General features: G+C 43.0%; 9 protein-coding genes across 13 annotated transcripts; 3 read left to right on the top strand and 6 right to left on the bottom strand.

The window, feature by feature from the left end:
- Nucleotides 1-9,226: 9,226 nt before the first annotated feature.
- czib (CXXC motif containing zinc binding protein) lies at nt 9,227-11,121 on the bottom strand. Its single transcript, XM_080543450.1, has 8 exons — nt 11,107-11,121; nt 10,927-11,010; nt 10,563-10,619; nt 10,391-10,472; nt 10,225-10,256; nt 9,847-9,924; nt 9,615-9,680; nt 9,227-9,508 (listed from the first exon to the last, which is right to left on the bottom strand). Exons 1-8 carry the CDS (start codon nt 11,110-11,112, stop codon nt 9,431-9,433), a joined length of 483 nt encoding a protein of 160 aa, XP_080399576.1. The 5' UTR covers nt 11,113-11,121; the 3' UTR covers nt 9,227-9,430.
- A 1,261-nt stretch (nt 11,122-12,382) lies between these two features.
- Nucleotides 12,383-18,319, bottom strand: uck2b (uridine-cytidine kinase 2b). Its single transcript, XM_080542936.1, has 7 exons — nt 18,206-18,319; nt 15,270-15,429; nt 14,263-14,359; nt 13,583-13,725; nt 13,326-13,423; nt 13,122-13,170; nt 12,383-12,914 (listed from the first exon to the last, which is right to left on the bottom strand). Exons 1-7 carry the CDS (start codon nt 18,308-18,310, stop codon nt 12,775-12,777), a joined length of 792 nt encoding a protein of 263 aa, XP_080399062.1. The 5' UTR covers nt 18,311-18,319; the 3' UTR covers nt 12,383-12,774.
- A 308-nt stretch (nt 18,320-18,627) lies between these two features.
- On the top strand, nt 18,628-24,978 carry aldh9a1b (aldehyde dehydrogenase 9 family, member A1b). The gene is made up of 12 exons (XM_080542706.1): nt 18,628-18,744; nt 18,935-19,137; nt 19,478-19,623; nt 19,881-20,010; nt 20,198-20,332; nt 20,537-20,733; nt 20,935-21,075; nt 22,247-22,435; nt 22,846-22,933; nt 23,060-23,201; nt 23,388-23,500; nt 24,008-24,978. The coding sequence occupies exons 2-12, from the start codon at nt 18,969-18,971 to the stop codon at nt 24,100-24,102; spliced, it is 1,545 nt and encodes a 514-aa protein (XP_080398832.1). The 5' UTR covers nt 18,628-18,744; nt 18,935-18,968; the 3' UTR covers nt 24,103-24,978.
- Nucleotides 24,979-25,480: 502 nt separating this feature from the next.
- zte38 (zebrafish testis-expressed 38) lies at nt 25,481-27,734 on the bottom strand (the record flags this gene model as incomplete). The annotated part of the gene is made up of 10 exons (XM_080543585.1): nt 25,481-25,543; nt 25,680-25,921; nt 26,200-26,348; nt 26,464-26,531; nt 26,647-26,673; nt 26,819-26,839; nt 26,925-26,961; nt 27,086-27,149; nt 27,274-27,418; nt 27,681-27,734. The coding sequence occupies 10 exons, from the start codon at nt 27,732-27,734 to the stop codon at nt 25,481-25,483; spliced, it is 870 nt and encodes a 289-aa protein (XP_080399711.1).
- Nucleotides 27,735-28,129: 395 nt separating this feature from the next.
- prdx1 (peroxiredoxin 1) lies at nt 28,130-33,143 on the bottom strand. 2 transcript variants are annotated; one of them, XM_080543712.1, is made up of 6 exons: nt 33,094-33,143; nt 32,116-32,232; nt 31,374-31,527; nt 31,113-31,235; nt 29,504-29,634; nt 28,130-28,697 (listed from the first exon to the last, which is right to left on the bottom strand). In XM_080543712.1, the coding sequence occupies exons 2-6, from the start codon at nt 32,219-32,221 to the stop codon at nt 28,612-28,614; spliced, it is 600 nt and encodes a 199-aa protein (XP_080399838.1). In that variant the 5' UTR covers nt 32,222-32,232; nt 33,094-33,143; the 3' UTR covers nt 28,130-28,611. The 2 variants fall into 2 exon arrangements, with proteins under 2 accessions (XP_080399838.1, XP_080399839.1); XM_080543713.1 differs by having other exon boundaries at nt 32,116-32,258; nt 33,094-33,111.
- A 3,330-nt stretch (nt 33,144-36,473) lies between these two features.
- LOC308168946 (histone-binding protein N1/N2-like) lies at nt 36,474-42,951 on the top strand. The gene is made up of 14 exons (XM_080543584.1): nt 36,474-36,559; nt 36,971-37,080; nt 37,317-37,397; nt 37,725-37,834; nt 38,373-38,456; nt 38,751-38,815; nt 39,844-39,926; nt 40,033-40,106; nt 40,348-40,536; nt 40,628-40,776; nt 41,728-41,817; nt 42,077-42,154; nt 42,291-42,418; nt 42,828-42,951. Exons 2-14 carry the CDS (start codon nt 36,980-36,982, stop codon nt 42,832-42,834), a joined length of 1,239 nt encoding a protein of 412 aa, XP_080399710.1. The 5' UTR covers nt 36,474-36,559; nt 36,971-36,979; the 3' UTR covers nt 42,835-42,951.
- A 1,470-nt stretch (nt 42,952-44,421) lies between these two features.
- On the bottom strand, nt 44,422-54,373 carry LOC308168243 (vasculin-like protein 1). 4 transcript variants are annotated; one of them, XM_080542755.1, is made up of 13 exons: nt 54,112-54,333; nt 51,503-52,562; nt 51,079-51,312; nt 50,406-50,520; nt 48,651-48,780; nt 48,187-48,479; nt 47,867-47,942; nt 47,213-47,409; nt 46,659-46,802; nt 45,857-46,015; nt 45,430-45,539; nt 45,206-45,308; nt 44,422-44,951 (listed from the first exon to the last, which is right to left on the bottom strand). In XM_080542755.1, the coding sequence occupies exons 4-13, from the start codon at nt 50,463-50,465 to the stop codon at nt 44,781-44,783; spliced, it is 1,443 nt and encodes a 480-aa protein (XP_080398881.1). In that variant the 5' UTR covers nt 50,466-50,520; nt 51,079-51,312; nt 51,503-52,562; nt 54,112-54,333; the 3' UTR covers nt 44,422-44,780. The 4 variants fall into 4 exon arrangements, with proteins under 4 accessions (XP_080398881.1, XP_080398879.1, XP_080398878.1 ...); XM_080542753.1 differs by having other exon boundaries at nt 51,079-52,562; nt 54,302-54,373; XM_080542752.1 differs by having other exon boundaries at nt 51,079-52,562.
- Nucleotides 54,374-54,730: 357 nt separating this feature from the next.
- On the top strand, nt 54,731-56,274 carry LOC308168464 (transmembrane protein 69-like). Its single transcript, XM_080543060.1, has 3 exons — nt 54,731-54,834; nt 55,108-55,153; nt 55,341-56,274. Exons 2-3 carry the CDS (start codon nt 55,115-55,117, stop codon nt 56,061-56,063), a joined length of 762 nt encoding a protein of 253 aa, XP_080399186.1. The 5' UTR covers nt 54,731-54,834; nt 55,108-55,114; the 3' UTR covers nt 56,064-56,274.
- Nucleotides 56,275-56,433: 159 nt separating this feature from the next.
- LOC308168945 (actin-binding protein IPP-like) lies at nt 56,434-61,321 on the bottom strand (the record flags this gene model as incomplete). Its single annotated transcript, XM_080543583.1, has 9 exons — nt 56,434-57,771; nt 58,109-58,329; nt 58,593-58,715; nt 58,805-58,942; nt 59,206-59,373; nt 59,669-59,824; nt 59,961-60,180; nt 60,426-60,637; nt 60,952-61,321. The coding sequence occupies 9 exons, from the start codon at nt 61,319-61,321 to the stop codon at nt 57,547-57,549; spliced, it is 1,833 nt and encodes a 610-aa protein (XP_080399709.1). The 3' UTR covers nt 56,434-57,546.
- Between the last annotated feature and the right edge of the window lie 7,416 nt (nt 61,322-68,737).

Raw genomic sequence — 68,737 nt, 5'->3', positions numbered from 1 at the left:
TTTCGTACAGAACATGAAGGCAGCTGTGAAATCAACCAAGTATGGGTTTGGCCTGATTTGAATACAGACAGGATTTAGGAATCCTGAGATGCATGCATGCTCACAGAAACAACAGGTTGTACTTAGCCTGTGAGGCGTTCCCCAAGCAGGTGAAGTTTCTCCTCGATGAGAGCTGCCAGACAAGCAAGGGTGCCAACTGTGTGGTATCCATGCTGCACTACTTTATGAAAACTATGGGCTGGGAGAAACCCATGTGCATCTCCATGCAGACAACTGCGCTGGACAAAATAAAAACTCCTGCATGATGTGGTACCTGAGGTGGTGGGTTCTGACCGGACGGCACAAACACATCACTGTCTTTCCTGCTCACTGGACACATCAAGTTCAGTTACGACTGATGCTTCGGCTTGGTGAAGCGCCTCTTCAAGAAAACAAAGGTGGACTGCATCAGCGACATTGTCCATGTGGTTGAGCAGTCCTCACATGTCACACAGATGTCGCACAGATCTGTGGCACTGAAAGTGTTGAGGTCATCGTACCAACCTACGACTGGATGAGCTTCCTCAGCCCGGAATCACCATTTCCACTTCACTGAAGGATCAGGCACGGTGAAGATCCAAGAGTTCAGCGACAGCGACATTACACAGCAGAACCTGCTCAGAGATGGAGTACCCGTCTCCTCTGAAATGCCTTCCATCATCGTTCCCAAACCGACAAGCAGAAAGACGACGGAGAGAAGAAGGATGAGAAGACACTTTTCGGCAGCGATAGTGAATCAGGCGACGAGGAACAGAAAATGATTGCAGACATCTTCGGTGAATCTGGTGACGAGGAGGAGGAAGAGTTTACGGGTTTCAACCAGGAGGATCTGGAAGGTGATAAGAACCAATCTCGACAAACCGAAGAGTAGATGAATAAATTATGAAATGTCAATGAATGTCAATGAAATGAGATTCTGAGATGTTGTGACACTGACACATGTCGAATAGGTGTGTGAAGTAAATGAAACATGAATTGGCCTCTATATGATAAAATAAATGGATAAATGAAACAAGGTGAGACGGAGGCTTTCGTACAGAACATGAAGGCAGCTGTGAAATCAACCAAGTATGGGTTTGGCCTGATTTGAATACAGACAGGATTTAGGAATCCTGAGATGCATGCATGCTCACAGAAACAACAGATACTTACGGTTGTTTTATTTGTTTTAGTCATGTAGAGTCTGGAGAAGACAGTAACGTTAGCTCCATCGGAGAGGAGAGACGGATAGAAGGGGGCACTGGCAGACGCAGGGGGGGCGATTGCCCCTAAGGTTGGAAAAAACGTCGAGCTTAAGTGCCCTTTTGAGTGGCGAAAACTAGAGGATGTGCCCTATTGGTGGCCTTCCAATTGTCTAAACTTGACCATGTGCCCCCATAGTTGAAAACATTGTGCTAAAGTGATCTACTAAGATTTACCGCACAACCATCTCTAGTATTCTTCAGTTTCAGTCACGTGACTTCTATAATCCGAGAAATTCAAGTGGTGGTCAAGAAGTGAAAACGCAGTCATTGGAATCATGGAGGACACCTACAATGTCAAACACTTAAACGAACCTGCAAGCCGCAGAAATCGTGAAAAAAATCACAGCACACATCGGATACGATCCGTATCAGCTGAAAAAGAGCGACTTTTCTTGTGATTTATCTGATTTGCCTTCTGTCAAGGCGATGGACATCACCAGCTACCTCGTCCTTCAGACCTACTACACATCTAGCCAAATGAAGGCGTATAAAAGCCTGGAGGCTTTCAACTACTTTGTGTGTGGTTGGGTGAATGACCTCGGCACCAAAGAGGCACTAAATAAATGTCGCTTTGTTTTTGCCCGGGTGAGTGTTAACTACCCATACTTTCTCACCTCTAAGTAGCATTGTTAGGAGACTATCTAGCTAGTTAAATTTAGCTACATGGACTCATGTAAGGCAGCTACTAGGCTAGCTAGCGTTAGCCGTCATGCCCCGATGAGTTTGCAAGCCTGATGTATGGCTTGATGTTGTTAAATGTATGTTACTAGCAAGTTGTTAACTAGCTACAATTCTGTAGGTCAACCATTCCCAGAGGTCTGGAGAAACACCATTAAAAAATGTGGATTGTAGCTAAAGAAGATGGCTGGGTAAGTCATAAAATAAATATCCTAACCCAAAGCATATTTGACAAATACACTTACGCTCAGACAAAATAATGCCTGCTGTAATATTCATGTTATATCATTACTAGCTTTTCCGATCAATCTACAGTAGTTCCAAAAAAAGGACTGGCTGTGTGGATGTAGCCAGGCTAACAAGCTATTCTGCTTCCCTTGCCTACTGTTCTCGTCTAGCGACAGCGTGTGGGTGAAAGGGGGCTACTGTGACCTGAACAATTTTCCAAGAGCTTTAGAGAAGCATGAAAAATCCACAGCCCACATCCACTCTCAGATTGCCTTGGAAACCTTTGGCAAAAGTCGCATAGACATGGCCCTGGATGAGCAGCACCGGCTGCATGTTACTGCACACAATGCAAAGGTAAAGGAGAACAGGGAAATCTTGAAAAGCCTAATTGATGCAACATGCTACCTTGCTAAACAAGAATTAGCATTTCGGGGGAACGACGAGAGCAGTAGCTCCATCAATCGTGGGAATTATGTCGAACTTTTACATTTGAAGGCAGAAAAGGATGAGAAATTAGCCGCACATTTGCCTACGCATGTTACAGATGCTTAGTAATGCATAGGCTAATGTAGGCTATTGCGTGCCGGTTCAAATGCTGTAAATCCTGTGTTGTTGATGCAGGTGAATTGATATTGTCATTGAGCTGTTTTGCGTGCTGCTGTAAATCCTGTTGAGATGCAGGTGAATGTAGGCAATGCCATACAGGCTGTTGCGCTACGCTATGTGTAGTTATGAGATAACAATACATTTGACATTTTTGACCAGCTATTTGATAGTATAGTATATAATGGGCTATGTGATTGACTTTATAGTATAGTATATTAGCCTACATTACATTAGTCATTTAGCCGACGCTTTTATTCAAAGCGACTTACAATAATTGCATTTAACGTAGGAGTGTACTGCTTTTTTAAGGCAAAATGAAGAATAGCAAACTAAAAATACAGTATAGCAATATAGCAATAGCATAGAGAAGAATAGCAAACTAACAATACAATAGGTGCTTAAGAGGGAGGATCCTGGCAGTAGGCCTACTTCTTGAAGAAGTGAGTTTTGAGCCTGCGGCAAAAGATATAAGGGCTATTGATTGCCTTTATAGTATGCGCTATGCCATTTGAAGTCTGGCTGCTGCGTTACTCGTGTAAACCTTAATGGTTAGATGGGTGACAACGCCATTCTCTTTAAAGGGGAGAAACCCTCCAACTGGTGTACACTCCAAATACACACTAACTAGTTCCCACACAGAGTTTCCAATGAAGGAAGAGGGTACACAGAGGCTTCTGTAAATCACAAATGTTCTTTATTTTTATACCAATTTCAAAGGCATATAAAATGAGCCAAATTAATGTGATTAAAGGTAGGACAAAGATGCCACTGTAATATTGCGTCATGCGCAGAATATGGGCACAGAGTGCCAAGCAATACACGCCACTATCACACGTCAGGTCAACCAAAACACATCTAACAAATATAAATCATCACAGCAATGGTAAAAGTGCACAAAATCACAACACTACAATCAAAGTGGACCATAAACAAAAGACTGCTTCAGTGGCACGTTATCACAGGGCTCAATTTCTCCTATCTGAGGCACAGAGTTACAGCTCAAGTATAAACATTATAAAATAACAACAGGCTAAAACTATGGAGGAAAAACAGTGGCTGTGCGCCGTGCTGCCACACGCCGATACAGCCTCACAACCACTTCCAAACTCTGCTCTCCACACCATGTGCTCGACGGGAACGGGCTCTACACTCAGAAAAGGCCACGGGCCATGACAATATTCCAGCCAGATTTCTAAAAGACTCAGCTGCCTCCATTACCCCAATCATCACCCACATAATAAACCTCTCCATCAAACAGGGACACGTCCCCCTTGACTTTAAAATAGCAAGGGTAACCCCACTGTATAAAAAAGGAAGCAAATTAGACCCAGGCAACTACCGACCTGTTTCTATTCTTAATTCCATCTCGAAACTTATGGAAAAAATAGTTTATGAACAGGTCGATAGGTACCTTACCGAAAAAAAGCTGATGTATGAATTTCAATCAGGATTCAGAACATCCCATTCCACTGACACATGCCTTCTCTATTTGAACGACCACATCAACCATGAGGTGGACTCGGGCAAGTACTGCGGCATGGTCATGCTGGACCTCCAGAAGGCCTTCGACACAGTAGATCACCACATATTGTTAGATAAACTGAAAGCAATTGGGTTCGATAGAACATCGGTGAGCTGGATGCAATCCTACTTAGAGGGGAGGGAACAGGTGGTTAGTGTGAACGGAACACTGTCCCCCCCCCTCCCAGTGACCTGCGGCGTTCCACAAGGAAGCATATTGGGACCTTTACTGTTCCTAATATATGTGAATGACATGTCATCAGCATGTAATTGCAATTTGTTCCTGTTCGCGGATGACTCGGCTCTGCTGGTCTCTGACAGGGACATATTGCAGGTGGAAAAAGCGCTAAGCACTGAACTAAGTAGAATCTGCATCTGGCTAGCTGACAATAAACTATCAATACACCTAGGTAAAACTGAAACCATCCTATACGGATCCCCATCTAAACTCAGAAAGGCTGAAAATTTTAAAATAAAAGTGGGTAACATTAATATCACAAGAAAAGAGGATATTACATACCTGGGCTCCATCTTAGAGGCAAATCTTTCCGGAGATAAAATGGCAGCAAAAGTAATCAAAAAAGTGAACCATAAAACTAGATTCTTGTACAGGATATCCTCACTTGTCAGTAAAAACACACTGAGGACCCTATCAGGAGCTCTCATTCAATGTCACTTCGACTATGCCGTAACATCATGGTACTATAGAACCACAAAGGCCCATAAAACAAGACTCCAGACAGCCCAAAATAAACTGGTTAGGCTTCTGCTAGGCCTCAACCCTAGGACACATCTAACCGCTGCTCATTTTTTGAGCCTTGATTGGCTACGAGTAGTTGACAGAGTGCAGCAGCTTGCACTGGGCCTAGTCTTCAAGATACGCTACACCACAAAGACACCCAAGTACCTGTCAACATACTTCCAAAAAGTGAACAACGTCCACACCTACAACACCAGAGGAAGCTCCACGAACCACGTTCAACCGCGTTGCACCACAAACAAGGGTTTAAACTTGTTTGCAAACTATGCAGTAAAGATGTGGAACGCCCTTCCTATAATCTTAAAGGAGTGCAAAACACTGCCCACCTTCAAAACCACTCTCAAAAAACATTTACAGGAGGCTGCAATCCGTAACTGGACCCTCTAAAACAAAAATCAGATTAAAAGACCTGAACTACCCACTGTACATACTTTGTGTTTTGTCCCCCGCCCCCACCTGTGGTGTATGTCCCCACCTGTCCTACCCGCTGTACATACCTTATGTTTTGTTGTATTGTTCTTCCCATGATGGATGTACGTTTATCTTGTAGATAGTAATAGTTATTTGTCTGTATTATCATGTAGATAGTACTAGTTCTTTTCTTATGTCTGTCTTACATGTAACGATGAATTGAAAATCAAGGACCCCAATTGAAATAAGCCAGTGGCTTTCTTGGGTTTTTATCCTCTTAGTTTGACCTTGTATGTAATATGTACTTTCATGTACCTACTTCTGCAAACATTCTAATAAAGTTTTCAATCAATCAATCAATCAACAACCGTGAGTTCTGAAGTCTCCCGGGACTTCCCTTATAGGCTGGCTCTGAACCCCTAGGTCCTAGTGTCCCACAGGTTACACTCGCATGATTTTTTAAAAATAGCTCACTGCCTACCCAGCCAATGACCTCACTGCACGTTACTGGTTTAAATTAAATGCTTTGAAAAGATGCATAATGTTAATTGACAAGGCAACCCTAACCCTAACCCTATAACAATAATATGATCCCCTGAAGGAATGAGTTATCGGATCTTCAGAATGTCTCTAAAACAAGCAAATTGCCATTGGGGGCTTCATAACTTGAGAAGAAAGCAACCAAATCAGCATATAAGTGGTCAATAGAAATACTATTTAGTTTCAACACATACAATTCTGGATTTTCTTTATGTTGGAGAATTAAAATGCTTTTCATGGTCAAATATATTTATTACATTTCCATTTTTTCAATTGTGTTACAAAAAAGTGCAACCGCCGCAATTTGTAATAAACCTGCACAATATGTAATACATTTATTACATAATAAGGCAAACGTTATTACATTTTGCGTTCAGGCGATTTATTACATAATGTGCAGGTTATTACATAATGCTGTGTTATTACATATTGAAAGTGACTTTTTATTACATTTTCGGATTTTATTACATAATGTGCAGTTATTACATAATGAGGCTTAACAGCGCCGCATCATGTCAGCAATTCTCAAGTCGTGCAAATGAGCAAAAACTTATTTAACCTCCTAAAACCTGCGCTCTTGTTTGGTATGGATTTTTTATTTCTCTTTTCTATTTGGGCTTATTGGGACCTGATCATTATAAAACTAAGCATCATCTTTTGACATTATGTAGTTTTTGAGGAAAACATTATGTCCACATATGGGGACACTCCATTTCCATAGAACACAATAAAGTCACCATTGTGTAATAAAGTACAAAACTCTTTATCTTCACCCTGAACAGAGCAGTGCTTTTCCTGACTGCTTTTGCATTTATTCATAACACATATTAACATGTTTTTGAACATGTTTTGAATATCACAGTGCAAAAAAACAACAATTTTGCCCTTTCGGCACAGTCACATTTATAATATGGCTTGTTTGAAGTGCTGCAAACAGTTGCAGGAAGACATCATATGTCTGTAACAAAATAAAATAAAAATTGCATTGTCACTGTTCCATCTAAAACTGTTCATTTACATTTCTGTACATGAATATGGAAAAACAAAAATGTCCAAAAGCCTTGTCATTCACTTGCACTCCAAACTCAGGGCAGGCACAACTGATTATTTGAACACAAAATCCATCCTCCTTTCTTTCCTCAAGAAGACTTCTTCAATGACTCTGTTGTACTGTTGTTTATCTGTGCGTTTCCATGTAGAAAGTCCTTTTCTACATGGATAGCCTCGCTTGTGTCGGGGTTGGCCGTTCACTTCTGACTAGTTCTACCTTTTCTTGAAAGGTTTGTTTTGAAAATGGCATTGTTATTATCTCTGCCACCAAATCTATCTCTTCTCCTCCTTCAGCCATTGTGGCTGCTTGTAGAACAACAGCTTGTAGAAATCTACACAAATTAGCTTGATCAAATTCAGTTTGCTAGCTCTGCCTCTCAATATCCAATCAAAAGACATGCACTTGCTGACCGTGTCATACGCTCATAGACAGCTTGTAGAAATCAAGTGTCAGTGTCATACGCCTGCTTGCGGGCTAGTTGCTAGTTGTTGTCGCCAACTTGAAATCTGATTGGTTAACGCCACAGTTTTGTTTCCAATGACTTTAAGCCACAGTTTTGTTTCCGTTCACTTTAAGCTACAGGTGCCGCATTGTTGATTCTGCAGGCCTACGGGCTGATTTCTTGTACCCTGGCAACACATTGTGGCTGAAATATGATTGGATAAAAGCTCTAACATAAAGGCCAGTCCTCCAAATCTCGATCTGAGGCTGGATGCACGCAATCAAGAGGAAAGCTATGAAATGAAGAGAATAGACTATGGGGAATAATTTAATACATATTTGTGGAAAAAATATATTTAAAATGTATTTCTATTCTGATGATGTTTAGGCCCTGTTTAGGCCCTGACGGCCCACCACTGCAAATAAGCATATATTCTTCAACTATTTTCAGATTTCAATATATGACACATCTTTTGAAAGCTTACAATCTGCACTTTCATAATCTGGAAAAAAAACTAAAATGACCATGCCCTACTTGAGGACTTTTTAACCAGACCTGTCACATATATGTGACACGTTCTAATGCTTAGGTCCTCTTGTCGGGATCTCATGTAATGATCAGACTTTTCTTTCGGAAATATGTGATACATTTCCGCGTTGTTGAAAATCAATGACAAATCGCTAGTCAACTAACACAGCTTGTTTTGTGAGCCTGCTAACAATGTAAAGTAGTGTTATAGTTAACTAGGTAGCAGTGGGGATTACTTGCCGAATCCATTGTGTTGCAGTGTTGGAGTTTGTGTTGTGATTCTCAACAACGTTGAAACGTAGTTCCGTGTTTCAAAAGAGAATACATTTTGATTGGTTGCCGAGGGACCAAATGATCAGACTGTCACATATGCTGTGGGGCACCTTCTGGTGCATGCTCTTAGTTAATGCTCAAAAGACTAATGATGACACGTGGGCATTGATTGGCAGATGTGTTTCAGCCAACCATGGCTAATCAGGGGTGGGATCGTAAGTGTGACTTATCCGATGCAAGCCACAAGCTTTTTGGTTATGTGCGAATTTTGTATTTGTTTGTGCATGTTTCAGCGCACCTGTGAGCTCAGCAATCGCAAATGGCCTGTACAATGGATGACTGAAGAATACTCACCATAATAAAACATTTTGAAAAACTGTCCGACTGATCAGGAACACTCCAGGAGGTAGGTGTGAATGGTTAGTTTGGAACAAAAGAGAAAAGTACCTAAAAGAGCCTGCAGAGTTCTGGAAAAGGGTATTGTGGACAAATACTAACTGGTACCAGAGTGGTGAGCAAAGTGTGGAGAAAAAAATGGAATGGCACTACCCAAGATCCACAGCATACCACCTCATCTGTGAAGTGAAGGTGGGTGTTATAGCTCCAAACTGATTGGAATGCGCTTCATCAAACAGCAAGGCAATGACCCCAAACATACTGTACTGCCATCGTTTTCATTGTCAAAAAGTAGAAAGTTCTAGACTTGACCTATTAAATCTCCAGATGTAAATACAATTGAACATGCATTTAATTTGTTATTGTATATGTAATTATACAAACAGTCTTTGATACAGTGTAGACTTAGAAGGGTCCCTTGGATAAATGTACATAACATGAAAGTATTTAACCTCCACATCTGAGGCTACAGACAAAAAGATATTTTATTTTATACGTTTTTCCCATGCATGATCTTTATTGGGCAGTGGCAAAATAATGTCAAAAATCTAATTCAGTTCAATGCACATGGATAGATACACACTCCACCAATAGTGTGTTGCTTGTCACAAATAGCACTGCATCAGCAAAGGAAATGTCTCTGATTCCGGTGGGTCTGTCAGTGATTATTTGGCCATACGGTTTGAATCTCGTCATCGGAGTTGGTCGTATGGTCAACACTTGATAACTTGGTGTGTGACCTCATAGATGCCCACTGACTCACTGACCTTCTCATCATAGTCTGTCCAGTCCTAAAACATAGGAATATCAGTAATAATATGACACATTCAGAGGTTTATCTAAATGTGAATACCATGATTAAAGACAAAACTGTTGGCATGCAAAATGCAGACTCACTTTTTCTTCTAAATTGATCTCAGGAAATTTTGTCCCAGACTCAGCACCCTGTGCAGCAAAGCCAGCCTGGTGTGGAGAGTCATGTGAAAGTTAGTGACAGAACCAGAGTTAGTTTCATTTAGAGGTTGATCAAAGGTAATTATGTAGAATATAGGATAGCCAGATTGTTAGAAATTAATAATCCCTTTAGTGTCTTTAAACACAAGTACAGTATAATCTCAAGGGCTCTCACTTGAGGTTGGAAATCCACTGGTTCCAGGCCTCGACACTCAAACTGCACTATGGTCTTGAACGTTTCGCTGTCCTCAGCCTTCAGGGAAGCACAGACACCATGAGAAAGAAATAACATTGTGCGAGTGGCTAAAACAAATGAATGTTTTTTCCAATTTAACTTCCTGTGTATCATTCTCCATCTATAGGAAAAGGGAACTGACACGTCGGCAAGACAACATTCTACTATTCCCTTCATACAGCTTTGCCCATTATGGACAAGATAAATGCATTCAATAAAAAACTAAATATCAGGTTATTTTAACAACCTCATATAACTAAATGTTCTACATTCACAGGAAAGGAAAACACAACAGGTACATTGTACAGTGATACTAACATTGTATGAAGTGATGGAGTCTCTCATGATATCTGTGAAAAGAAGCATGTTAAAGTCACAGGTCACATTTCCACTAATGGTCTGTGTGTCATTGTATTTGGATGAAAACATTAACCTCTTCAAAGGGCAACTCTAATCAAACACACCATAATGTTTTTCAGCTCACCAATAGAATTCTCCCGAGCACAGAGCTTACACTTCTGTACCATACTGGCGCTTCCCCTTCCTCCTTTGAGTGGTACACTCTCCTATGGAAACAACATGGTCACTGGATGTAACCTATTAGATCATTTGGTGATGTGTTGAAGAAACATATTAATATTAAAACATACTCTTACCATTAGGTTGATGTACTGCCATTTGTCTGGTATCTCTCCACAATTTCCACATTTCAGCTGTTGGAGGGAATTACATTTTTCTGTTCAATGTCATAGGTCTTTAACTTAACGCAGACTTGTTTGTTGTGTAAACGCTTGACAGTGATAGTGGCTGTTTGGCATCATAGCTGTCAACTGGCTGACAATGAATGTTACCTTCCATTCAGTGTTGTGTTTGTCTCGTTTATGGCAGGGTTAGTTCATGTTGTGACAAATACTTTAAATATTTAACATGTTTGTTATCTTATTACCTGGCTTGTTGTTGGTAAATATGAGTGACAGATATATGTAGTATAGAAGTTAGCTAGCTAGCTGTCATTCATACCTTCAGAAACCACCGAAAGTCATCGCCCACTGGCCGCACATCTGTGATATTTTCCAGTGTTGCTTTGAACTGAAGCCCGAATTTCTATGGCATTTTGTAAAAGAGAGAGATATTCATTCTTTGCAATACACATCATTGTTATTGTTGACTTGAGTACACGCTTTGAGTGGTGTTACTTACCACCATCTTGAAACCTTTCCACTAGTACATTTGCGTAAACCCAACTCCGTAAAGTACGTAAAGCCATTCCGCAGTCAATAGCGCCCTCTAGTGGACACCGCGGGTGTACTTACTTTCATTGATCCGATGTGTCACAAGTCGGTTTTTATTGTACAAAAAAAAGATGACGAGTCACAAAAAGTCCTAAATTTCTTTGACCATTAGGCAATGAGATTTATTGATTCAATCATCCAACACCTCAATTGTTTGGTACAAATCAGTCACACAATTCATCAATTGTACTCAATACAGTACTTGGCATATAAAAGCTATTTGACAGACACTAATACAGAACCATTAAAGCTACATATGACTGTTATAATAACCTAATTTGATAATGGAATACGTTTTATTATGGATAATAACAAATTGACCTGAGGGAATTAGCAGAGGAAAAGGCATTGTGCTGCTAGGTCATGTTTCAAGTCCTTCCAGAACCACAAGGCTGGAGTAATTATTGTTGTAATAGTGATTCTCCCATCACAGCAGATTAACATCTCTGCATTTAAACGGTTAATGTATGTACCAACCTGAGAACACATTGTTATGACAACCCCCTTTGCATAACCAGCTATTTGTTTGACTAATAGGTGTACTATACTCATTTTATGCAAATACTTCAAGATCTTGTCCAGGTTCAAATCACCCTGTCAAACATGAGTGCGTGTATAAGGGTTAAATATCTCATAACATAAGAGTTGCTGTTAACAACCACAGGCCACAAGACAACAACCCTGGCCTCTGGTGAGGCAACACAAGCAAACCCCATTAGCCACCCTTATTATGTATTAAATACATCTGTAAACCAGGGGGCTATCGCATCAATGTTGCTAAAGGAAAAGTCTCACAAGACTTATCTAAATAAGCCTGGATTTTAATTTAGTGACGTTGATGGAATACCCCCGAGTCCATAACCAAGACTGACCCTTGTTTACACTACTTCAGCTATCTTAGAATCAACAGATTCTATAGCAAGTCACTTTTGAGTGGCCATCAATATATTGAAATTACATGTGGAACTCTTGTTTTATGGATTTGTTTTGTAGTTTTGAACATGGTGGAGGTCATGTACACAGAGACCTCAGGGGGAGAACAGAGTACAGACAAGGACATCACAAAAACACTGACAGAAAGGGTAGGAAATACTACTTCAAGATTGTCAACAAGAAATACAGAGAGCAATCCTGAGTTTTCATTTCAACTCAATCATCCCCATTACACCCCTCCAAGCCCAAACTTCACCCAGACATAGGGGCTTCAAGTTTAATTGGACAATATCAACGGTTCTCCCCTTTATTCATATCTGCAAGATTTTCCAAAAAGCAGCACGGGGTATCTCCAATAAAATGTGAAACAAGGGATGAAAATAAAGGGGTAACTTTGACCCATGGTCTCATTGCAAAAAAACAGGGAGTTATCTTTTTTCCCCCCCTGAAACAAATCTTAAATCAACCCAGTTCCAACAATTACAATAAAAGTAACTGTATCAACAAGAGTAATAATAATAATAATAAAGGCAATGTAGTTGCTCTTGCATCTCTCCCGTTTCTCTTAAATACAGTGATGCCAACTGGCGTTATTTACAGCGCAAACCCCGCCCCCCCCATTTGAGGAGAGAGGCGTGGAAGGTCAGTGGGGACGGCTGCTGGACTCTGAGGTGCGTCGTTGCCGGGGTGTGCTGTGGCCGTTTGTGCAGCCGTTGTGGTGGCGTTTGTTCAGTCCACCGTTCAGAATGTCCTGGATGTGCTGCACTATCAGGTTGATAGCCACTGCAGGAGGACCGGGGGAAGAGACCAAGTTAATGACCTATATCTACAAGGAAATAGCTTAGAGAAAATTCATGAGGTGCAGTTATTTCATACATGGAAAAAAAAACTGTCCCTTATAGGGACATCAAAGTACTACTACTTTATGGACAACTAACTGAGTGTAAATGAGTGTTGAAGTACAAGGATCTAAAATCCCATGGCCCTTACCAAGGTTATCTGCTCCTCGAGGGATGATCACGTCAGCATACTTCTTAGTCTAGAAACAAACAGTACAACTGAGTTACTATAATAACAGAGCAGGAATTGGCCAATATTGCACTAAATAAAGCCAGGTTAGCAAGATTGGATTAAGATTAGCTGAACGAATAGCAGTCTAGATAGATAGATAGATAGATAGATAAATAGACTTACTGGTAGACAGAACTCCTCGAAGGCAGGTTTGACAAACGTGATGTACTGCGTGAGCACCTGCTCCAGGTCCCGGCCCCGTTCACTGATGTCCCTCAGTACTGGCACACAGAACACACATGACAGAGGTGCATGTTAGATACACGCATGACCACCGAGAATTTAGTTTGAGTCAGAAAAAAGAAAAATCACACACTCAGGCAGACAATGAGACTAGTGTACATGTACGCACACACGCACACGCACACACGCACACCCACCTCGACGTGAGAGCCGTGTGTCTGCATCTGTGTCCACAAACAACTTCATCTGGAACAGGTCCCTGATCTCTTGGGAGTAGAACATCAGGATGCCCTCAAACAGGACCACATCAGCCGGGTACACAGTCACAAACTCGTCCTTTCTGCGAGACATGACCAGAGAATGGCATAAAAAGAAAACGTATTGAACAGGAAGGAGATAATGTGGGTGTTGTTCACAGGAAGTGTCATGCCACCTTTGTCACCCTTCCTTGAAGAAATCACTGAAATTAGTTGATGGGGTGAAAGCAATACAGTGATAAAAGCTTGCTTGGATCAATCCAATCATGTTAGATTAGTCATTACGTCAAGGTAGGTAAGAAGGAAGGATGCATTTCTAAAGTACTTTTAAAATGCAGGGCTCAAGTCATTGGAAACAAAAAGAGTACAGCAAATGTAGCAAATGAGGTGTATAATTTTGCCATTTAGCAGACGCTTTTAATCCAAAGCGACTTACAATTACGAATTACAGGGACATTCCCCCTGGAGTAACTGAGGGCTAAGTGCCTTACTCAAGGGCACACTAGTAGTGGTGTGGTTTCAGGCGGGATTTGAACTCACAACCTTCCGATCACAAGTCCAACTCACTATCCACTAGACCACCACTACCATGTGTTGCAGACAGTGACAGAGGAGCTCACCTGGAATGGGTGACAAAGTCATACACTGGGATCTGCACCGTCTTCCCCTCCATTATCTGCCAGAGCGTCTTCATGACTAGCTCGTTGTCAAAGGCATCTATGAATGAAATGTTAAATCAAATTAATCATGAAAAAGACAGTATCAATATCAGTTAAATTCTTTCAATACAATAATGAACAAAAATGTCTAGAGAAGCTTTAATGAATGAGAGCTATGAACAGCGTGAAAAAAAAAAAGAGAAAATAGCCTTTAGCCTACAACTGTATGAATCGCTTCACTGTTGGCTTTCACTCCTTAAAGTCACATACCACCGGTAAGTAAAACGACAGGCCTTAAAATGGACATGCTCTGTTCCACATGTGCGCACATTTACACGTGGTCACCCACAATGCCATTCATACACCTACACACTTCCTCATTGAGGAATCCCTGTAGCGTGACAGCTGTTGAGGTCCGTCTCCCAACCTTTCAACAGTTGCAGCTGAGAAAGGCTATGCTGACTAGGAGTGTTTCTGATCAGCTGGGAAGTCGGAGTGTGCGAGGGGAGGCTGACTGACACCAAAAAAGGATCAGGGATAGACGACGTGCCTTAAAATGTGCCTCTGAAATGGATATGAAACTCAGGGAGTAGAATATGGTGGGGTGCGCTGCACACACTCAAAGTTCACTGGGTCATACAATCAGTTTTTGGAGACAAAAATAGTAGTTCCTCACCTAATCTGTAGTCTAAGCCTCAGAGCACAAAAGTGAACCCATTCTGATTAACGCATACACCTGTCCAAAGAGGACAAGCAACTCAGAAAAGATAAACCCCACTCTGCCCTTAGAAAAGTTCTACTTCTATATTCAACCAGCCTACATTCGAACCTTAACTGAAGTCTGTCTATTTTACACGGCCTGGCACATCTTGTGATAACAGATGATATCTATATTGGTCTGCATATCATCTACTTAGTACTTAGGATCTGTCTACTCGTACTGCATGTGTCTGCAGTCTGCACAGTACCTGGGTGGTCAAAGTTGAACTGGCCCTTGAGTGCCTTGGCCTTCTGCTCTGGGGTGAGCTCTCTGTAGAAGCTGTCCTGGCTAAGGATGGCTACCTGCCGCTGGTGGTGGTCTATCTTGTTCTGCCCCAGGAGCTCCATTATCTTCTCACACACCGATGACTGTGGGAACACACATGAAGGAACACACATGAAGGAACACACATGAAGGAACACGAGATGTGCAAACGGATTTAGACATCAACATCAGCATGCAGAGTCGAGCCATACAAAAATCCCATAGTCATGTAAACAGGATCTGTACCATAAGTCAGGATCTGTACCATGAGACTAAAGCCCAGTTCACACCTGGGATTTGCAGCGTCAGACGTCGCAGGACATCCAGATTCTTTGGAATGTCTGAGTTATTTCTCTGCAACGTTCTAAAACTGACCCGTCGCATTGCGTTGCGAATCCTAGATGTGAACTAGGTTTTAGCTATGCATTTCCTATGGTGGCAAAAAGCGCCACATATGCACTGTACAGTAACTGATCCACTTCATGTTTGAGGCTTGTGGGATACATGTACAGTATCACCATCCAGTAGGGCATAGAGGACAAACTGTGTAAGGATGGGACTCAGGTGACCTGCCCACTATCCCTGTCCTCACTGACCCCTACAGTACACCAGGATCTCCCGCCAGTGCTGAGTGGGCATTCTCCAGCCCCAGACTATGGTGCTTTTGTATCTATGAAAAGTGTCACAATGAAATCGGATGCCCACTCAGGGGGTGGTGTCAGCACGCACCCATACGCTAAGCTGCGCACCAAGAGCCGCCAAACACCACCCAGCTTCTACTGACTAATTCTGTGACACAGTACTATGGCAGACACAGAATTATTCTACGAGGATAAGAGGCATAGACCTAACTTTCATATTTACCTACTCAATAGAATCTGAAATAATTGCAAATAAAGCAAGTGAACCAAATGGCTTCTTCTGGCCAAAATGAATGCATTCAAAACAAAAATTTGTCTGGGCATTTAACTAAGGCAAATTATTTTTTAGATAAATTAATTTCACATATAATAATAATTTACAACGTAAATCTATCACAGGAAGAACTACCGGTATGCAGCCCAGTTTGCGAATCAAGGACAAAAGCATTTGGTACTATGGACCCTGTGAATCCATAACACCATATCTGAACACAATAGAGGCGTCAGACAGTTGCACTGCACTCATTGATGGGTAATATTCCATCGCCAGTTCAACAGAAATTTGGTGATCTAATATCTGGCGGTAGGGGGGCATGTTAGCCAACTTCCTGACAACTCCCAACCCTCATCCCACCATGTACGGGATTTTCAAGGAGCCAAACAGTGGCACTCTGCCAACAGTTAACTTTGTGCTCATAACTGGGTCAAACCTAGGAAGGGAGGGCAAAGGAAAGAGGCCAGTGAGAGAAAAGGGTATGGTGTTTCAATCTGTCCACTGAGTTTGACCAACTATAGACTCCTACAGTACCACCACCGCCATAATAATAATAATAATAATAATAACTTAAAGGTATATAGCGCCTTTCACAGACCCAAGGTCGCTTTACAAGGGGACAAACTCTTAGTATCACATACATTAGGGGTATTAATCAAGGATTAAGACGGATCAGCGTAATTAAACTGTTTGATTATTGCAGATTTTTATTTCTGATTTTTATTTCAATTGGCCCACAACACCGCAATTATCACCAATTCATATGGCAGAACAATAATAAATGAAGATAGATCGGGAACTACTGTCTCTTTCCCCTAATTGTAGTACATCGTATTCAGCTATAGCAAGCAGCTAGTAGCAGCTGTAGCGTGACGTTTAGAATGATATGGTTCTATCTCCGTTTAGAATGATAAGGTTCTATCTCCGTTTAGAATGATAAGGTTCTATCTCCGTTTAGGGCAGTTCAGAGATATTGAGCGTCAAAGTTTTTACATTCCATTTATGTTCTGTGAGATGGAACCTTTGTATTTTTATGAATTACTAACTCAAAAATGTCAACATTTTTAAAATAACACCACACAGGCATTAATAAACACCTAATGGATCAGATTCTGTAAAAAATAAAAAATAAACTCAATTTTGACAAAAACGGAGATAATAAAACCTTATAATTCTAACGTCACGAGCTGTATCTCGAACCACATCTGAGAAATCCACGTGGGCTTTTCCACGACATCCATTTGTTTGTCTACGTCATGGAATGAGGATGAAGTCAAGGGGGAGAAACTAGGAGGGCTATTTCCCGCTAGTCTTCCACGTCGCCGGTGGAGTTGTATGACACATTGGGTTGGAAATAACAATGGATTTAATTCAGATAGTCAGTGTGTTCATCGAGACGATGGACGAGAGACTGTTGATTACGTTAGTCGAGTATTTAGTCACGCCGGGGACACGACAAATGGGTCACAGCTGCGTTTATCGTAGGGACTTAAACAAAAGAATCGCAGCTGTCCTGCGCTCACATGTCCAATTTCAGCTGGTGTTGACTTCACTTCCAACCATTATACCATGGTACAGGGTAACAGGGACATGAAGATGAAACATCATGTAATGTCCTTTCTGCCCATTAATAGTTAGGGAAGACAATATAATTAAACTAGTTTACATGAGGAATTGTGTTTCCTGAAGACCAGTGGCCACCTGTAAATAAGAGGAAGTCATCAGTCACCACAATCATTAAGTTACGGGTTATATCATTATGAAGGCTGGTGATAATCTGATCACGGCTAATCACATCTCATAAGCAACAGCTGATCATTATTCCGCCGGTTTGACAAAGCTTTGACGCGAGCCACGCGGTCGGTGAGCTCATGAGCGAGTCCCATAAATGCAATCAGTCACCAAACCCTAAAAGACATAGAGAGATATATAGTGTAAAGCGCCAATAATAACCGAGGTGCCAACCTTGCCACTGGCAGTGCCTCCGGACACACCGATGAGGAAAGGTTGTCGAACGATGTGTTCATTCTGGGCATGGTCCCTCAGACGAGTCTCGCTGTCCCCGGCCATGCTTGCAGTGTGTCGCTCGGACGCTAGTGGAGGGACGTGGTTACCGCGTGGCTCCTCCCACTCCATTTCCTTCTCTGCACTTGAACTTGTTTTTTCCCAGTAGATTTTTATTTTTTTATTATTTCTTGTCTTGTATATAAAGCCAATTCAATTCATAGAAATTGATTCCTATCGTTGTAATAATTTGTTTCCAATAATAGTCTGTGGTCATTATTATTAACTGACTGTAAAAAAAAAAAACATCCAATCCGGTTGTTATAGGCCACAGGTAAATAAACCAATGAATGAAGCCAAAGTTGATATATGTCCCGCCTACAACCGAAATGCATATGCTGCGAGTAGTATAGGGCCCTACGCGTATATTTGATATGAAATTACAGAAAATCCGTTTTGGACCTATTGTTTAACACTTTTTCTACAAAGGATCTGTCTGTGTAAGTGCAACATAACGACTGTCATAGGGTGTATTAGTCAGCTGTAAATCTTCGACAGCAATATCACGAAAGTGTTTTTTCTTGCACCAGACGGAGTTCAGATTGTTGTGGGGGCAACTTTTGCAATTGTTGTGCAACTTGTGCAGATTGTTGTGGGAGCAACTTGTGCAATTGTTTCTTTTCGTTGCAGGTACTCAACGGAGTACACCTCTGTTCTGTCAGATATGCTCCAGAAGCTTAGAAGGGTCCGACCCGCAGCTGTTCTCTCTGCGGTGCTCCGGTGCGCCTCAACCGGGACCCGGGACATCAGCGTCCCGTTAAACTTCTGGTGCGGTAAAAGAGTGAAGATCAGAGATGTGTCAAGCACAGAGGCTGTTTACGAACCTGCAACTGGTAGCTACCCGCTTTTTAAAGAGTAAACTGACATTTCAGTCACATTTTTTGCAAAAACAAAACAAATATCCATTATTTGAAAAATAATATTTTTCCCCATAATGGACTTTGGTCTGAGGTAACATTTCTCTTCCTGCCATAAACTTTGCATTTCACGGATGAAAATCCCTCATTGAATGGGCAGACTAGAATTACTACATAGCCCTTTACAGCAGGTAACATGCATTAACATAACAGATGTTAATATAAACTTGTTTCTGAGCGATGTTTCTTATATAAAGTCATATGCGTGCATAACTGTGTATGGGGGTTCTGATGATGTGTGCTGTTGTTATGGCAGGGAGGGTCCTGTGTGAGCTGGAGCCTTGTGGGACTGTGGAGGTGGACCAGGCATTGAAGAGTGCCCAGTCTGCTTTCCAGGACTGGAGCAGAATGTCAGGGATGGAGAGGGCACGGGTCATGATTGAAGCTGCTCATATCATTGAGGTATTACAGCATCCATCCACAAATCCAGACATGGATGATTATAGTAGTCACTCAAAAGTGGCTCCCATACAGACAGAATATCCATCTCCAAGCTCGAGATCTTTATATTTTTGTACTTGAATGTACTCCAGTCCAAAATGCATTTAACAAATTCCAATTGTTGGGTATAAATGTTTGCCTCAAAAAGCTGAAGCAGTACTCTAGACGAAAAAAGAATGCACACCTGCTGAACTCTCTTTCCCCCTTGTTTTGTACAGAAACAGAGAGAGGAGATTGCAGAGATGGAGGTGGTCAACAATGGGAAGTCCATCACAGAAGCTAGGCTGGATGTGGACTCAGCCAGACTGTGTATAGAATACTATGCAGGATTGGCCACCACTCTAGCAGGTTGGCTGCTCATGGGGTCCGGTCACACTGGGTGTTTGATAAATTCTGTTGCATTTTTGGGGATGTTTTAGGGTGGTCTCTTATTAATATATGAATTTCCAATAGTCAGTAAAGCTACAGTACCATGGTCTTTTCCTGATGCCTGGCTGTTGATGGTCTCCATTTGACTTCTTTGTCCCTCGAAAAGGCCAGCATGTCCAGTTGCCAGGAGGTTCCTTTGCCTACACACGGAGGGAGCCTTTGGGAGTCTGCGTGGGGATTGGTGCTTGGAACTACCCCTTCCAGATAGCAGCCTGGAAGTCTGCCCCAGCCCTGGCCTGTGGTAGGATGAGACACACCACCAAGCTGTGACACTGTTCAGTCTTCATTCGTACTTGCACTTGTTCACAATTGTTATTGCCAAGCACAAGAACATTGTGATCTTATAACCTTGCTCAATTTACATATACGCAAACAAAATTGATAGAAGCATGTTTTTTCACCTATGGATGTAGATTCATATTCTCCCCCTGTCTTGTTCCACTAGGCAATGCCATGGTGTTCAAGCCCTCCCCTGTCACTCCAGTGACAGCGGTCATGCTGGCTGAGGTCTATGCCAAGGCCGGAGTCCCAGAGGGCCTGTTCAATGTGGTGCAGGGTGGACAGGAGACAGGTGCCCTGCTCTGCCACCATCCCACTGTGGCAAAGGTCTCTTTCACTGGCAGTGTGCTCACAGGCAAGAAGGTATGTGTGAAATGATTTGGATTCAGGAAAACAATGATCCTGGACCCCAGAGACACTAGTGGTCACATAGATGCCAGCTAACGGGGATCTAATAAGGAATAAATAATCCTCACAATGAAACCAGAGTAGCTCATTTTAGATGTGCAACTAGATGAGTTGTGTGTGTTGAGACTCTGATCCGTACCGTAACATGACCCACAGATCATGGAGATGGCCTCTAAGGGGGTGAAGCCTGTGACCCTGGAGCTGGGTGGGAAGTCTCCACTGCTCATCTTTGAGGACAGTGACTTGGAGAACGCAGTGAAGGGAGCTCTCATGGCCAACTTCTTGTCCCAGGGACAGGTAGGGTATGCAATAATGTTGTTGTTAGACTGACTAGACCATAGGCAGAAACATACAGTATAATCAATGTGCGGAACACACACATGCAAGTCTGCACATTTTAACTATTCCTACAAAAATGACAAACTATCCGATATGCAACAAGAGGGTCTGATCTCGCTATTACTAAAACAGGAACCGGGAGGTCAATATAAAGACCCAGTCTATTTAAAAAACTGGAGACCTGGTTACAATTTCAATCTTGGCTTAACCATGTCAAGTATATGTGTTGCTTAGATTCTAGCAGATTACCATAGTACAACAAATTAGTTTGAGGCATTGTAAGGTAAATGCCGGAGGATAGCGTCATCGAAATTGGGTATATTTATTTAGACAAACAATGTAGGCATCATGGCTTATTCCACGTCATACAATCAAAGTGTAAATACACAAAATATGAACATACCATTAAAGGAAAAAGTTATACGAAAATAATCACTTAAGAAGATTGTCGTTAGCAAACTATGGGCCGGTTTCAGAGACAAGGCTTAAGCCTAGTCCTGGACTAAATCACACTTTCAATGTAAAATCTCCATTGAAGATGTTTTTTAGTCTAGGACTAGGCTTAAGCCTTGTCTGTGAAACCGGCCCATATATATACTAACACCACGTAGGAGATCGGATAAGCAGACATGAGACCTTTTATGAAATCGGGGAAACAGTGTTCTCCACAGGCAGGCAGTTGGATCCAGAGAAAACAGTGCTATACGATTTACATTCCAAGAGACCTGTGTAAACAACTGATCAGGCATTTAGCTGCATTCTTGTGGAGCATTATTAAAGATACAGTGCAAAATACTGGAAAGAAATATCACACAATCATGAAAATAATATCTAAATACTACTTGTATGATGCACATAAACATTTGAACAAATATGATCCCACACATCTATGAAAAATTCGAATGTACGGTAATCGAATGATCTAGATAACACACAGAGAGGAGCATTTGATCACGTTCATCAAGGCATTTAATTTGGCTCTAAACACATGTAAATAAAGTACAGTGATTACAAATTTGATCAACAGTTAAGTTTCCCACACCTATAATATATAATCATAATCATATTTACAAACTAGTTTAACAATCTGCCTGTCTTCAAATCTCTCTTTAATTGTTTGACTATTCAGGTGTGTAGCAATGGGACACGAGTCTTTGTTCAGAGGAAGATTCTGCCTGAGTTTCTGGAGGAGGTTGTGAGGAGGACCAAGGCCATTGAAATAGGGGACCCACTACTAGAGGCTACCCGGATGGGAGCACTGGTCAACCGACCACACCTTGACAAAGTGCTGGGCTTTGTGGATCAGGCTAAGAAAGAGGTACTAAGTGAACTGAAATAATAAAGGTTATCTCAAGTTCCTGGTTAACATTCAACTAAAATCTGAATCAGACCAAAGTTGTGGTCAAAGATGATGGCAGTGTTACGGCTGAAGGTGTCCCAAGAGAACAAAAAGGACACATAAAGTAAGCCACAACACAAGAAAATGAAGTCACTGAAATGGTGTATAAAAGGTTAATGGTTTAATGGATGCCCCCAAGGGTATGCATTGTAGAAAGGCTTGGAGGACATCAGACACAGGTGCATCCCATCAGCCGAATTAGCAGGAGCAGCATGTCCATGGCCCCACTCCTCAGTCACACCACCTCAACAGACAGACAACAGAGCAAACTGGGCAGGGGCCTAAGTAAAGCGTAAACTGATGCTCTAACACAACTGCTTTGAACCTAGGGTGCCACGGTGTTGTGTGGTGGCGAGCCCTTTGTCCCTTCAGAACCCAAACTCAGAGGCGGATACTTCATGACACCGTGTGTATTAGGTGAGGCTCATTCTTTATTATGGATTATTGACGTTCAATGTTGTTGTTTACAGTCTGTTTCTCCATTGTTCTCTTACGTTCTTTCTTCCTCTGTTATGTGCATTTTGCTTCTGCTTTTGGTCACAGGTGACTGTACAGATGACATGACGTGTGTGAAGGAGGAGATCTTTGGGCCTGTTATGTCAGTGTTGTCATTTGAGACAGAAGATGAAGTACTACTGAGGGCCAATGACACCACCATGGGCCTGGCTGCTGGGGTCTTCACCAGGTAACCACGTTGTTATACATAGCTTGCTATATGTAGCCCCCAGCGATGCTTATGCAACATGAGACCCTTAACATGTCCCTTATGTCCTGTGAATTCTTCAAGGGCATCGCTAAATATTATGGAGAATGGGGGACATGAATGCAGAAAGTTTGTTGGTCGCATTTAGAAGAGGTTATCTGTTTTTAGGGATGTAAAGCGAGCCCACCGTGTAGTCGAACACCTAAAGGCTGGTTCCTGTTTCATCAACAACTACAACATCACCCCAGTGGAGGTGCCCTTTGGAGGATTCAAAATGTCAGGTAATGTGACATTCAAAAGAGACCAATAGTATTTTCAGTAGTAATACACTTTATTAGAGGTAGTTGTAGAGGATTTTTAACATGTATACATTCTGTAAAATGCCTATGCCTGTCCATTTCACACAGAATGTAGACTAGTATAACTGTAGTGGCTGTAACTGTGCCCATAGGATTGTTGAAAGTTCATTTCTGTCCTGTTTATGAACACTCTCTCCTGAGTTGAACAGTCACTGGAGAACGGTTTCATAAACATTCATGGAATGCAGACTCCTATCGCTGTTGTGTCTATGTTGACACTATACAAGAGATTGTGTTGTGTGTTGTGTGTGGGAGTGGGCACTTCAGTCTACCTTCAGTAGGCTGGGTCCAACTCGAGTTGTGAAAGACCATTTTCTTTTAATAAATATTATACTTAGATTTAAAGTAAAGCTATCTTGAGTCTCATTTAAAACCCACAACATAGACAAGTAGAAAAGGTTTGCCATTTCATCAGTTGTGTCTTCACAGGCATAGGGAGGGAGAATGGCCAGGTGACCATCGAGCACTACACCCAAATGAAGACTGTGTATGTGGAAATGGGAGACGTGGACAGCCTCTTTTAAATACAATACCAGCGGAGTAATATGCCGTAGTTCTTGATGAAACAGGAACCAAATGTTCAGAATCTGGAGGATCAGCCAGCTTGGTAGATCAAGGTCTTCCAAGGAATGAAAGGTCTTTCATGAGGAACTTTCAATTTGTTAGTTGATGAAGGCTATACTATAGGCTCTCCACCGCTGACTGCTATTGTATTGAGATTTAAGCACATTTTTGTTCAATGAAGATGAATTATTATGTGATAAGATGGACTTCTATCATACCTCAATGTATTTTGTGCCAAATGCCTTGCTGTTTGTTGATTCCAATTACTACTAATAAAGTTAGTTTGTGGTACAGAAATTGAACTACCCCATTTTGCCATGCCACAATGAGGAAGGATCATATAGGCATTGAATTATGGAACTTTTTAATCTCAAACAGACACTTTCATCAGTCATCTTTAGATTTTACATATCAACAATTCAGTGCAACTTTGCTTTGTGCAGTTCTAAAAAATAACAAACTAACAGAAAAATACAAGTGTACAGAAAAACAAAGGTTACAAAATGTGAAAAGATCATGTGCTCCTTTTCCATTCCTGTGTTTGTCAACTTGAATTACTTTAACAGTACAAACGGGATGTGTATAAGGTACTAAGTATACAAACATTTCTTAAATATATTTCATACTTTTTGCATACATACATATGTATGTATGTATGCATAAATAACATATTGTTGAATCAACGTGTCTACTGTAACCAGTATCAATGTTATAAGTAATAATCAAATGTATTAATCTGTTTACAGGTACATAAAACAAATGACTTTTTTTTTTTAGGATTTAATATTAATATTAAGTTATTTTATTATTGCTGTTACATGAATAAATAACAGTAAAAACAATGTGGCTGGTTTGAATGAATATACGTTTGTCTTACACATTTGTGAAACAGGCAATTTTTTTCAATTTTCAATACAATGAGGAAACAATTATGTAATGCATCCACCTTCACTTCATTCAAAGGAATTCTGATTTAACAGGCCCTCATCGTCTTTTCTTCTTTGCGGGTTTATTGACAGGACCTTTCACCTGCACGTGAAAACATATTTCCATTACTCCATTGATCATATCAGGCAAAATGTTGCTCAGGTTCTATAGACTGTAGCTCCACAAACCCCACACCAATAAGTACTATTGATTGTCAGTTTATCATTGACAGATAACCACCAACTACCCAGTTACCTTTGCCACTGGCTTTTTAGGTGCCTTGAAATGTTGTTCAGACTCTGTAAAAAGTACATCAGGTGAAATTAATGTTTTAATGATAAATACCACACAAGCTATCCTAACTTCATATTCCATTAAGTAAAAAAGAACAGTGACTAGTGAGTATGACTATCATTCCTCATTACCATCATCAGATGGTAGATCCTCCTCCTTGAATTTCTCAGCGTCACGAGCCTGAGTGGATAAAAATAAAAAAATACAGTAAACAATCTCTGCAATGTATCATTTCAAATGTGTTTGTTGGAGCAATGTGACATACAGGATGAACATACATGCCATTTTTTTTCAAGTTTGTGTAAGGGAAACACACCTCTGTGCCGGCTCTCAGCTCTGGGAGAATGCTCTGTGATGCCATGGATACCTGTCCACTTGTCAGGTGGTTCCCGTCCTGAAGTTTCTCCACTCGCCCCTCCTCTGCTGCCACCTGCACCTTCAGGGTGTGGAAGGGGGTGTGTACCTCCCCAACTCTGAAGTGCACCGCCATGCCCTTAAACCACAGCTTGTCACTCACACCCTCCTTAAAACCTGGTGGCTCATAGTCAGCTGGAGTGACTGCCAAAGAGAAGATGAAACAAATAATATAGATTATCTATATATAATATTTGAGGACTGACTGAACTTCACACTTTAGCATTATTGCATTGGACTGTGAAATGTGAATCATTTCCCTCAGTCAATCTGTGTGTGTATATGTGTGAGGGGACATGATGCATGTGCTGGCCTGGGGTTCGGTTTTTCATATCGACTAGTCTAGATAACTCCTCCTTGGTTGGTGATGTTTAAATGCAGACATGTAGGCCTGCCACCAAGTGTAATTTTTCTTTCTTTACTGTCGTCATAGTAGTAGAGCTTCATGGTGAGGCAAACGTCATTGGGCAGGACGCCCAGGTTCTGCAGGAGGAGGAACAACTTCCTGATCAGCAGGATCGAGGCGTTCTTGGTGTCCTCCATTGTCACCTGCAGCTCCACATTGTTGTTTCTTTGGAATCAAAAAATGAGCATCTAAGAATGATTAGCATTTAAGGCTGATTCTGTAGCATGGGTCAATACTAAAATGAGAGCAGGGGGAGGATGGATCAAGGCAGCATCTTCACCTGAGTATGTCCATTTGTGGTCCATTTTCTGTGTATTTGAAATTGAACTGGTACGACTCGATGATGTACTAAAGAGGAACAGAGCAGGAATATTTTTTAAGCTATTCACTTTTTGGAAGTTGAGGTGAGGGTGTCCTGCAATCATTTGCATCATGTAAAGGGTTTTCAGGACAGAGAACTTACACTTGGATCATCTGGATCGGTATGGACCTGCATATAAAATTACAGTCATGTCAATACGAATGACAAGGTAAGGGTCTACAGCTTTCATCTTCCTGAGGTAAAGATTAACATTTTAGTATTACACAGTTTAGGATAAAAAAAATATGTATTTTACATTATTAAATTCACCTACCCCAATGAGCACAACTTGAAGCTGTAAAGAGACAAGAAAATTGACAATTGGCTGTTGAATTCAAAGTAAAGTGTTGAAACACAAAATAACATATTATTATACTTACATATCCCCGCTCTAATGCATCAAAGCAGCCCATCATCCTTGAAAATAAATAGTAGGAATGTAAATATATATGAGATATATGCACAACTATCACTTACAGCCTATGATTGAACTTGAATTATGTTTGTCTCTCAAAACAGTTTGCATAAAGGGAAACGTTACCATTTCACTATTTTGCAGGCACCAGGTATCGAGCAGTCGTTTCGTAAAACTTTGATGCTTAAATCTGGGTGGATGTACAAGAGTGTATACATAGTTTATTATAACGTATTAGTGTTGAAAAAACGATAAGTATTTGTGTTTGTAGTACGATGTCAAAGGAATGTGTTGGTGTCGATTATAATGGTCACCTTCCAGGTAGCGAGACTTGTAGGCTTCCTCTGGGAATATCCCTCTGAGGTACGTGACAGAGGAAACAGCCAGGGCCATCATTCGCTTCACGAAGACCAGAGACTGTTCTTGAGTTTTCAAGTCATTTTGAAATAAGCTGGTCCACTACGGAAAATAAACAGTAACGCGTAACGCTATCACCCAAAAAACCATTATAATTATATCTTCTAGTGTATTGAGTGTTGATGACCACACGAGGACGCCACTTCACTTGAAGATGTTATTATGACTGAGGACCAAAGGGCCGAACACTTTACACATAACAAATAACCGGCTAACGTCATTCATTCATTATCGCAAACATTCAACTCAGTAGGCATGTTATGATGTTATAGCTCAGTATTCTAGTATGTTACAGTGTTCATACCTCGTTTGTTTGCTGCTTCTTTGGTCTTATGAGCGTCTGTCCGGTAGCTGCCATGCTAAAACGTCAAGTTCAAGTTAGCTAGCTCGCTATCTGTTAGATCAGCTTGCTCCGTTTTAAACGTTTGTTTGCCAAGTTGTTTAGTCAACAAAACTCTCTGTGTGTAAATTAGTTAGTTCAATATGCGGCAGTTAAATCTGTCGTCATAATAACTGTTATGAGCTAATGTAAATTGGTTTGCTAACTAGCTAATATAACAAAGCTCCCAGGCGCTGAGGTAAAAATGTCACTGTGCGCGCGGGAGGCGGGACTCGGGAGCCCGCGCTGTGACGTGTAGACCGCGCGCCTGTTTGAGTGATTGACGTGTGACGTGTCCAATCTGTCATTCATCATTTAATGGCATCTCATAATTAAAGTAATTAAAGACAACGAATTAACCAATGAATACAAAGCAGCTTTAATGGTTTTTATTTAAAAGTATTTTATTTAGATGAAATGACATAATGTAGTTTGTTGTTCACTGTTGTAAAAAATAAAATAAAACACACAACTGACTTTTCTGAAATGTTATTAACTGTTGTAACATGCTGTTGTTGCTCATTTCACAGACTCTCTATTTTGTTACCAAAATGTTGACACCAATCACTGGCAGCCTACTTTTCTCATAAATGTGCCTTCCTAGATGTTACATAACAATGAGACCACAGAATATAAAGATAGACAAAGGACACTCAAACATCTCCAACACAGCTACACATTAACATAATCATACAACTTTGGTCATAATGCCCACTCTACCCAAATACATAACAGAAAAGGGATGTTGACATTGTTCTACATAGTACCACCACCTCCCCACAGGTAGACTACAGTCCTTCAGTATAGTTCTTTAATTGTAATTCTACATCACAGGAGGCTGCAGACCTGAGTCCCCTCATTTCTGCTTGGAGAAGAAGTCTTTGCTGTTCTTGACATCAGGCTTGATGGTGTCACTACCTGGTTTCCAGCCGGCGGGACAGACTGACAGGAAAGAGATATGTAAGAGTTAAGGTCTATGCAAACTGATGCGTTTTTGACGTCTGTTTCAAAAAATAATTTGAACTCATCCGCCAAAAATGTTTCCGTAACAGGTTACATTTTCTGTGTTTTTTGTTTTTTGTTTTGTTGTTTTTGACCACTCCGCCATGGTGTAGACTAGAGGGACACATCATCAATTTAGAACTGCAGGACAGTTGGATTAATGCTTACGGAAGTACATGTCTCAAGTATTATCTTGGCGGTTAGTCGAGTGAAAGAAAAACAACATACAGGTGATAATTCACACAATAAAATACCAATACTAAAAACTAACTAATAATATTAATTTGGGTAGCATAATACTCAAATTCAGGCAGAAGGGCAGGGTCCAGGCAGGTGCACACACTGTCACAGACTGCCAGTGCATCATATAGGTACATAATTCAGCATGGTTATAGCTGTTTCTTTTTCTATTCCAAGAAGTGACAGGAGCACACTGCTTGATGACTACATTTTGCATATTGCGAGCATCGGACTCTAATAAAACGCATCAGATGTCAGTGTGCAAGGTAACGTTTGTATGATAAGCAGTATGATAGTATGATAAGCAAAAAGTATGATAAGCAAAAAACACCTTGAACCTCAGCTTTAACCTTTACCCTCGTTGGAAAACTACTATCAGAGCAGCAGCCATTACAAACTTGGCCCAATATTTGTTTATGTCAAGAGGGGAGATTGCCACAAGTTGTGGGGAGGCACTACATATAGTTGGATAAGAGTTTTAGACAGAGGGACAGTGCTAGGCCTACCTTCTCCGTGCTTGTCAGTGAACTGAAAGGCCTGGACGAGACGCAGGGTCTCGTCGATGGAGCGTCCCACTGGGAGGTCGTTGATGGTTATCTGCCTCAAAATGCCTTTGTCATCGATGATGAAGAGCCCTCTGGAGGGAGAGAAGGGGGTAAATTTGGCACCTTGTCACCTCCACTGTTTTTAACCTGGCTGTATTTTACTGTGTATTGCCTTGGGAGGTGTCCTTGGGTGTTCTGAAAGGCGCCATACAAATAAAATGTATTATTATTAGTAGTAGTAGTAGTAGTAGTAGTAGTAGTAGTAGTAGTAGTAGTAGTAGTAGTAGTAGTAGTAGTAGTAGTAGTAGTAGTAGTAGTAGTAGTAGTAGTAGTAGTAGTAGTAGTAGTAGTAGTAGTAGTAGTAGTAGTAGTAGTAGTAGTAGTAGTAGTAGTAGTAGTAGTAGTAGTAGTAGTAGTAGTAGTAGTAGTAGTAGTAGTAGTAGTAGTAGTAGTAGTAGTAGTAGTAGTAGTAGTAGTAGTAGTAGTAGTAGTAGTAGTAGTAGTAGTAGTAGTAGTAGTAGTAGTAGTAGTAGTAGTAGTAGTAGTAGTAGTAGTAGTAGTAGTAGTAGTAGTAGTAGTAGTAGTAGTAGTAGTAGTAGTAGTAGTAGTAGTAGTAGTAGTAGTAGTAGTAGTAGTAGTAGTAGTAGTAGTAGTAGTAGTAGTAGTAGTAGTAGTAGTAGTAGTAGTAGTAGTAGTAGTAGTAGTAGTAGTAGTAGTAGTAGTAGTAGTAGTAGTAGTAGTAGTAGTAGTAGTAGTAGTAGTAGTAGTAGTAGTAGTAGTAGTAGTAGTAGTAGTAGTAGTAGTAGTAGTAGTAGTAGTAGTAGTAGTAGTAGTAGTAGTAGTAGTAGTAGTAGTAGTAGTAGTAGTAGTAGTAGTAGTAGTAGTAGTAGTAGTAGTAGTAGTAGTAGTAGTAGTAGTAGTAGTAGTAGTAGTAGTAGTAGTAGTAGTAGTAGTAGTAGTAGTAGTAGTAGTAGTAGTAGTAGTAGTAGTAGTAGTAGTAGTAGTAGTAGTAGTAGTAGTAGTAGTAGTAGTAGTAGTAGTAGTAGTAGTAGTAGTAGTAGTAGTAGTAGTAGTAGTAGTAGTAGTAGTAGTAGTAGTAGTAGTAGTAGTAGTAGTAGTAGTAGTAGTAGTAGTAGTAGTAGTAGTAGTAGTAGTAGTAGTAGTAGTAGTAGTAGTAGTAGTAGTAGTAGTAGTAGTAGTAGTAGTAGTAGTAGTAGTAGTAGTAGTAGTAGTAGTAGTAGTAGTAGTAGTAGTAGTAGTAGTAGTAGTAGTAGTAGTAGTAGTAGTAGTAGTAGTAGTAGTAGTAGTAGTAGTAGTAGTAGTAGTAGTAGTAGTAGTAGTAGTAGTAGTAGTAGTAGTAGTAGTAGTAGTAGTAGTAGTAGTAGTAGTAGTAGTAGTAGTAGTAGTAGTAGTAGTAGTAGTAGTAGTAGTAGTAGTAGTAGTAGTAGTAGTAGTAGTAGTAGTAGTAGTAGTAGTAGTGATTTAAGCCACTTAGCAATCAGGGCAACATGAACAGATAAGACACTCAATTTCATCCCCTATGGAAATGGTGTACTCTGAACCTCCTCACCTATAGGCAATACCCTCATCCTCTTTCAGCACACCGTAGTCCTGGGAAATGGAGCGCAGTGTGTCAGCTACCAGAGGAATCTTCATGGAACCCAGACCACCCTGCTTACGAGGTGTATTGGTCCTATCAGAACACACACACACACACACACACACACACACACACACACACACACACACACACACACACAGTTAGATACTGCACTAGTCTATTTTCCAGACTGTCTGTAGTAGTGGTCTGTAAATATCCGGGCTCAAGTACCAGGCAAGATGGCAGAAGTGGGAATCTACAGAGGCACCAATGACCTCACAGTTGATCTTCCTGAACTCCTCGGCCGCGTCGCTGAAGGCGATGATCTCAGTCGGGCAAACGAAGGTGAAGTCCAGAGGGTAGAAGAAGAAAACCACATACTTTCCTGCAGCAAAGAACCAATACATAAGAGATCAGGCACACCGTTATCCTCCTATGAAGTGTGTGGAGCACATTTTACAGAACAGGGATGACCCTTAATGGCATATGGTGATTACACAATAATAAGCTATACATGACTTCTTTGGGATTCAGTATATTAACAAGCTACCATAATATGTTAGGCACAATTTGGTGACAGGTTACCATTTATTCTTTGAAGTAAGTACTAGTACCCATACTTACCCTAGCAAATACAAGGTAAATACTGAAAACCATAAAAGTGCTTCAGCCCAGTCTTATCACACAAATAGTTCATTCAGCTCAGAAAACAATTCAATCTTTTACTTAATTCTTGTGTAATTCGTGTTTTATTTGTATAGTATAGTATAGTGGATAGTGTAAGTGTACATAGCCTTTATTTATGTAAACCAGCTCTTTTCCCTTCTTGTTTTTAGGTTTTTTTCCTAGCACCAGGGGAGCCCCCCCTCCCAAATGTCGTTGTATGGTACCTGTACTATATCAATGACAATAAAGACCATTCATTCATTCATTCATTCATTCATTCATTCATTCAAAGGCTATTTGGACGTACCTCTGTAGGTAGAGAGTGTGAGGTCTTTGAACTGGCCGTCTGGCATTACTGCTTTGGCCGTAAAGTCAGGGGCCAGCTTCCCAATATGTGCATTACCTGCAGCCATCTTAAGTGTGTCTGTAGGGGGGATACAGAGAGAAAGACTGATCTGATTCACAAATGCAAGAAATACTGTTTTATGTATGCCATCATTGTTACAAGAGGTCTGGTACCATTTATAGCAGTGTCATATTAAATTACTTTATCAACCAAAATAAAATAAAACACCACGGGTAAGCTGTTATATAATCCATACAGTAAGAGAGGATATTGTTTCTGGGACCAATTTCACTTCCCTATTGTCTATCATGTGCAGTGCCAAATACAGGTGGTTCCAAATAGAATAGCCAGAGGCTTTGACATGACATGGCTTCATTTGATCAATGTTGAATTCTCTGTTGCTCTTGCTGATTAAACTTGACATTATCAAGCTGCAGTGTTTAGTCAAGTTACTCGTACCTTGCCATCGATGTACACAGAACATTAGATCTCTGAGTTCAGTGTTCAAGCCAAGGTGAACACTTGGTCGCACTTTAGAATTCAATTCATTCACTAACCGCGATTAGATATTTGATACTACTAGTGATACGATGTCATTAGTTGACAATTGTATAAATATAAATTCTTGCTTAATTTGGAGTGAAATAATCTCTCATCCGATTTTGTTCCAAAATCAAAAAGCAGGCCACTTTCACATCTTCCTCAAAACGGATTATAAAAGTAGTTCAACAACGGCAGAGTAATCCAATTCCTGGGCAATTTGACAAATAATAATACAAAATACATTAAAACATACATCAAGAAAGTAAAAAGATGAATAAACATGTTACAATATAAGGACACATTGTAGGCTACACAAGCAGTTGTCACTGTAACTTTCGAGATATGTAAAACATTGTAAACCTGTTGAATGTAGCCTACAGCATTTAATTCACATACCTCGCCTTCAGTCCCACCGCAGCAGAGAGGAGTGAGACGACCGAGAGGAACCGCTTGAACATAATATACACCCGCTCAGTTCTCGCGATGATAGGACACACTAATGCCACAGCCCAGTCATTCAGTCGATACACCCACTCAGTTCTCGCGATGACAGAACACACTAATGCCACAGCCCAGTCATTCAGTCGATAGGACTATTTTGATTTCCTCACAGCAGCATGACTCTGCACATTTCTCCTGTTGTACAACTGAAAATATGCGCTGTTAGAAACCCACAATACTGACTCTTGAGTAATGATTAAGAGTCAGGGTGAGTCAGGGTGAGGATAGACAAGTCCCACCCATCATATCTTCTCAGAATCCAAGAGTAAGGATTTTTACAAGTCAATTGAGTATATCTACTAAACTGTTACTTGCCTGACACATATGAATGGTTTCATATCCCAACAATCAAAACAATTGTCAACTTAAATAGCTTGATTTTCTGAGAGAACAGTTAATGCCCCACCAAAAGCCCCTCTCCTAATCCCCTTGCAGGGGTCACAGTCATGAGGCTTTAGCATGTGACCCAGCCTCTTCCTAGACACACATATCATTCACATTATATGGAGCAAGATTTCCAAACATTACCCTGTTTTACTAGCTATCTCATGTTGAAATTCTGCTTTAAGACATCCACATCTTGTTTGCCTTTGGTTGGCAGTTATGCAAATTTGAAAAGGAAATGTATGTTATTTTGCCTAAGTCAACTTCAAGGAAAATCTATTACAAAACTGTATATCATAGATTATGATATTAAAAATATATAAAAATTGAAAAGAAGAGAACGCACGCCGCAGACAATCTAGGCGAGGTGCTGGCAATGGAGCAAATTCCAATTGAAAGAAATAGAAGCCGCACACTCAGGTTCCAGAGGGAAAAAGTGTGGTTTATTAGGACAGCAGTTTCGTCCGTAGCCTTTGTCAAGTCTTAAATACGAAATACGTAGGCCTATACGTATTTAAGACTTGACAAAGGCTACGGTCGAAACCGCTATCATAGAATGGTAGATTGTTGCAACATTGAGTCTTACTACTCACCATCCTGGCTATATTTGTTTAAGGAGGCCTGAATAGAGCACACCTGGTTATGTCCAGTCCAGACAGGCAAGACAACATCACAATTTGTTACAATATCATGGATGCAAATTTCCCTACATTCCCTCTCTGTCTAGGTGATCATTTTGTGTTCAAAACTAAAGGTTGTTGCCTGAACACTGATGGGCCCAGCCACTCCACTCCACTTCACCCCGCTGTCGCCAAGTGATGTCTTTGCACACTGTTACCATGGACACCACATGAAGGGTCTGATAAGAGGGGAGACACAATAAAACCTGTATTAAAAGCGTCAGCGGTGGGCTACAGATCAAACAAGGCCGGCTGCGTGGCATTCAGCTTTCATCACACAATATGGCCATAATTAATACATAACCCGCAACACCAATTCCATAGTATTTGTTTGTAAAGCACTACTGTCCATAGTTCTTCTCTGCCCCTATATGCCGGCAGGCCATTCAGCAAGCAAATACAACTATGTTTTTGATTGATTGATTGAAAACTTTATTAGAAGATTTGCAGAAGTAGGTACATGAAAGTACATATTACATACAAGGTCAACTAACAGGATAAAAACCCAAGAAAGCCACTGGCTTATTTCAATTGGGGTCCTTGATTCTCAATTCATCGTTACATGTAAGACAGACAAAAAAGCTAGTACTATCTACAAGATAATACAGACAAATAACTATTACTATCTACAAGATAAACACACATCCATCATGGGAAGAACAATACAACAAAACATAAGGTATGTACAGCGGGTAGGACAGGTGGGGACATACACCACAGGTGGGGGCGGGGGACAAAACACAAAGTATGTACAGTGGGTAGTTCGGGTCTTGTTCCCTCTCATGTTTCTAAGGATCTATGTGCCATATTATTTAAAAAGTGAGCCGCCTTACAAACAGAAAGGCAGGAAATAACATGCTACATGCAAGGTCATCAGGTGACCCTTATTCTCTCAATAATACCCTTTTTGTGCTTGAAAGCCTTCTTCAACTGGGAACACACTGTACACTTTTCATCAGTGTTGCAACAAATTGTGAGCATGCTATGTCCTATATTTACGTACCAGGTACTTCTCTGGTCATAGTGCTATGTGGTAAACAGGGTTGGCCTACAGGATGTATGGTTGATGAAGATAGTTTGGTGAAATTGGTGCAATCAGTCTCAGTGTGAGGTCGATCAGATGTCAAGTCCAGGCCTGTCCTTTTGACAGCTGTAACAGCAGGAGACCAGGAGGGAGGTGGATGGTTAGTCTCTCACAGCAGTCAATGACAGCATGCAGGGCTGCTCTCTCAGCTCCCAGGGAAACCAATTGCTCACAAGGGAATCGTCCACCCATCATTTATACCCTTGTCTGTGGGGACTTGGTCAGCAGCACTGTACTGATAGAACTAACAGTTATATGTGCCATATAATGCTCAAGTTATTAGACTAGAGGTTTGCATACTATGATCTAAGGCACTCTGTAGTCCAATCAATCATTGCCTGGCAGGTGTTGGTCTATGAGGAGCTCAAAGAGCTCTCCCTAAAGTGTCCCTTTGATGACAAGAGCAGGGACTGAACTGCAGCTGATGGAGAAGGAGACAAGAGAGACCACTGAAGTCCCACCTGCTGGCAAAAATACTCTACACTTCTGTGACATGTTAATGTCATATTATGTTAATCCATTCCTTACTTTGAACTTTGGCAAGATATTAGATTTTTGTATTCTGTTTATATTGTGCAGCATATTTCATAGAGGCTGCACCTTGACTGTCTCTCCTGAAACCTCCCCATCCCCCATCCCCCTGTTCAGTTTCTCTACTGTGTATTAACACACACACACACACAAATCCTTCTTCTAGCATTATGACTGCCAATGGCCCCTGGCCCGAGCATAGATTACTTTTCTTGCGATGACTGATGGATAGATGATTCGCTTACGTGGACAAATGTATTTGTGTCAACAAAAGTTGCTTTGGATAAAGTCGTCTGCTAAATGCAATGAAAGAAATGAACTGAAAGGAACTGAAATATTGTATTTTGTATTGTACATTGTCACTCTTCTCAAAAAGCTAACTCCTTCATTGTTGAATTGATCTACTTAATGATGTCAGATGCTGTTTGCTGATGTATTTTCTATTTAACTACTTATTGTATGCATAGATGGTTGTAAATGCATCCTTTTCATGTACCACTGCGCCTTTAATTCGGTCTCCCGCGTTTTCCCCAAGCGGAAAGCGACTGAAAAAGATTTGCATATTTGGCGCCCGATTGAAAGATCCAGAACAGACAAGGACCTTTGACAAGACGGAGTGTGGGATTAAGTGCCTCCTCTAAATTCATTATTGTCTTTATAAACGTTTAGTCACATATTTAAGGTATGTTAATGTTTTTATTTGTCATTAAGCCATCCGAAATCTGAAACATGGCATGATTAGCGCAAAGTAATCTAGCAGCACTACGGTCATATGGTCATATTATTATTTAACATGGGCGTCAATGGGAAATTGTGGCATCACCAGTTTCAGTATTTTTCAATACTTTCCACCACTTGGATTTCTTAAGACTTTTGATATGTTATGAAGGACATATCCACGAGACTAGGACAGTTGGAAGAGTTTCTGTTGCAATTTGTCTGAGGTCATTGTATAATAATGCCTGTACTATAAGTAGCCTAACTACATAACGACAGTTTTGTATGGAATGCCAATGTAGTTATTTGTTAGCCTAACCCGTTACCAGCAATATGAAGTGATGGTAGCAAAATGACTGAATGTTTCTTTCCTCAGTGATTCACAATGGAAGAGGCGAACAAGTTGATTGGCACAGGGAAGAGACACCTTGTCATGGGGGACGCGGTGTCAGCTGTCAACGTCCTGCAAGACGCCTGCAGCATGCTGTGAGTAGCCTACTAGTTTTATTTGATTAAAGTTTATTTTTTATTTTTATTGTTGTCAGTCGCTTTGGACAAAGGCATATGGCATGAATGTAAAATGTTAAGTGTATGAGTCTGTTGTCATTAAACACATGTTAACCCCATTAGTTTTGAGTTGGGACCTAAAACAGAAAATACAGTATGTTCACATAAAGATGATTTATATAGTATGTCAACAACCCTCATTTTGTTTTATCCAGAGCCAAAACGTATGGAGAAACAGCTGATGAGTGTGGAGAGGTTTTCTTCCTGTATGGTAAAGCCTTGCTAGAACTGGCCAGGTGAGTGTACACAGCCAACTAAGAACTTTCTGTGGCTATCTAATGTTGTGTTCATTGTAACACTAATGTGTTCATTGTAATGCAACGTAGTACATTGGAATGCCATTACAAAAGTAACCAGTAGATGGCGCAAGTACACAAGAGATTCCACTTACCGAGACCGGATACAAGACAGTAGTTGTAGAAGATGACGTTATATTATGATAGCAGGTGGTTATTAAAGATGCATGTTAAGACCTAACTGATCTTTATTTGCCATATCAAAAGGAGACACTTGGGAGAATTCAATGCATTGATGTGTTGTTGTTGTTGATGATGTGATTGTAGGATGGAGAACACCGTCTTGGGGAACGCTCTGGAGGGTGTCCCTGAGGAGGACGAGGAGGAGGAGGAGAAGCCCAAAGACTCGAACATTGAAAGCACAGAAAATGTTGACGGTAAGCATTTGCTGTAGTGTTACCTAAAGTACCTATAGGCTAAGGTGGCTATATCTCCTATGCAAGTCAGAGCTTGTGATTTTAATTCTCTTACTTGTGGGAATTAAGTGCCCTTACTTGTGATGGCAACGTTAATTAAGCAGCAATTGGATATTTTCACAGACCCCACAATATATCCAAAGGCTGCTTAGTATCCAAATGAACTTTATACCTGTCATTACCCGAAGCCACGGTGGAAAAATACAAACATGCTACTCCGCATTACTTCTCATAGGAAGGTGACATTCTTCCACCATGGATTTGGGTGAAGTTAATTTACAGGATATTAAGCAGCCTTTTGGTCATTTGGATATTTACCTCGTGAATGGAGTGTTGTGCCTGAGCTAAGATGGCCAAACAAGGTTCTGTTTTCAGTGGATGTGTTTGTCTCTCTCTGGGCGTATAGAATAATGATGAAATGATGTTATAGACTTGATCCAGACATGATTTCAATCTCATAGTATACTAAGGCATATGTCTCAACCCTTTTTTGTTTCAGAGAAGAGCAGGGATGTGCTCAGAGTTCAAGTCTATGATGCCATGGCAGCAGAGGAGGAGAAGAAGAAGAGTGAGGAGAAGAAGAGTGAGGAGAATGGAAATTCAGAGAAGAGCACAGTGAAGGAGGAGGGAGACAAAGAGAAACAAACAGGGAACAGACATGAAGGAGGAGAGGAGGAGAAAGAAAATGGAGTGAAGAGTACTGGAGTAGAAGATGGTGAGGGAAAGGAGTCATCAGAAAAGCCAGAGGAGGATGGAGGTAATTGGAGCTTCTCCAGTAGACTGTCGGCCTTTGACTTGAGCTTCACCTTAAGTATTCCAAAACACCCTCTGGTCAGTTGAACTGAATTACAAGTGTGTCATTCTGTACATATTTCAGATGATGGCGAAGAGGAGGGAAATGACAAAGAGGGCGACGTTGAAGAGGATGACACTAAAGAGAAGGTAAAATTAACAATCAGTAAATACTGGTAATAAATGAATGTCATAGCTGGTGTTAAATCACTATTAAACCTTAAAGCCAGTTCAGATTTAAGATTCGTGACGCAACAAGATGGTCCCGCGTTCTGAATTGCCCTGCGACATTTGGGCAGTTTCTATCTGCTATTTCTCTTCAGACAATCAGGAAATAGCACAGACCAGTGTTATTTGTTGCTAAGAAGAGGAGCGGACCTTATTAATGTGACCTTTTTCCTATAGCCAAAACAGGAATTAGCATTTTGTGGTAACGATGAGAGTGGAAACTCACAAAGATGTACCTTTTTCTAGGTGAGAGTTTCAAGAGACTTGCCTACCTGTCTCCAAATGTCTAGCTAACTGTTCATCTCTCTCAGCAAAAGCATGTAATAGCTCAACATAGTTGCCACGATGAGCAGTCTCTTGAAACTCTCACCTAGAAAAAGGTACATCTTTGTGAGTGATATGAAACTGACCACTCTGTAGCCAATACATAATCCCTTGTTGTTGTTATATAGGGAGCTAGCTTTATTCAACTTTTAGGTCTGTCATGACAATGGAGTCTGAATACGAGTGCAGCGGTGTGTTTTTATGTTTTTGTCTAGTGTGTGTGCGTGTTAGCCTTGACAGTTAATGCATTTGCTTTGCAAATGGGAGGCAAATTAGCTAGCTAGCTAGATAGTATGTAGGCGTTCTACAGGCCGATAACTGAATGTTTGGTCTTCACCGTTTGTTCACTGCAAACACTGCCAGCATGTCACTGTCACTGTTGCTGTCAGACATTTTTCTTGCCGGGTAAACACAACTTGAGTCGTTGTTATGGAAACGGTCGCCTGTCGCCTGTGTGCGTCTCATTGCGGATATTTGGTTTGAACTACCCAGTTTTAGAACGTCGGTTGCAAGTGGTTGCAGATTTTTTTTTTTCTGCGACATTTCAAAACTGACCCATTCGCATCTCGAAACTTAGATCTGAACTGGGCTTTACAGTAGAGTAACCTTCTCCCTCTGCCACACAGGACAGTGATGATGATGATGATGAGGTGGGTAACCTGCAGTTGGCCTGGGAGATGCTGGAGGTGGCCAAAAGCATCTACAAAAGGTACAGTTGGAAATACCCATTCTCTCGCAAAGCTCTCGAATTCCTACTTTGCACCATTTCTTGAGTCTACATACAATCCGATACCCCTGCTTTTGTCTTCCTGAAGGAACGAGGGCAAGGAGGGCCAACTGCTGGCAGCCCAGGCCCACCTGAAACTGGGTGAAGTTGCTACTGAATCAGGTACGGTATTTTATACGTGTGCCATTGATTGCTGGTATTCAGTTTTTTTCGTGTTTATTTTCATAATCAAATCTAAATAATTAATCCGTTTAATGTGCTTTGTAGTACTTCCTGTTCTTTTCACGAAGACTGTATGTTCCTGTAGCATTCTGAATGCGTCCTCCGGTACCTCAGCTTTGACTGGGCCTGGTGCTTGTATGACACATCTCTATCCTCAACAGTGCTTGTTTGTTTTCCTCAGGCAACTTCCCTCAGGCTGCGGAGGACTTCCAGGAGTGCCTGGCCTTGCAGCTAAAGCATCTGTCCTCCGACAGCCGCCTGTTAGCCGAGACCCACTACCAGCTGGGCCTGACCTACTGCCTCACCTGCCAGTATTGCGAGGCCATTGAGCACCTGAACAACTCCATCAGCGTCATCAAGAGCAGACTGGGTGAGGAGAAGCCTTCATGAGGAGTGAGGATGAGGTCGCAGGTTGCATATCGTTATAAGAACATTTTCATGTAATGCTGTCTCCCTCCCAGCCAAGCTCCAGGAGATGATTGACAAGGCTGAAGGGCCAGAGGGCACGTCTAAGGAGATGGAGGAACTGAATGCTCTGCTTCCGGAGATCCAAGAGAAAGTGGAGGATGCAGTCTTGGGTCAGAAAATGTCCAGTGTTGAGGAGGCAATGGTGAGGAGTGTGTGTGTATACTAAGTATGACAACTAATATTGACTTAATGAAGGATGTGTACTATTCAGGGATGACTATGGGGAGTTCTCCATACAGTGGCGTAATAAGTGTTACAAAGCATTCATTGGAAATACGTGATCTGATCTTCAAACACAATGTGCTTAAGCTAATAACACAAACAATGATGCTCCCTCCACCGTACTTCACTGGTGGGATGATGTTTTCATGTTGGTATGCGGTGCCCTTTTTACGCCATACGTAATGCTGCGTGTTCTTCCCGAACAATTCAACCTTAGTTTCATCAGTCCACAAAACATTTTCCCAGTAGTGTGGAGTTTCAAGGTGCTCTTTGGCAAACTTCAGGTGCACAAAAATTGTCTTTTTGGAGAGCAGCGGCTTCCTCCATGGTGTCCTGCCATGGACGCCATGCCTGTTCAATGTTTTACATATAGTAGACTCATGAACAGAGATGTTAGCCAGTTCCAATGATTCCTTCAAGCTTTAAGCTGTTACTCGAGTTTTTTTTTTTTTTTTTTACCTCATTGAGCATTCTGCGTTGTGCCTTTGGAGTCATCTTGGCTGGGCGCCCACTTCTAGCTACAGTACTAAATAATCTCCATTTATAGACATTTGTCTAACTGTGGACTGTTGAATATGTAAATTCTTTGAGATTACTTTGTAACCCTTTCCAGCTTAATGCAAATCAACACTGCTTGATCGTAGGTTTTCTGAGATCTCTTTTTTTTGCAAGGCATGGTTCACATCAGCAGATGCTTCTTGTGAAATAGCAAACTCAAAATGTTTGAGTGTCATATATATTTTAAGACAAATTTATACATAAATGCAGGGACTTCCAAAGGGTTCACTTACTTTTTTTCTTTCCATTGTGTGTGTATTGTAGACCTGAGGGCTCATACAGGTAGTTAAACTCCATGTTTCATGTCCTCCAGGCCGGTGGCTCAACCAGTAGTTCAGCTTTTCCAGCCAGTTCAGCGATTCCAGCTCCAAGTGCCCAAAATGGTGGGACTTCTGCATCTATGGTAAGCCTTGTTTTCTTTATGGAACTAATTGCGTGTTGAGTATTACATGTGTATTTATATTAGGGGTGGGCATCGACGATCGATAATTGATCGATAAGGATCTTGGTCGATCACAAAATAAAACATTTGGTCGATCACCTTTTTTTTTTGTGATCGACCAAATGTTTTATTTTGTGATCGACCAAGATCCTTATCGATCAATTATCGATCGTCGATGCCCACCCCTAATTGGTGTGCCCTTGTGCCTGTTCCTCTCCAGATAGCAGTCAGATCCACTAATGGAGATGCCTCCGCCAAGTCTGCGGCAACTGACATCTCTCACCTAGTTAGAAAAAAGGTGAGTGAGGTGGACTTGTGATTCAGAGTGAACGATTCTTGCTTGAAACCCCTAATCCTCAGTGTCAGTCACACATGGTGTACAGTCGTGTGTACACACTAACACATTCATCTTTACGGTATGTATTCTTTCGCAGAGGAAACCAGAAGAGAGCCCAGTGAAGGACAGTGACACAAAGAAGGTCAAACAGGAGTCCCATGTTAATGGCAACAGAGATCCAGTCAGACAAACGAATGGAGTCAAAGGGAATGTGGAGGCTCCAAGGTATAATGACAATAATAATAATAATAATAATAATACATTAGACTTATAGTGCTTTTCTAGACACTCAAAGACGTTTTACAAACTGAAAAGATTGAGTAGCGATGTAGTAATGCTGGGGAGACATGGGAGGGGGAGCGGGAGAGGGTTAACTGGTGAAGGCAAGCTTGAAGAGGTGGGTTTTGAGGGCCTTTTTAAATGTTGGCAGGTGTTGGCCTGTCTGATGTGGTTGGGCATTATGACAATACTTGGTACAATGGTTGAGGTGTGCCATGCCAAGGCCTGGTCATGAAGCAATACTGGCCACTAACTGGCTTTTTGCATTTTATTATTTTTGTTCTGCTTTGATTTAAACTATGTATCCATTCTCATATTACTGAGCTAATGGTTTGTGTATTTGCCCCCCCTGCAGCCTGTGAAGCCCTCAACCCTTATGATGTCACCATCAACCCTTATGATGTCACCATCAACCCTTATGATGTCACCATCAACCCTTATGATGTCAACCCTCAACCCTTATGATGTCAACCCTCAACCCTTATGATGTCAACCCTCAACCCTTATGATGTCAACCCTTATGATGTCAAACCTCAACCCTTATGATGTGCTTCTGCACAATGTCACTTCCTGACGGAAAATATACGCCATACGTGTTCCTCTTCGTAGGAGTTGTAAATATAATCTTTATACAGTTTATATTACTATTATTCTTGACCTGTAATTGTCTATCTATACCTCATCCTTAATGTTTCGGTTTTTGTAATAAATTTGTTGAAGAGTTTGTACCTCTGTTGCCTGATTCGACAGTACATGATACCAGATTAGATAGCTGTTGCTTGAAATGCCCTCCTGCTGTGTAATGTTACTTTTGAGGGCAAGTCTATGGCAGCACAACATGCTCCTAGACTATGGGTTTATGGAGTTTATAGGAGTTGTAAATATGATGACAATTGTGTACCTATGCTCCTACTTCATACATGTTTTTAATGTTCCATTAATACGCTTTTATCATTTAGAAATAAAAACATGTATTTTGTCCATAAACCATAAAGGTCAGTATTATACACTATAAAATACTTTATTAGGAACAGCTCTACAACTTCTCATTCATTCAAGTGGTGTAATGGTGTGGGGAATGTTTTCTTGGCACACTTTGGGACCGTTAATACCAATCAATCATCACTTGAATGGCACAGCCTATTTGAGTATTGTTGCTGACCATGTGCATCCCTTCATGGCCACAATGTACACATCTTCTAACAGCTACTTCCAGCATGATAATGCACCATGTCACAAAGCAAAAGTCATCTCAAACTGGTTTCATGAACATGACAATGAGTATAGTGTTCCTAATTAAATGTTCAGAGAGTATAGCCAGTTAATGTATGACTGTACCAAGCAGCACTGAAACATTATGAACTGCATTTGCAGTTTGTTTTGGGTCAAGACAAATACTGTCTGAATAGTGAACATGAGAGTACATGAGAGTCTAGACGACATAATCACACTTGATACAGCCCTGGCATGAAAGGGATATTTGACCCAAAAATCTGCTTTCATTTCAAAATAGTAAACACAGGGTAATTCTGTGGTTTTGCCTAATATAAATCTCAAATCCAGATTCTGTCAATGATTATGAAGGGCACAGTAGATATGCTGACTCAACGGGCTGCACGCTTGGATGATAGGAAAGATATAACCACTACAGCAAAGAACCACCCAAATCTCTTGAGTAGTCTTGGGCCTGTTCCTTGCTGTCTACACTTGTCCACGTTGGCATGGGGTCTTACACCAATGCTATGCTTTCTAGTGAGTGGACATGTACTGTATACACTACAGGGAAAAGGATGGAGAACTGGGACACAGGCAGAGGAAGTATGTATGCTGGATTTAATGTGATGCTAAACCCCTAAGATTTAGTTGTGATCTGGACACAACTTCAGTCAGAGTAACCACTCAGAACACAAATAACCAAAGCTTAATTCATATTGAAACATCTCAGCTTGTCAAGAACCAATTTTATTAATGTCATAAATGTCATCATCAGCATCATCAATGAAATGAGTTAGTTTGTTTAAAGCAGAATCATATGTGCATTGCCCTTCTTGATAAACTCAGTTCCATAAAGCGAGGAAGAAAAAGAAAAGGGGGGGGGGGTTGGGGGTAGAGGGGGTGCAGTGAAGGAGGCAACGCAGGGAAAAAGACGTCTGGTGGAGCAAGAATCCCCCCCCTTCACTGGGATATGATTGGTTTTCCCTTGTGCAAGAAGGACAACAAAAAAGTCGAAATGGTGCTCTAAAACGAAGAATAGAGAGAGAAAGAGGGGGGAGGTGGTTTGTATCAGGTTTGTTCCATAAAAGCCACGTCAGGTTTTGATGCAGTCGTCGTCGTCGTCGGTCTGGCTGCTGCTACTGGTGTCGGACTCTGAGCCCTCCTCGACGTGTGCCTCTGCCACACTCCTCCAGGGGGTGAAGTGGAGGGTCACGCCGCGCAGCCTGGGGAGAACTCCGTTCCTCTGGAAGCCGTTCCTCTTCAGCTGGGAGGGGCGCAAGAACAATTACCACCCGCAAACCACACATAACCAAACCACACATAACCAAACCACACATAACCAAACCACACATAACCAAACCACACATAACCAAACCACACATACATCACACTGCCATTTTATCGAGTAACATTTTATTTTCTAGAATCATTACAAAGAATATATACAGTATATGGACATAATGTATGTATGTAATTTAAAACTAAATAAAAGGCACACATTCTGAACTGAAGACCGACCTGCTCAGTTTTAGTCTGGAACTCTCTCAGCTCATCTTCTGTCAGCGGCAGGAAGTGGTCGTCATTTTCTGGGTATTCCTGCCAGCCCATGGCCTTCAGTAACCTGTAAGAGGTCAGACACGACTGCTTAGTGTGTGTGTGTGTGTGTGTGTGTGTGTGTGTGTGTGTGTGTGTGTGTGTGTGTGTGTGTGTGTGCGTGCGTGCGTGCGCGCTCGTTGCCTAACCTGTGTTCTGCCTCCAGGGAGCTTGACAAGTGCTCGCTGTCTGAGTCACTGAGGGAGTGGGACAGACCGTTCTCACTGTAGCCTTTTGGCTCCGGGGTGCTCCTCTCACCCTGAGGAATCACACCACAGAACAGACCTCTTACAAAAGGCTAATAATTGCAGAGACTATAACATTAACCTTAATTAAATTAACCTTGCCCTGTCCCCTAGACACTTCTGTAAGTATTGAATAAGTATTACCAACATGGTAACAGCTCCACCTTGCCCCCTGAATCATAGAATATCTGCAATATTTCTAACACCAAATAATCCTTATACATTTAACTCAAAGTTCCCAGGCTGAGGGGAGAGGGATCAGTTGTGAATAGGGCCGTACTGGTAGTGTGTTCCTCCTGGATAGCTCATACTCCAGTGGAGGGTAACATACCTCTCCTGGGGTTCCTGGGCTGATTCTGGCCATCAGCTCCCCCGTGCGCTCGTCCTTCAGCGCTCGCAGGAACTCACTCTTACGGTCTGGCCCGCGGCGCATCAACTTCAACCGCGAGGGGGCGATGTCAATGGGAGGGGTTGTGCTGCAGGGACGCTGCTATGAAGTCAACAAAGAGGAAACGAGACGAGAAGAAGGAGAGGAGAGAGAGAGCATTTTGATATGAGAACAGGACCGTTGAACTTGATCTGTGCAGGACATACAATTAAGTTGCTATCTTGTGCTGTCGCTGGTAGTGGATTCTTACTTTAAAGCTTTATTTTTGTAACTACTAAAAAGAAAGCTAATAGATTCTGGGGTTTGTTTGAAAGTCAGGAGAAGTGTGCGTCAGTGAGATATGCAGCAGTTGTTGAATCAATGTTGACCATAATTGCGGATCGCATCGGTTTTGTTTATAAATTGAAGAATAGTATTTGTAAACCTTTGTTGGCCAGCTACTTGCCAAAGTGACTGGTAAGATTTATCCGCCAATGTCAAAATCTCCCTGTGGACGTTAATCTTTTGCCCCGGATCAGTGTCAAGTGTTTTTTTCCATTTGATTGGATACTGCATTCATGCTGCTACCTTCAATGCACTTGACAAATAATTTCAACAGGATTCTTTCCTCTCCTCAAGAAACCGGATTGTTCTCAAGGACCTTCATCCTACACATCCAGCCTATGTACTCCCCATATTCTGTTGTAACAGAAACAAAAATAAAGCACTTTTCTACATTAATCCCCTGTAGCAGGGCTGTCCTCACCTCTTTGGGGGTGGTGTGGAGCGGGGTGCTGGTTGGGGGGGTGGGTTTGGCTGCAGAGACGGGGCTGGTAAAGACAGAGTCTCGGCCTGACAGGTGAAGGCCAGGCTTGGTGATGTCCCTCCCACTGGGTTTCCACTGGGCACTCTGGAACAGCAGACAACAGTAGTCACCATGACAACAGTAGTCACCATGAGACAACTCACCAAGGGCTGATGATCAGCATCGAAATAACGCCTCTCTGGCCCAACACAGTCATGTCGTTTCTACGTACTGCTCTCAGATCAGCTGTCTCTGCAACAGTCCTAACACTGACCATCATCAGCCGTTTACCATGTGTAACAATCTGCCTCTGAACTAGCTTAGGTGTGGCGCAACAAGCTGTATTCAATTTGGTGACCTGCTCATCTTCAAAATGTTGTCAGCTACGCTCACAATAACCACACTTTTTGGGAGCAAGTAATTGTACTGGTATCCTTTCTGCATCCTTCTATATTGCCCCAATGGCACCCACAGAGGGAGAAGCTCTTTGAGCATGAATAGTGTCCAGCTCTTACCTTGGTGGGGGCCACAGCAGGCTTGGGCATCAGGTTCTTGTAGACACTGGAGATGGAGATTGGGGCTTTGTTGCCGTTGGTAGGCAGGGCACCGGCACTGGCAAAGCCTGCAGAGAAAGCAGTGCAGGGGTCCTCCTTCGATATCTTCTTGATGACCAGCATTTTGGACACCATCTGCTTGCCACTAGGGGGGTTCTCTATGGAGGAAAACACAATGACCTCTTAAGCCCGGTTCAGACTGGACTCAGACTGGCGGAACTGCTGCGTCTCTCACTGATGCGGCTTCCATACTGGCAGCATTTCTGCTGCAGCTCTAACTGCGGAGCTGCTACTGCCAGCCATATCTTTGTACATTGAGTTTTACCTTTTGCGCGCATGGCAAATTGGTTTGGTTTTTCCCCTCAGTCTTCCGGAACTTGCTTTGAAACATTTCGACAGAAATCGGAAGATTTTTAGACAGTGGTGGGTTGTTGTGTTGATCTCTTTTTGCGTTGTTGGTGCACAAGATATCAGAGAAGTGCGTCCAATGTTTTTGTTGTTGGGATTTAACCTTGCGGAGGTCCCCAGGATTTGCGGCAAGCCAGTGGTGGCACTTTGATTGGAACTGGAGTCAACTTTGATCTATGACTGAATGGATTGATTGGGAAAGCTTACCCCATACTCCAGCGTGGGGAGCCACGGCTCTCATCTGGTTCACAGGTTTTCCAGTTGTTTCAGGGTTGAGGGAGGGCTGTGGAGAAGACATTGTATGCATGTTACATTTTGTACAGAATATTTCCAATGATGTTGCATGTCAAGTTGTACTCCTGTGCCAATCAAGACTGCTTTTTAAGTCACTGCGAGTGACATGTAAGCCAATGGGCACAGTCTATCAAGACGTTAAACCCACAATGTGTTCACGAGCATTGCTAACATAGCTCTCAGTACTTTGATTGTCCCTCAATATTGTGTCCAAAACGAGAAAGAGGACTCACAAAATCCTCTTCCACAAACTTCAGCTTGTCCTCCTTGCCGTCCCTGCGTTCCTCGTTAGGGAATTTGTCCTGGTAGGGGGCACCCTTGCGGGGATGGAAGTTGCCGTTGCGTTGCCGGTGCCCCCCCTGTCGGTCCCTGTCCCCTCCTCCACGTTTGGGATGGCGCCCCTGGTGCCAGCTGGGCGCCTCCTTCCAGCACGAGCCCCCCGCCAGCCCAACGCGCCCCCCCTTCGCCACCCCCGAGTCCACGGAGTCGTGCCTCAGGAGAAGTGAAGGCTGCTGCCACCCATCGCCTGGAGGGGAGAGAGAGGACAAACATGTTTAATCAAGCTGTTTAACACGTCTGACTCTATGCTTGCTCTTCATTCCCTTTTACTGCAGAGACAAAATACTTAAACACATACACGATGATACATTTGGATGGACTATCAAGCACTGTCTAGTGAGACGAGACCTGAGCTTACCTGCTGGAGCCCGGAGCGGCCCGTTGTTAAAGAAGCCATCGGAGGAGTTGTGTCGCCGTCGGCTCACTGCAGCTCGGCTGTCCCGGTGGTGATGGGGTTCGCCATGCTTCTCGAAGATGGCTGCAGGGGACTGGAGGTGAGGGCCGAGGGGGTCGGTGTGTGGAACAAACAGCTAGTGAGACACTAACTTATGGCCTAGGTGCTGTGATATAACACCATCATCAAAATGCTGTCATTTCACAATGCGGTCATGTTTACCCTGCGAGTGGACTAACATTGGGTGAACTAGCACCACCAGGACTATAAAAGGAGAGCAAACAACAGAATATCAGACTCCACACACACGTACACCTGCTTTATTTGAAAAAGCATGTCACTACCGTCTAATGTAGACGAATGCGTCTTCGATTGTCTGCAGTATTATTATATTTCTGTAATAAACAGTATCTGTCATAAGGTCTGGTGTAACATGTTATATTTTTGTGATTGTGTTGTCATCTCGTCACCAACCAGACAGCAGACCTTGCCCGGCCTTTATCCACAGACAAGTCACTTGGAGTACACCCTGACTGGCAGGTTACTTCAAGCTCTTGAGAAGAGTATAAAAATACTGATCTTGTTTAGCTAGTGAGCCAAACCACTACTATGAACAGTGCACAAGAAGACATCAGAGGAAAAACAGAGGAGGACCAAAGGAACTTCTCGGTTTCCTCCTCTGTTACATTGGGTCTTCGGTGTAACTTGTTTTATTCTGTTTCCCTAGCACACAACCTTTGAACCCTGAACCCTACACTGACTGTGCAGTCTGTCCCCAGGTGTGACCTGCCCCTGATCTTAATACACACTCCCACACAGACCTTAACACACATTCCCACACAGACCTTACACACACTCCCACACAGAAGGATGCAGACCTTACACTCACTCCCACAGACCCATGCAGACCTTACACACACTCCCACACAGACACATGCAGACCTTACACACACTCCCACACAGACGCATGCAGACCTCATACACTCCCACACAGACCTTAATACACACTCCCACAGATGCACAGACCTTAATACACACTCCCACACAGACCTTAATACACACTCCCACACAGACCTTAATACACACTCCCACAGACGCACACAGACCTTAATACACACTCCCACACAGACGCATGCAGACCTCTACACACACTCCCACACAGACCTTAATACACACTCCCACAGACGCACAGACCTTAATACACACTCCCACACAGACGGATGCAGACCTTACACTCACACTCACAGACGCATGCAGACCTCATACACTCCCACACAGACCTTAATACACACTCACACAGACGCACACAGACCTTAATACACACTCCCACACAGACGCATGCAGACCTCTACACACACTCCCACACAGACCTTAATACACACTCCCACAGACGCACAGACCTTAATACACACTCCCACACAGACGGATGCAGACCTTACACTCACTCCCACAGACCCATGCAGACCTTACACACACTCCCACACAGACACATGCAGACCTTACACACACTCCCACACAGACGCATGCAGACCTCATACACTCGCACACAGACCTTAATACACACTCCCACAGACGCACAGACCTTAATACACTCCCACACAGACCTTAATACACACTCCCACACAGACCTTAATACACACTCCCACACAGACCTTAATACACACTCCCACAGACGCACACAGACCTCCCACACAGACGCATGCAGACACGCGCAGTCACCTTGGCAGGCTGGGGCGTAGAGAAGTTAAGCCAGGCAGGGACAAAGTCATGCTGCGCCATTTAGGTCCAGTGTCTCCGGTCAGTGGATCGAGGCATCAAACCTCATGGCCAGGATCTAACAGACGAAAAAATATAACAAAAATAAGTCCGATATTATTTTGAGTGGGAATAAGAGCATGTTGTTGAACACATTGCACATTTGCACTCTCTCACTCACACGCAAACTATTACTAATATTGCTACTACTATATTTATCTTCTCACTCCACTATTGTTGTGTTTGCGCTGCTTACTATTATTGCTGCCTTGTCTTATTGTTTTTATGATTACTTTGTTGCATTGATGATGCTGTATAAACATCTCCCCAGAGACATCCCAAAAGGTATTTTTAGCAGACAAAACAACAATGATCAACTTCTGCTGCAGCTGTGTGTGATAAGAGTGTCTATGGCTGTGCTTACCGTTGGATAAAGACATAGATGCAAAGCATCAAACAATGTAAAATGAAATCCATTAGAAGTTTATGACATGGTATCATATAGCCATACCTGTATGTATGTAGACGTATATAGCTGTAGTTACTAGGAATGATTTGTAAACAATAGACTAGATCGTGTGGATGGGTGATTTCACTTTCCCTTGACGATGAATCATCAAGAGGCATCAGTCATTACCCCAGAGTCTTTGGCTCTGAAGTCCTCTGCCTCCTCTCTTGGTCTCTCCCCGCTGTCTGGGCTTGGTTCGGCAGGCCCACTGACACTGGTCTCAGAGTGTGTGCACCAACAGATGGAGAGCACCCCCCTGCCAAGCCCTCCTCCTCCAGGACAGCACAGCCCCTTTCCCCAGAAGCAGGCCCCGTCGTCCAGGGTGAAGCGTTGGAAGACAGGTCACAGAATTGCTGGAATGATCTGGAATGGTGATCCAGAGGCCGAAGCGACCAGAAGTTGATTCAGTGGGGGAGAGAGAGGGACCCAGGAGGGGTTTGGGTGACTTTTCAAATTATACCAAATGGCTCAAGTAGGTAATGTTGTGGGTGTGTGGTCCCCCTCCCAACTTGTCCTGATCACTTCACTGAAGGAAGTTGGATTCTTCACTTACTTATTTCTGACATCTGGACAGCTCGTCAAACGCAGAGTCACATAAAACCTGCTTGCTCTGTGGTTTGAAAACTCCAGGCCATTAGTGTCCTGACTGGCAAGCTCAATAGAATTGACAGGTGAGTTGTCCAATGGGTGAGGCAGATACAGGTTGTCTGGTAAAATGGAAAAGCAATTTGTTGAAGCGCATTTATCCCCGTCAGTATGAAGAGGACAGTTCCACTACGACATCAGACGGGGGGGTGAAAGAGGTTCTGGCTCTTCTCCCGCCACACTGAGTGCCAGCTCGTATACCTACACTCTCACCGAGTCATTTTAAACGTTCCCCAAATGCTTTCATAAAAGAAATCCAATTCAGAGACAGTCTTTTAGTTCCAATAGAGGTCACTGAAGACCACAGATCACCTCATTAAACTGGTGAAAAGTCTGTCCGAGGGTGAAGAAAAAATGGTTTCTGGTTTCGAAGTCACATGACAATGAAGGAAGTAAAAAAACAAACACTGTTACATTGCCGTCATCTTTGATCGCCGTCAGTGAAATTGGGATACTGTGTAAAAATGCATTACAAGCCGTTTCTTCAGTGCATGCTAAAGACAGTTATGTCTCACTGGCTGACTTGGCTTGTGGTCTATTTCATCCGTCCTATATTTGCATTTGTTAAATGCCAGTAGAATTAGTTGTGGTTGTTCGGCTGCAGTAGGACAGTGCAATAGTTCAGATTTCATAGATGAATTATTATTTTTCCCAACAAGATAACAACAATCTCTTAAAAGCAGAGTGTCCTGTGTGTCACAACACACCTGGGACTCCTTTGTCGAAAGACAAAACTAATCTTTTACATAAATGAGAAAACCTTGGAAATCAGAAATATCTTCCTTTTTTTATAAGCAAAGAGAGGGTTGGAACACAGCATGTAACAGATGTATTTAACTTTGCTCTTTTTCTTAAAGGCTGAGCTTTTCTCAAACTAAAGGACAGGTCCGGTGCAGCTAATCCAGATATGGTCCGTCTTCTAGTAGAGTTTTTGCATATAGTAGTATCTGCTATTCCACAGAAAAGATCTGCAAAAAAGAGATGAAAAACAACCGATTAATTCAGAGCACAAAATTGGATTCTCAGACACCTTCTCAAGGTGTAAGGTTTCCAGGCATGCATAGCCTGTTGGTATGTCAAAGAAAATGTTGAACGCTTCAACCTCCCAAAACACCTTTATTAAAAGCCATTAATACTGTAGCATGATATAAAACACTTTGCAAGTTACGCAAACTGCAGTGATGCAAAAAAAAAAAAAGTTAGGTTTGAAGCAAACGCCATCAAAGACTGAGGATTTTCAACACCATTTCTGAGATGACTTTTGTAAGCTTTTATCAAATATTTATAGCACTATAAAAATAACCCAGACTTGAACATTTGCTCACTCACTCCTCATGTAAACAAGGCAAAGTGTGTGCTTGTGATTTTCTTTTTTAATTAACACTGCTGATAGAGTGACCCTCAAGGCTGCAGTACTTTTAACCCCCATCCCCCCTTCAAGTTCCAACACTTTTCACAAACTTGTCTACCGTACCTCTTAACTTTAATAGCTAGGTCCTCTTCTTTGGAGGCCTAGTCATTTATCTAATCCCTAAACTAACCTACATATTACGAGGTGCTAAGCAACTACCCCTAGCTCTACTACTTACACGGCTTTATCAAGTTCAATCATTCAGACAGAGAGAGGATCACTTTTATGTCCAAGTCACATCAGCCAATAATGTCCCAAAGGTCAAGTGCAGTGGGGACCTTAGGCAGGGAAATACATAATTAAACAATTCAGTGATCAAATCTCACTCTAGCAAAATGTGATAGCGACCTCATTCAATCGTTCATTCACTCATCCATCCATCCATTCATTCGTTCATTTGTTCATTCTAGGGAACTGTGAATAGTTAATACTTTCAGATCAAATCTCACTCTAACAAAAGGTGATAGCCTCCTCTTGACCAAGTTGCATTCTGAGTGCAGCCCAGTAGCGTGAGAACAATTTACAAACACACAGTCTGTTTATGTCGAATACGATCATGTTCATTTACAGCATGTATGTACACTAATCTTAATTGGTCGTACAGCTATAATGTAGTGTCATAGCTTAGCCAAGTCGTGAGCTTAGAATGATAAGGTTCTATCTCCATTCAGGGTAGTTCAGAGATATCGAGCGTCAAAGTTTTTACATTCCATTATGTTTTGTGAGATGGAACCTTTGTATTTTATGAATTAGTAAATGTCAACATTTTAAAAATAACACCACACAGGCATTAATAAAAACCTAATGGATCAGATTATGTAAAAACTTTTTTTTGACAAAAATTGAGATTATACCTTATAATTCTACTAACGTCACGAAGTGGTATGTTCACTAAGTTGCATAATGACAACAGTAGTAAGTCCCTGGCTGTCCCAGACTAGGTTATCTGGCCAGCCAGAACTGACTGAGACTCTCCTTTACAATTTGATATAAACTAGCTACTTAGCAAACACACAACAGAAATGCAATAGAATAACCGAAAACAGGTTGAAGTGTAGCTTGCCTGTCACATTTCTGTAACGTTCAGACTTCAGAGGTGCACGTACCTTCAACAACACGGTTTCAAAATGGCGACCTCAGCCCACACGGGGATTCTAGCTGCTCGCTGGGGGGTTTAATACTAATAGGCTATGCGATAAAGCCCCAAAAAAACCTACGTCAAAGACGGATGGTTTTGACGAAGAATGACTCCAAAGTAAGCTGTTCGTATTTAATCAGTGAATGGCATCGCAATACCTTTTTTTCCTGCCAGTTGCCTCGTTTGTTTGGGTTTGGTAGCAGCGCTTTCTTTCACTGACTGATTCGCGCAGCCCACCAGCCAATGGGGCTGCGTTCAAGTTCTTGAATAGTTTAGCAACTACTTACTACAGCCTCACTCCCAACATATCTAAAAGTAGACTGACTAGGGTAAACAATTGTTGTCTCTGGATTTCTTCAAGGATATTATTCTTCATACTGAAATGACACTTTGCGCCGAAACAAGAAACAAGAGCAACATTTTTGTTCAAGCATTGAATCGTATTAAAGTATATACACAATATTAACATTTTATAATCTTGAACGTAACTCTACTGCCGACTCCCAGGTCCACTAATCGATCCAATGCAGACAGAGCAGCGGGACATCGAACTCTCACCAACTGGACAGGGTCAGACATGGCTTAATCGAGCATGGAAATGAGTTGTTTCTGCAGATGACCTTCTTTACACATCTTCCGCTGTAATTTTCAGTCGATTGGGGGACAACTGTCAAATTGATTATCACGAACGGTGACTATATTTCTAAACATATGCTAGAATGATACTTATAGGCCTGACAGTAATAGAATTAGAACCCAGTTTTCTATAATGCTGGTCCGGTCATTAATTAAGAATGGGTCACAGTGGAGCTAGATTGACTAGCTTCACCGGTGTTATCATGACATTGTAACATTGCAAAATAGCTTATATTAAATGTTCAGTATGCATGCCATTACTCCATTGCAAGGCACATTATCGTTGCAAGGGAAGTGACTAATGCACGCGCATTCGCTTTTCTCTTAGGTTGAACATGATTTCATTTGCATTGAGGAGGTTGACTCCGTGTGGGGTAAGCGGAACATAACATCAGTCTAATAGTGATATTGATCTGCCTGTCAGCTTGAGTAGTTCAAACAAAGAAGGTCTGGATCCTCTCGGCTATTATTTGGAATCAGATGTACCACACCAAAGCCCTAAATGAGACATGCATTACTGCCACAATGCCCTATCAACAACACTCTCTTTCCTATTCCCAGGGTCCCACATGGCGATCTCTGCAGCAGGTGTTCCGAGTGTCCAACTGCCCAGTGAATAGACAATGTGTTTACACCAGTTCCTACATGACACAAGCTTCCTCAGTTCTACTGCTCCCCAGACTTCCCTCCAACAGGCTGCTGAGCCACAGACCACTGAACTGCTCTGCCGCTCGTCCCTGCCAGGGTCAGCCTGGGGCCCCAGAGAGAGTGGACACGGAGAGGGACCAGAAACGCCTCAGTATGAAAGTCCTCACTCAGGCGCCCAAGCCCGCACTGTACCTGGGCTTATCTGGCCTCATTCCATTCCTAGCCGCCCCTGTCTTTATGGCCGTGACACAGTCCTACTACCCTGAGATGGCCTATGCACAGGTGGTCTATGGGGCCTGCATCGTGTCCTTCCTGGGCGGGGCCCGCTGGGGGTTTGCCCTGCCTGAAGGAAGCCCGGCCCAGCCTGACTGGATGAACCTGGGCAACAGTGTGGTGCCCTCCCTATTGGCCTGGATGGCGTTGCTGTGCAGGGACAACATCACAGAGGGAGCCCTGCTGGTCGTCATGGGACTGGGCCTCTCCCTGCACTACGACCTGGTCCTGCTGCCCGGATACCCTGGCTGGTTCAAAGCCATGCGGACTATCCTCACTCTTGTGGCTACCTTCTCCTTAGTGGCCACACTGACACTGAAGAAGATGTGTCCAGAGAAAAATATCAAGGCGCTTGAGAATTGACAAGCTATAGTGGCTAGGGAGCTTTCAATAATGACAAAGACCAGACTTTAGTAGCTGTATTTAAGTTGCACTGCAGTGAGATCTCAAAAATCATTGTGACTGAAAAATACAGTGTTTCTCATTGGTTTGGCTGCAAAGGCTCATCTGAGCCCAATACACCACACTTCTGTAAAAACGGATTATGTAAAATAAAGATATAATAAAGACAGAGAGAGACATTTCATAGATATGTGTTTTCATTTAATCAATGTGCTACTGATGACATTGAAGTACATCAATGTGTGAGGGCTAAAATATAAATTCACTTTGTTATCTAGTGATGTTGCTGAATGAAGGGGACAAAAGCTAATCATTCCAACCTCAGTGTTTTAAAACAGTGTTTACTGACTAAAAAGGCACACATATTTACAGTTATACAATGGCTGCATTTCAGCCAACGAGCATTGCATTGGAACATAAATACTGAGTAACCAGTACCAATTAATGCCACTTCTAAAACATATCAACATCAGTGACTGTTTTTACAGAAGACGTAGCCTCAAATGCACAACAAAGCATGTTCAATAACAATTTCACATGAGGACCATATAATGTAGCTTAAAGTAGCTTCATGTCAAGTAAGTGGGGTACAAGGTTTAATACGTCTCAGTGTAAACAACTTAGAGTAATAAGCCCCTCAAACACATTGCCATCTACTTTCAGTCCAAAATGTAACGGATAACCCACTTGAAATTTAGAAAACAGTTTTGGTGTTAATTGCACTGTGAGAGATTAAAGGTGGGTCAAAATAATATATAAGTCAAAGTGCACAGGTCGATCAGTTCATATCATGTCAGAGAAAAGAGTGACATTCTCATGAACATCTTGGAGCACCACTGTATGACGAAATGGTGCAATGAGACTTCTCTCTGTCAATTGAGAGCCATATCTTCACTCATTGAAATTAGGCTACATCCTGAAAGTGCCACAGTTCAGACACACTTGCTAAAAGATCACAGTGCACAATAGAAGCAATTTACCTTGCAATCAAGACACACTGACACACCTCAGTGTAACTGACAGAGTGCTAGGTTGCCATTTTGGCTCAGTGTTCAATGTACAATGTCTAGTTCAGCAATATCAGCAACAAACAATCAAACATTCTGTAAATCCACCATCTCAAAGCCTACGGAAACAAGTGATATTTGACTTTGAACAGCAAATTCCTCTACCAAGAAAAAGGCCCTCCGTTTGTGCTGAGCATAATGTCTTGTACATAGTCAAGGTTCCACTGTAGCTCACACTTCACTGGCTGGCTGAGGGTACGATGTGTGTGGTCATGGATATGGGAGGTGGGCAAGTAGATTCTATTGTGGCGTCCTGCCACTGTACAACATCTAAATCCATTGCTGGTGAAGGCCATGTTTCAAGCGAAATAGTAATAATGTGTTGGAGGAGGACTCTTCTGTGATATGGCTCTGGATGTAAACAGTGGACCTGTCTCTCAGAGGACGGCCACCCCTCCATCACAGCGGCTGGTGATCATGTTGCCGATCTCAGTCCAGGTGTCCAGGTGGGGGTCATAGATCTCCACTGAGTCCACAGTCACGGGTGCTGAAAAGTCTCTGCTGGTGGCCCGGCCCCCAACAGCGTAGAGCAGACCATTTACGGCTGATACGGACACCCCCGCCCGCGCCACCGCCATAGGTGCCACCTCCACCCACTTCTCCTGTGGAAGGAAAGACACATTATGGTGAAAAGACACACAGTCACAGTCTTTGTACTAGTCAATAATACATGCTCATCTATTGCTATTCATAGAAAAAAAACATCTTTGACATAAATATCTCAGCTCTCTAACCTTTTAGTCTATCTTTTAGTCAATTGGGTAGACTCTGCAGCTTTATCTAAGTATACAGGCACCACCCTCCCCTCTATAGGCGACCATCATTTAGCATGGGCCAAGTCACGGTCAATGTCCAATACACTAACTAATTGTACTAATTGTGAAGCCTTCTGTGTGACAGCAGAGACAGACACCAGACAAGAGACAGACAGGCTCCAACCTCCTCAGGACAGTACTTCTCCACCGTCTCCAGGGAGCCCAGCGCCTCGTTCCAGCCTCCCACGGCGTAGATGCAGTTGTTGAGGCAGGCCACGCCCACGTAGGCCCGTCGTGTAACCATGACAGGCAGGGCGCTCCAGCGGTGGGAGATGGGGTCGTACATCTCGGCCGAGCGCAGCTCCATCCCCTCGTCACTGATACCCCCGATCACGTAGATGAACCCTGCAGAGTGATCAAAGGCCACGCAGATCTAGTTGGTTCAGAGGACCTTCCTAACAATAACATTACAATAACATTACAATAACATTACGAGTGTTCATTAAGATCAAAGGGGAAATATGGTGTGAATATGGTATTACATTTTGGCTGTACATGTACTATATATCTTCTTCTTCTTATTATTTTATTTGTTTTTTAATTATCACTGAATAAGCATGCTGGTCTCTAAATCATAGGTTCCTTAGTGATCTCTGGGAGAGCCTAACCCTGTAACTCGCAGCAGCCAAAATAGTATCGTGGAACCGCCATGTTTCCGATGATCTCCCACTTGTTCTCTGCCGGGTCGTAGCGCTCCATCGTTTTCCCAATCTCCGATCCGATCCAACCACCTGCAAGAGCACAGTAGTGAGGTCACATGATACTCTATTCACATCTACTTCCATGTACTGCATGTCCCAAGTGACAGGCTGGTGTTTACCTAGTGCGTAGAGCGCCCCGTGACAGGGGCAGACGCCAACTCCACAGCGTGGGAAATTCAAAGAGGCTACTGCCGCCCACTGCTTGGTCACTGGGTCATATCTCTCTGTGCAGTCGAATATCATGGAGTCCTTCTCGCCTGGGCAATAGCAAACGGAAAGCACAATTATATTATGTCAAATGGAAATTCCACTGTGAAATATCGACATGTCAAACATGTATGCATGCAGTATGACTGTGATTGCATTATGGCACTTGTACATCGTTTTTGTTTTTACTCATGAACTTGAGGGACCACCATCTGTTGATTTCCACACTGTGTATAACGAAGTTGTTCTACTTCTACCTCTCACAGACAGACAGACAGACAGACAGACAGACAGACTGAGTGCACTTTCTCACCTCCCACCACGTAGACCATGCCCTCCAGCACGGCCACACCCAGCCCACTGCGGGCCTGGTGCAGGGAGGACACAGTGGTCCAGTATTGACTGAAGGAGTCAAAGCGCTCCACACAGCTGAGGGCTCTGCTGTCACTCCAACGGCCGCCCTGCAGCCGAGTGTAGCCTCCTGAGAGGGCGAAACCAGACGTGACGTGAGAGTGTTTTTACTATGCAAACGTAGGGAGATGAGGGCTGTATTGAAACTTGATATTCAAATGATTTTACAGGAACAACAAAGAGGTCTCCCCGCCACTTTTTTTGGTAAACAGCTGAGGGATGGGGCTGGAGAATATTTAACACATCTCAAATTAATATGTATGCTTGGGCTCAAGAATTAATGGCTACAAATCATTAATTTAAATGTCCAAAAATGTATATACCAATCCCAGACTGCCCCTTTAAAGTTTACCACAGAGGCTTACCTATGGCATAAAGATATTTCCTGGCTTTTCTTCTGGGCCTCATCCTAGCAGGCTGTAACAGACTGTACATCTTATTCTCCTTGGGAGACTTGGTCACCTCTGTGTATTCCCTCAGCAGAGTCTGCAGTGCCACCCGCAGGCTGAAGTCAGAAATGCCTGCAAGGAGAAATTAAATGACTAGTTGGTCAGTTTATGCATGGAATCATCCAGTGCTGTCAAGTCGTGAGTCGTCAAGGTGAGCTCCAGGCTTCTCTGTGTACTGCCTCTGAACTGTACTGTGGGTCTCAACTACCTTCGATGTACTTGAAGAGTCTCTGTGGGGAGAGCAGAGGGAAGCGTACAGGATCCAGCACCTCCACCACATGCTTCTTCCTCTTGGCCACGTCCTGCAGCAGCCAGTCCATGGCTGCCGTGAACACCTGGTACTCGTCCTCAATCCTCAGCTCCTCGCTGCGCAACAGCTTCACCAGTTGGTCCTTCGACAGGCCCCAGAACTCATCAGACACACACACCTAGACAGACAGAGTTTCTTTGAGTTTCTTCTTTGAGTTTTTATGTGTTGGCGTGAACGTTTTTTTTTACTGATTTAAAGATGGGATATTCGTTTCTGTCATAGCTACATACAAAGTAGATTAAAATGAGTGGTAAGGAGAGAGATCCTGCCTTGGAGAAGTCATTTAGGAACTTAAATATAAAAATTATAGAAAAGGAAGATAAAGGGAAAGAGAGGGATGAGGAAGGAAAGAGAATGTTGCACCTGCAGGAAGTGGATATGGATGTAGTTCTCAGTGAACTCCAGCATGTCCAGACAGGCGATCTGCTCCAGGAACTGGTAGACACCAACGCAGTTAGATGGGTCCATGTGGCCCTTGAGGAACTCTCCACAGATGGACACCACCTCACTCAGCTGCAGCATGTCTGCTGCCACCATCAGCTCCTGCATGTTCTCCACTGTCACGTTGATCATACCTGGGGGGGGGGGGCAAGCAGCTCAGACTTCATTCAGAGAGATGCACACAAACAAAGAAGCTATCCTATCATCAATCAAAATAAGCATCACCTAGGCTATATAACATGGTGGTGCAATTCATGTGCTTTCTGAACATTGGCTGTTGACTGAGAATAATAGCTAAAGAAAGGACCTTAAATACATAAACACACTAGTGTAATGAATGAACTAATGTCCTATGCATGAATGATACAAACAATATATCTTTCTCTTTCGACTTCTAATCGTTGTGTAGATACTGTCTGTGTATGGAGAGCATGTATCCTGTCAGGACCTGTGTATACAAACTCCAGCAGGACCTCGAAGACTTCGGCCTCCACTCCCAGGATCTGGACCTCCTCCTTGTCAGCCTCACTCATCCCCCCGGAGAAGAGGGCAGAGAAGTAGGGGCTGCTGGCAGCCAGGACCAACCTGTGCACACTGAAGACCCGTCCGCCCACCCTCAGCCTCACGTCACAGAAATCTGTACGGAGCCTCATCTTGTTCATTTGGGCCAGTATGAGTCTAGCATAGCGGTCAGAGGCATAGAGAGCCTGCTCAGGGGACCCCAGAGTCCCCACAGCAGCAGCGGTGTCACCATGGCTGCTACTCCAAGAGATGGAGGTAGAGGCAGGTGGGGAACGAGGTGGACCCATTAAGGACATGGTGACTCAGTCACAGAGACAGGGGCTGTGGTGTGTCCACCCACCTACAGCTTCATGGCACAAGATTCTCTAAGCAGACACGTCATCTGACTCTAGGGCAAAAAGGAAGACACACATGACTGTGACTGACACACTTTCAAAAGTCACATTAAATTATTCATAGTTCATTAAGTCATAGTAATACATGGAGCAAAGATGTGGTGCTATTGTTTAATCGTGACTTCAGCTTGAGTGTTTGTATATACAAGACATTGTGAGGGATATGTGCTTGTCCCTATTGAGTGCAATTGATGCATTATGTAGACTGTTAACTGTTTTCTCAACAGATCCATTTGTGTCATTATAGTCTTTATTTTTGTACACATCATCATCTGATCTGGTTCAAACTTGCACATGACACATTTCACATTTCATATTTCACCAAAATAAATAAAGTAGCAATGTGGAAAAATAACATAATTTCCACAATAGCTCAGCCTAAATCCATAGTTTTAGTCTAGCTGCAGAATAACAGACTTGTATATTTTAGGTGGGCTAAAATCAGACATTGTGCTGTAGCTAAATAAGTATAATAACATAAGAACATATGATCTTTACAAGATGTGCTTGTGCATCAGTTGTTTAGGTGTCGTGAGCTTAGAATGATAAGGTTCTATCTCGGTCTAGGGCAGTTCAGAGATATTGAGCGTCAAAGTTTTTACATTCCATTATGTTTTATGAGATGGAACCTTTGTATTTTATGAATTACTAACTCAAAAATGTCAACATTTTAAAAATAACACCACACAGGCATTAATAAACACCTAATGGATCAGATTAGGTAAAAAACTCAATTTTGACAAAAATGGAGATAGAACCTTATAATTCTAACGTCACGGTGTGTCTCTCTCTCGCCACCCTGGAGACCATTCGGTTGGTATGCAAACATAGATGGGTGATCATGGATGCGGTCAGACATCATTAGAAGGGTAAATCATGACAAACCATACTATCAACATGTCCGTGTGTCTGTCTTCAAACAGGAAACATACAACACTGACCTGCAAAGTTGCGTTGTGGTCCTCATGAACTGTTTTGGTTAGCGATAGTTGCTCAATTGCTGCAGGCAACTTCCGCACTAGATTGCAATCTATTTTTCTATATCAACTGTATGGTCTGGCGTTGAATACTAGGCCTAACTAAACAAACACCAAACGCGTTTCATTTAATTTTGTCTATCCTGAAACCCTCTGTAAGGAGAAGCACACACTATTTCTACATGAAATATTCCTTAATATTTAGTTTCTGTTGGTAAAAAAAAAAAAAAAACACAGCTAAAACAAGTCGTCGTAGCCTACATAGTAGGGTCCAAAACCAACATTCCGTGACCACTCTCTGGCTAACATGTTTTGATGATTTATTTGACTTCTAGGGACCTTTTATGAAAAATTTAGCCTCCAGGTCCCTCCCAAAAATCCTGTTTTTTCTTGCCAGAGGGCCAAATCCAAAATACCTGTAACCTTTAAGGCAGGTGAATAGGGTAAAACAATTTACTAATAGCTATCACTATGAAACTTCCCCAGTTAATCACTTACATTAAGACAATTATTTTTTGTATTACAACTTTTCTGAAATGGTATGTTTAAATATGCAAATGAGGCGTTACCTAATTAAATATGCGGTAATTTGCATAACATTCAAGAACTTGAATCTGAACATTGGATAAAGCCAGGTTAAAAATTCTTGTTTCATCTTGTTGACATAATATTAGAGTCAAAAGTTTGATTAATAATTAATAATGGTAGCGTACGATAACAATAGGTATGAGAGGTCGCTGCCTGACTTCTGGGCAATGCTGACTAGCTCTCCTTGCTGATCAGGTCGCCTTCCTTCGGACTGATTTCACTCAGTCCATCACAGGCAACCCCTAGTCCTATATGGCCTGGGACATGAGTGTACAATGAACAAGGGCAGCAAAAAGTCTGGCTGGCTCTCCATCCTCTAGAATGAGAAGCAGCTGCTAGTGCACTCCAGAAATATGAACAATGTGACCCAGATCCAGGCGACTCACAACGCGCTGGCCAACCGAAAAGAAGCCAAGATGAAGCACATGCAATGTGGCCACGGATGCGAGAGGATGAGCAGTGTGTGCAGGACCTGGTCGCATGCATGCATGAGTTTGACTCCTTCCCGTTCGACCCGGCCTCACCCACCCTCCGCACCCTAGTCAGCCATGCCTGCCTCTGATGAGCTCATTGCTGACTTCAACTCAGCCCGTGCTGCAGGAGAGGAGAAGTTGACCAGCATTTTACGAGTGTTCAGTAAGAATACCTCCCTCCATGCATCCGTCCCATTGAGCAAACGCTTGACATTTGCCAAGGGGCCATGCACGAAGAAACCCGGGGAGGAACCCAAGGTTCTGCAGAGATGGAGCGGGATGCTCTCAAGGCAGTGATCGACCTGGTTGAGGTCAGTTAACTTGTGAATCTCCCAGAGTTGTTGGAACACTGTGTTGTCGAGGAGACAGCCTTATTCAACTCCAATGGCACATACAGGAAGACGCAGAAGAGCAAGCTCATCCAGAAGCTCTCTCTCCAATCTGAAGTTCTGAAAGGACCTTACATCGCTCTCGTCGACATGGGCATGATTTGGAGGATCAGCAGAAGATCGACAGACACAAGATGACACAAGATGACACCCCATACAAGTGGTCGGACGACGTCCACAAGGTGTCATCCATCATCCTTGCCCGCCATGGTGATGCTGACCGTATCATCTGTGTGAATGACCCGTACGATGGAGCATAGTCAACGAAAGATGACGAGCGAGACCTGCGGGTACAGGGTAAGGCACATGTCCTCAACACCAAATGAAATTGGGCGACCCCTTCCCCTCTGCCAGAGTGTTCAAAACGCTGCTGTGTAGCGTTAGCAACAAGGTGCGGCTGCAACAACTAATATGCAGCTACCGGACCGACCTTGCACAGACTGTAGATGCAGATATTGTTTACTCTGTTGGCTCTCATCGCACCAACTTGTCAACACAACAACCAATGCAGAACTACATCTTTGACCAGTCTGAGGCTGACACCATCCTCTTCTCTGCTTATGCAGTTCTGCGTGAGTCAGGCTACAGTGGCCCTGTTGTCATAGATGCAGCTGACACCGATGCCTATGTCGCAGCAGCGGCCATCTCACAGCAGTTGCCAGGTATGCTCTATATCAAGAGAAAGCAGGAGATAATTGTATGCCGTGGCCTAGTGACTGAGGAGATGGCAGACTGTATTGTGCAGCTACATTGTATTACAGGCTGTGATGCCAACTCAGGCTTCTATGGAACAAGGAAATTGTCGGTGTATGACAAGGTGGCTAAGAGCCCTGTGGCAAGACGGCAACTCTCACGGTGTGGAGATAGCCTTCACCTTGAGGAGGAGGTGGTAGAGGAGCTCTTCCAGTTCACACAAGATGTCATCTATGGCCACAAAAAGAGCAGCACCATGGCTGAGGCCCGTGCCGAGAAGTGGAAGAGAATGAAAAACAACTCTTGGACTTCATCCGTCTCCCTCCAGATGCAAAACGCCAACACTGTCTCCGTGCCAACTACTTGGCATATCTAGTGCGCCACCCCTCCCTGAAGCACCACCCCTCGCCCCTCGTACATGGCTGGGAGCCGGTGAGTGGTCACTGTCGTCCTGTCCGCCACACACAACCTGCTCTCTCAATGAATCTAACTGCACCAGGGCCAGCTGAAGACAAGGAGGAAGATGAGAGTGAGGAGGGAGATGAGGAGGAGGGAGAGGAGGATTCAGAATATATCTAGTGAGGCAGAATGTTCTGATTCAGAGTGATCACATATGTTTAAAGTGGTTCAATTGTTCTGTTATAACTTCAAGTTACAGCTATTAAAGAGCTTATTTTGAAGTATAATTACGTCTCTTGTTATACGTTCATAATAGTTGATACCCTGGTGGCAACTAACGGGCATCCAATTTAACAAACAAATTAATCAAGCCTTTGACTCTAATATGTCAACAAGATGAAACAAGAATTTTTAACCTGGCTTTATCCAATGTTCAGATTTAAGTTCTTGAATGTTATGCAAATTACTGCATATTTAATTAGGTAACACCTCATTTGCATATTTAAACATACCATTTCAGAAAACTTGTAATACAAAAAATAATTGTCTTAATGTAAGTGATTAACTGGGGAAGTTTCATAGTGATAGCTATTAGTTTTTTTTTTTTTTACCTCATTCACCTGCCTTAAAGGTTGTTGACGTTCTTTATTTTTTTTTACCAACAGAAACTAAATATGAAGGAATATTTCATGTAGAAATAGTGTGTGCTTCTCCTTACAGAGGGTTTCAGGATAGACACAATTAAATGAAACGCGTTTGGTGTTTGTTTAGTTAGGTCTAGTATTCAACTAGTGACCATTGGTTCTACTGACCATAAGCACATGTAAAATACCAAACGTAGGCCTACTAGTATTATTAAACATACAGTACTCTCCATAAGTATTGGAACGAGGAAGCATTTTGCCTTCTTTTAGCTCTACTCCAAAAGTTTGGATTTAAAATCAATGTTACAATTACTTACAATGAGGTTAAAGTAGAGATTCTTTTGTGCTCAAATCAACTCAAATTAACTCTCTGTTTTGGTTGGAAGTTACTTTGGGGTGATTTGGCCACGAATGTTGAACTTTTGTGTTCCCCTATCACTCCCACTGTTTTGGAGTAGCGGTGGCTAAATGCATGTGTGCAGACGGATGCTATTGTTTTGACAGGCCATTTTCACATAGGGGGGGTTGATGTGGGCCTCACTCAATACCACTAGATGGCAGCATTACCAAACCCATGTGAATGACATCACCTCAAACCTCTCTGTGTGAAGCATGACACCTCCAGAGACTGGGAGCCTGACTGCTACCACAGTACTTGTGTTGCTGCCTCCCTAAGTATGTGGGGGCAGAAATCATATCATTTAGCTCCAATATGAATGTAAGTATATGTTATGTTCAATAACGGAGCCGAACTCAGAGCTTCTAGTCGGAGCTGGTAACTCCATTTATTCAACAACGTGTGTCCCACATAACGTAATACGGCACTGTCGTAAAACTACAGACGTAACATTTCCCCCCCCCTCACACAACCTAGGTGTGATACTCAGTCACGTAGTCACGCAAGTGATCGGGCCTGTTGCGTGCTCGAACCAGACGTGGCTCTGGTGCAGCCACAGCCACTGGTGGCGGCTCCACGCCTTGGGGCTGAGCCTGGTAGGCCGGGGTTGCTGCTTCATCCAACCGTGCGGCTGGCAAGACTGTGGAAGGGGCCACACTCAGCGCTGGGCCAGGGGGAGGCTGCACCTTACGCAGGCGGGTAGCATGCCAGCGAGTGCCGTCGGCGAGCCTAAACGAGGCCGGGCCAAGCTGTTTGCTGACCTGGACAGGGTCAGACCAAAAAGACTGGAGTTTGTTGTCCCGATGAGGTCGTCGGATCCTGACCCAGTCCGACACAGCAATGACAGGTGGCCTAGCACGTCTGGCCCTGTCGAAACGATCCTTCATCAAGTGCTGGTGTTTGGTGACTGTGGCTTGAACTGGATGGACCGGGGGCTGAGCTAGTGTAGGGCGGAGCCTATCGAGAGGCAGCTGGAGCTCCCGCCCCAGCATGAGGGAGGCTGGGGAGACTCCTGTAGTGGCGTGTCGCGTGGCCCGATAATGCAACAGCGTCTGGAGGAGGCTGGTGGTGAGCGTGCACCCTTGTGCCAGGTGGGCCCTGATGCCATTTTTCAGTGTTTGGTTCAGCCGTTCCACCCCCCCGTTCGCAGCAGGGTGGTAGAACGCTGTGCGGATGTGGTGGATCCCTTTACCCACTAGATAGGAGGACAGTTCATGGGAAATAATTTGAGGACCGTTGTCAGTCGTGATCCTCTTGGGCAGGCCCCAACGTGCAAACAGAGCGTCGAGAATGTCGATCAGCACCTTTGCTGTGACCGAGCCCACAGGTGTCACCTCTGGCCACTTAGAGTGGAGGTCGTAGGTCACGACGAGAAAACGCTGGTGATGTGGTACCCCATGCAGCTCGCCGCAGATATCCAGTTGCAGGTGCTCCCAGGGCTGAGATGGCCAGTCCAACGGCTGCATGGGCGGGGGTGGAGCTGGAGCCCTGGTCTTACCACTAAGGAGACAGGCAGTGCAATCCTTGACCAGGGTTTCGAGTTCCCTGTCGATGCCTGGCCACCACACAACATCACGACAGCGCTGTTTGAGCCTGACTATGCCCAGGTGACTCTCGTGCGCCATAGCAAGGATACGCGCCCGAAGGACACCTGGGACCACAGTGCAGAACCCGCGAGCGACACAGGTGTCATTCCAAACCGACAACTCCTCCCTGATCCTGGAGTAAGTGAGTAGCTCGTCAGGTACTCTTGCCGGCCACCCCTGCGTGATGTAGGTTGAGAGTGTAGAGAGGGTGGGGTCATCGGCTGAGGCATCCCGGAGCTCTTTCAGCGACACCGTCTCCTGAAGGGGTGTGTGGAGGAGCTGGACGAGGTCATGCTCAGCCTGGTCCAGTCCGGGGGTCAAGGTTGGGGCTGTGGGTGGGCTGGGGATTGAGCGTGATAGCAAGTCGGCTACCACGTTGTCTCGTCCTGGCGTGAACTGTAGCCGATAGTTGTACTGCTGCAGGCGGTCGACCCAGCGGTGGAGGCGAAGTGGCTTGTGACCGGTGCCAGACGTGGCCAGGAGGGTGATGAGGGCCTGGTGGTCTGTCCTCAGTGTGAATAGACGTCCATAGAGGTACATGTGCCAGCGCTCACATGCCCAGAGGCATGCTAGGGCCTCCCGCTCCCCCACCGAGTACTTCTGTTCCGTGGGGCTGAGAGCACGGGAGGCGAAGGCGATCGGTCTCTCCACCCCCCCTTGCAGCTGGGACATCACCGCACCAATGGCTGTGGCAGAGGCGTCGCACGTGACAAGAGTGGGGCTGGCCAGGTCGAAATGCGCCAGGACCGGCGAGGTGAGTTGGGCCTTCAGGAGGCGTACGGCGTCTGAGCAGGCAGACGTCCAGAGCCAGCGCTCGTCATGCTTCAACAGCTTCCGCAGTGGTGTGGTTGTGGCCGAGTACTGTGGCAGGAAACGGAGGTAGTACGCCGTCATGCCTAGAAAGGAGGCCACCTGAGCGGCTGTGGTGGGCTCCGGGACATGATGGATGGCCTCGGTGTTCGAGTGCAGCGGGTACGTGCCATCAGCTGAGAGGCGGAACCCCACAAAGTCAATGGCTGGGGCGGCGAATACACACTTCTCCCCATTGAGTGTGAGGTGATGCTTGGCCAATGCACTGAACACACTGTGGAGACGCTCGTCGTGGCTCTCGACGGTGGCCCCGTGAACCACGATGTCATCAAGATAGATGGCCACACCTGGGATCCCAGCG

This window comes from Nansenia antarctica (assembly GCF_963989245.1).
Source record: "Nansenia antarctica genome assembly, chromosome: 12".
Taxonomy (NCBI): domain Eukaryota; kingdom Metazoa; phylum Chordata; class Actinopteri; order Argentiniformes; family Microstomatidae; genus Nansenia; species Nansenia antarctica.
The sequence above is the reverse complement of the archived record's forward strand: the minus strand, read 5'-3'. Positions and strand labels throughout refer to the sequence as shown.

Coding starts and splice junctions, on each gene's coding strand:
- LOC308168243 (XM_080542753.1), bottom strand. CDS start 50,465: ATGGCGCAGCATGACTTTGTCCCTGCCTGGCTTAACTTCTCTACGCCC. Junction 47,943..48,186: donor AGTTTGTGGAAGAGGATTTT/GTGAGTCCTCTT, acceptor TCTTCTCCACAG/CCCTCCCTCAACCCTGAAAC. Junction 47,410..47,866: donor TCCCCACGCTGGAGTATGGG/GTAAGCTTTCCC, acceptor TTTCCTCCATAG/AGAACCCCCCTAGTGGCAAG.
- aldh9a1b (XM_080542706.1), top strand. CDS start 18,969: ATGCTCCAGAAGCTTAGAAGGGTCCGACCCGCAGCTGTTCTCTCTGCG. Junction 20,734..20,934: donor GTGTGCTCACAGGCAAGAAG/GTATGTGTGAAA, acceptor CATGACCCACAG/ATCATGGAGATGGCCTCTAA. Junction 23,501..24,007: donor TGGAGGATTCAAAATGTCAG/GTAATGTGACAT, acceptor GTGTCTTCACAG/GCATAGGGAGGGAGAATGGC.
- czib (XM_080543450.1), bottom strand. Junction 10,620..10,926: donor ACTTTCGGTGGTTTCTGAAG/GTATGAATGACA, acceptor TCCCTCCAACAG/CTGAAATGTGGAAATTGTGG. Junction 9,509..9,614: donor AGATCAATTTAGAAGAAAAA/GTGAGTCTGCAT, acceptor CCTATGTTTTAG/GACTGGACAGACTATGATGA.
- LOC308168464 (XM_080543060.1), top strand. CDS start 55,115: ATGATTTCATTTGCATTGAGGAGGTTGACTCCGTGTGGG. Junction 55,154..55,340: donor GGAGGTTGACTCCGTGTGGG/GTAAGCGGAACA, acceptor TCCTATTCCCAG/GGTCCCACATGGCGATCTCT.
- prdx1 (XM_080543712.1), bottom strand. CDS start 32,221: ATGGCTGCAGGTAATGCACATATTGGGAAGCTGGCCCCTGACTTTACG. Junction 31,236..31,373: donor CACTTCTGCCATCTTGCCTG/GTACTTGAGCCC, acceptor GTGTTCTGATAG/GACCAATACACCTCGTAAGC. Junction 28,698..29,503: donor CACTGACAAGCACGGAGAAG/GTAGGCCTAGCA, acceptor CTTTCCTGTCAG/TCTGTCCCGCCGGCTGGAAA.
- uck2b (XM_080542936.1), bottom strand. CDS start 18,310: ATGGCCGGGGACAGCGAGACTCGTCTGAGGGACCATGCCCAGAATGAA. Junction 14,360..15,269: donor GTTCAACTTTGACCACCCAG/GTACTGTGCAGA, acceptor TTTCATTCATAG/ATGCCTTTGACAACGAGCTA. Junction 13,171..13,325: donor TCGAGGAGTTCTGTCTACCA/GTAAGTCTATTT, acceptor GTTTGTTTCTAG/ACTAAGAAGTATGCTGACGT.
- LOC308168946 (XM_080543584.1), top strand. CDS start 36,980: ATGGAAGAGGCGAACAAGTTGATTGGCACAGGGAAGAGACACCTTGTC. Junction 37,081..37,316: donor CAAGACGCCTGCAGCATGCT/GTGAGTAGCCTA, acceptor TGTTTTATCCAG/AGCCAAAACGTATGGAGAAA. Junction 37,835..38,372: donor AAGCACAGAAAATGTTGACG/GTAAGCATTTGC, acceptor TTTTTGTTTCAG/AGAAGAGCAGGGATGTGCTC.